Source organism: Lepus europaeus, chromosome 2, assembly GCF_033115175.1.
Source record: "Lepus europaeus isolate LE1 chromosome 2, mLepTim1.pri, whole genome shotgun sequence".
Lineage (NCBI taxonomy): Eukaryota > Metazoa > Chordata > Mammalia > Lagomorpha > Leporidae > Lepus > Lepus europaeus.
The window spans coordinates 127893165-127965253 of NC_084828.1; the positions used below are offsets into that span (position 1 = coordinate 127893165).

Here is a 72089-nt window from a genome sequence, read left to right on the forward strand (position 1 = left end):
TCGGTTCACTAGGCTAATCCTCCGCCTGCGGCACTGGCACCCCGGATTCTAGTCCCGGTTTGAATGCCGGATTCTGTCCCAATTGCTCTTCTTTCAGTCCAGCTCTCTGCTGTGGCCCGGGAAGGCAGTGGAGAATGGCCCAGGTCCTTGGGCCCTGCACCCGCATGGGAGACCAGGAGGAAGCACCTGGCTCCTGGCTTCGGATTGCCGCAGTGTGCCAGCCATAGCGGCCACTTGGGAGTGAACCAATGGAAAAAAGGAAGACCTTACTCTCTGTCTCTCTCTCTCACTGTCTACTCTGCCTGTCAAAAAAAAAAAAAAAGAAGAAGAAGAAGAAGAAGAAGAAGAAGAAGAAGAAGAAGAAGAAGAAGAAGAAGAAGAAAGAAAGAAAGAAAGAAAGAAAGAAAGAAAAAAGGAACAGTTACACAGAGAGAGAGAGAGATGTTCCATCTGCTAGTTCACTCCCCAAATAGACACAATGGTCAGGGCTCAGGCCAAAGCCAGGAGCCAGGAGCTTCTTCTGGGTCTCCCACATGCGGGCAGGGGCTCAAGAACAGGGCCATCATCCAATGCTTTCCCAGGCACATTAGCAAAGAGCTGGATCAGAAGTTAAACAGCCAGGACTCAAACTGGTGCCCATATGGGTTGCTGGCATCACAGGCTTTACCTGCTACGCCACAACGTCGGCCCCATGACTCTCAATTTCTAAGAACCAAAAGGAAATTGAGAACTTCCATCTTCCGTGATTAATACTGCTATATTTTTCCACTTCCATTCTTTCCAAATTATTACTATTTGGGAACACTGGCATTCTAGTTGGGTGTGAGTATTATGTTCCATTGCTTTGAGCAAATGCCTAATAATTCTTCTTTAATTCTGGTGATGGAGTGGTTAAATGATAGATTCTCCTTGTAATTAGCCAACAGCAGATTAAAAAGTAACACTCTAGGAAGCTGTTGAATATTCCCCGCTCCTAAGATTCAATAGAGACATGACTTGCTGAAGGACAGTGTTTGGAATAACTACACAAAAGGACATCCCACATTTCTTATTTCAAACTGGATCCAAATCCTGACCTACAGATATCAAGAAAAAGAATATTTGTGTAGAATTCTTAAAAAATAACGTTAAAATTTGTCATTCTCCAAATCACTTATTTTTGCTTATTTTTCTTTTCATAAATATTCCATGGACGTCTTCCTTTCAATTAATATAATTTTCGAAATAATGCAGGGTGTATCACTCTATCAATATCCTAAACACTGTGTTAAAACAGTGATAGATCATTATCACTGGTATCTGTTAACTAAGCGCTAAAAGTCTATGTTGCACACAGGTTTTGCTTACCAGTGTTTTTATAGAGAACCACACTCATCTAATTCCTAATATTTTGAAATGGGAACTTTTCCCTAAGAACCATGTGAGAAATCCTAATCCCAATAAGAGTAGTCAAAGAGAGTAGCTCAGACCAAGCCAATCAGAACAAATCTCAAACAGAATAAATCCCAATATTAAGTTGGAATGTTGTGAAAGGATGGCAACTAGCAGGATATAAGAGCCTGTCTACGCATAAGGTTCATCAAGAAGACTGCCTTGCTGGCCCAGGCATTTGGTCTAGCGGTTAATATACCAGGTTAGATATCCAGTACTCATACCAGAATACCTTGGTTCAATTCCCAGCTCCGGCTCCTGTCCTCAGTTTCCTGGGAGATAGCAGCATTGATGTCTGAAGTACTTTGGTTCCTGTCACCCACATAAGAGACTTGGATTGAGATCTTAGCTCCAGGTTTCTGCCTACTTTAGCCCAGGCCATTAAAATCTATTGGGGGAATGAACCAGCATTTGGGAGCTCTCTCTCTGTCTCACTGCTTCTCAAATAAATAAATACACATAAAAAAACAAAACACAAAGACTGCAGTGCTAATGAACAAAGGAAAAGAATTTTGAGTTCTACACCATTACTTGACTCCCTGGATCCAACACTGCCAAAATTCAGATAACCTTTAAACTTGTTAGTCATCCAAGAAAATAATTCTCTCTTTTATTTTCAGAGGCTACAAGTTTATTTCTGCTGCTTGCAAGCAAAAGTGCTCTTATTAATACAATCCATTACTCCAGCAACGTAAAGAATAAAAACTCTTACCCTCAACATGGGTCAGATTGTAATGAATCTTATTCCCCATGTACTACAAAGGATTGTTAATCATTTTAAAGGTTTGGAAAGAAATATGAATATAATGAACTACATATCCTAATATTTTGCTTAAGGGTACAACATGACAGGAGGGAAAAGTGTTAATTGCAGTAATATATATGTCCTCAAAAATTAAATCTAGGGGCCGGAGCAATGCTGTAATGGGTTATAGCCCCGGCCTGCAGCGCCAGCATTTCATATGGGCCCTGGTTTGAGTCGTGGCTGCTCCTCTTCTGATTCAGCTACTTGGTAACCTGCCTGAGAAATCAGCAGAGGGCAACCCAAGTCTTTGGGCCCCTGCACCCACGAGGGAGACCCACCAGAAGCTCCTGGCTCCTGGCTTCTGATCAGCTCAGCTCTGGCCATTGTGGTCACTTAGGGAATGAACCAGAGGATGGAAGACCTTTCTCTCTCTCTCTCTCTCTCTCTCTCAATCTCTACCTCTCTCTCTGTAATTCTTTCAAATAAACAAAATAAATCTTAAGAAAAGAATAAATGCAGCATAAGGCTTAGCTATTGGACAATGTGAAGGATGTGATAACTTTCTCAATATTATGCTATGTAAGTCTGAAATCATAAAGAGTTTGCAAAAAGAAAATGTTTATTATATAATATTATGTAGAAAGGATCATAACAATTTTGAATTTATAAAAATAATTATAGCTATATAAATTGATATATACCCAGAGATAAGTGGTTTCAACTCTGGTTGTATAATAGAATTTCCTGGGGAGGGTTGTAAAAAATGTAGAAAGTGTTGCTACTTCAGATATTCCAATGTAAATGGTCTAAGGTAGAGGCTAGGCATTAGCCGTTTTCTAAAGCTCCCCAGGTGGTACTGACATGCAAATATTCACGAAAGCTTTAGAATTATGAAAAAGTGAAGCCCCTCAAAACAATAAATCAACAAATATTTCACTTTTAAATGTTCATTTATTCATAATTTGGCATTTTAGTATATTCAAATATTCACTAATTCAGCATATTCACATAGTCACAAGTTCTTGATGTGTTGGCCTTTGTCTCATCCATGGTTAAACCTCAAAATAGCTCAGCTTTGATAGTTTCTCAATTGGTGGAGACAAATGGTAGCTTAATTATGCCCAGGACTAGAACAGAAAACAATGAAAATTTGAGAGCATCTTTTCAGGTATAAACCAATTTATGGACACTCCAAAACCTGGACTGTCCCAGTCTTTTGTTTTAATCATTTCAATGATTCTGGTATTATATTTGCAAATTAAATTGTTTTTAAAGTTTAGTCCTACTGGTCTCCACCTTAGTCTCCTTTGCTCATCCATACACACACACACACACACACATGATCACATGCATTCATGGTTCAAACAGGGCTTTCCAACATGCTCCTCAACATCTCCACATAAATATCAATAAGCATCATGTCCTTAAACAACACCACTCTTAATTCTTGCACCATAACTTGATCCTCCCTTATCTCTGTAATCAATGCTATCTGAAGCAACCTCTGTGAACCAACCCTCCATGAAATCCTTGAGTCTCAATCTCAATCCATACATGGGTACTTTTTATTAAATCTCTTTGACTATACATTGAAAATGTAACTTGGGTTCAGCTCACTGCCCATCAATTACAATGCACTAATCTATTCCAAGATGTCAGGGTCTTAAGATTGCTAAACACAGCTTTGCAACAATCACCCTCCTTTCACTCGTGTTACCTATTGTCTAAACTAGGTAAGATCACATTTTCCCCCTAGATCATAACTCTCTGATCACATCCATCATAATCAAAACCTGCATCTCTGTAATCTGCTGTCTGGCTTAATTCTTAACTTCCTCTCTTAGGGGTTTCCCATCACTACCTGAGGGCCAGGTTCATGGGGTTCCCTTTTCTCAAAGGTACCATATATGTGCCAGCCTTAGTGTCTTTGCTGTTGCTGATCCTTCTGCTTTAATTGCTCCCAGATTTCTGCATGGCTCACCTGCTTGTACTTCTCTCCAATGTCTATTAAAGTTACCTCAGAGACCTACCTTAAAACATCCTAAATGAGCAGTTTCCAGGGCTGCTATTACGACACAGTGGGTAAAGCCACCATCTGTGATGCTGGAATCCCCTATGGGCACTGATTTGAGTCCTGGTTACTCCACTTCCAATCCAGCACCCTGATGATGGCCTGGGAAAAGTAGTGGAAGATGGCTCAAGTGTTTGGGCCCCTGCCATCCACATGGAAAGCCAAGATGAAGCCCCTGGCTCCTGGCTTTGGCCTGGCCCAGTGCTAGCCATTGCAGACATCTGGGGAGTGAACCAGAGGATGGAAGATCTCTCTCTCTCTCTTACTGTCTCTTCTTCTCTATATAACTCGGACTTTCAAAATAAATAAATAAATCCTTTAAAAAATAAGGAATAATTTCCCTCACCACCCACATCACTCTCTGTCCCTTTAAGATGTTTATTTTTTCTTACTAGTAATTTTCACTACCTGATGCTATAGATGTATCTATCTACTGTCTGTCTTCCCTCTAATCTCCATGAATGCGTTTGACTAATTTTGTTTACTGTTGTTAACCCCATGTTTTAAAGTGATGCCTGGTATACAGTAGAGAGTCAATACATTTCTGTGGAATTACTGAATGAATGAATCAATGAGAAAACAATGAGTCAAGTGTTTTGTGTTTCATACACAGACATTGGACAGCAGTTTTAGAGGCATGGCAATATGAGCAGAAGATACAGAAATTCCCCATAAAACTTCTGTTCTTACATACCCTTGACCTCCTCAGCTATCTACAACCCATATCAGAGTGCCCCACCCTTCAGCCCACACCATTCCGTGGAGACACAGCAGTGGCTAAGTCTTCCCTGACAGGTGTGCACACATACAAATCAGGTACCCTTCTTTACGGTGCCATCCCATCTGCAGTCGCAACACTACTGTAGCTCCCAAAGTGTAATAGAAGAGAAGAAGGTCAATAGAAACTTAATACTGTTCATGATGGTAATATTCCATACTGGTTAAGAGCATAGACTGTAGAACTAGGGTTCAAGTCTGCCCCTTTCTATTTGGATGGCCTGGAGCTTGTCATTTACCCTCTTTGTATTCGGTTTCTTCATCTAGATTATGTGAGGCAACTATAGCACATAGATGTAATAGAGTAGTGATGGTTAAATGAATGATGAACACGAAATATTCAGAGCAGTGCCTGGCACATGGCACTCTGTGAAAGTGTTAGTGATTATTTTATCATTATTGCCTCTGTCTTCCAATTCATGTCTATATTTTGACTGGATTTTGTGATAAATTTTCAGTAACTGAATTCCTTCTGAACGCTTATTACATATATCTAAACTGAGATTCCTTTTTTGCTCTCACTTTTGATCATTATGTAATAAAGGCAATAAGGAAGGAAATTATGTATTTAAACTTTGAAGTATTCCAATTCTAATTATGACTCATTTTTATCCTGGTCCTAAACATACCTATATTAGTTTCTAGAACTGCATAACAAATTGTCAGAGACTTGGTGGCTTAAACAACAGAAATTTATTTTCTCCCAACCTCAAGTCTGAGGTCAAGGTTTGAGCAGGGTTCCTCCCCCTGAGGCCTCTCTCTTTGGCTTGTGGATGACGCCCTTTTGTCTGGGCCTTCACAGGGCCTTGCCTCGGTACAGATCTGTATCTTCATTTCTCCTCCTTGTAAGGATACCACACAAATTGGGTCAGGCCTCACCCTAGCGACCTCACTTTAACTTAATGGTATCTGTAAAGACCCTCTCTCCAAACACAGTCACATTCTGAGATACTGGGATTAGGATTGCAGCACATGAATTTGGAGATGGGGGTGGAGACATAATTCAGCCTGAAAGAGCACCTCATCACTTACCTCTAACTACTCTTAGAAAATCTAGGACAAAATATTGACACCTAATTATATGAGCTGTATCATAATTTTAAGTCATAGTACAGTGAGTTAAAATTGTAGGGAAAACACAATTATTTACAGCAAACTCATGTGAAAAGAGATCTTAAAGCTAAACATAAAAGAATTCCAAGCCACAACCTAACTATAATGAAGAAAAATACTATTATAGATACATGAATCTTCTGTAACTATGTCTCTATTCCACAGAAAGAAAATTACACTTAAAAAAAAGAGTTCATCAGCAAAAAGATACCCCCGGAAAAAAACCTAAGTAATGAAGTTAAATGATTTTTAAATGAGAATTTAAAAAACAGTGACTTAAAAAGTTATAAAATATGAAAATGCAATATACCAAGGGTCTTAATTCAATTTTAAAATTTAAAAGATTGGTTCCAGAAATACTTCATAAGTTAACATCATTTTATAAGCCCTAAATCAATATTTTCATCTCACTATTATCATCCAGTTTGCAGATGGGGTGATTCTTGAACCCATTGCTTATATCAATGCATACCTAAGAAATAATAGAACACAAATTATCGATAAAATGCTGTTATACATTTTAGTCTTTGATTCCCACCTGGCTACTCATTTAGTATTTAAAATAATTACAATCACAACAGCATGGAAATATTTGAAGGGAAAAATGAATATCTGGGATTAAATACATTGTTGGGAGCTAGAGTCATCTAAGTTATTAGATAGCAGTAATTTTAAAATAAAGCAGACAGTAGTACTTCCTGCTCTCTTAATATACTAATATATCTTTTACCCCGTAGTATTAAAGGACAAAGATCATCTGTTATGCATTTTCTTGCTTTTAGTGATTAATACAAGATACAGATAATAAATCAGATTTTTCTAAACCTCTTGCCCTCTGCCACTACAAAAAAATATATGGATAAAATTCCATAAATTCTGCAACACAATAACTTTGATAAGAAGCAAAGCTTTAAGGAATTTTTAAATGAAAAATTTAACTACTGTAGGAATTATTGATATATTGTTTAATCTGTTTGCAACTAATAGACAAAGAGATGAATTTGAAAGTGCTAGGCCTGCGTTATTCGCCATAAAATGCCTTGTTTAATGTTTCTTTAATGAAATCAAATCGTTAAGGTAATGAAAATAAAGAGAAAGGTCAAGTCACTGAGGATAAGCCACTTAACCTTATATCTTATTGCATATAACAGTGCGGAGCAAGAAACCAATCTTCATAAATTGAATTTATTTCATATCCTAATGCTTATGAATAAATCATCTTCTATAATTAAATAATGTGTGCTACTCTTCTGAAAAATCTACTATCAGTTGTTAGAGGTGGTTTCTGTTTTCCATATTTGCTCTATATCCACTTGGGACCTCCCGATGGAGTCCAAGTTAAATGCTGTAACCTTGGACAGGCATCGGACCTATTTTAGAAATGATAGGAAAAAGAGAAACTAATAAAAACTCAAGGAGTAAATCTCTCAGCTCTCGAAATTAACCTGGATCACATGACATCTCTCATAAAAGAAGGCAGTAGGTAAGGTTATCTACCACGCCATCATAACCCTCTCCCACATCAGTCCACATAAGCATGTACCTAAAAGGTCCATTCTGTTGTCTTTGGTTCCAAATAATTTTTTTTTCAGTCTCTGCAATACAATTCTCCCTAAATTCTAAATCATATTTGTAAGGGAAACATTTAAAACTAAAAATTACCTTCCATTTTCTGTTTTAACAGTATGCTTAAAGCACATTTAAAAACCATGTTCATCCTTCTGGAATTTTGCTAATTTTCATCTAAGACATATTTTGTGTGTGTTTATTTTTATACACACACACACACACACATACACATTTATGGCTTTTCAGGAAAAAAAGACTTTTTTTCATCTGAAGTCAAATGGGGATGGTTCATGTCTCATTTTGATAACTAAAATAGATCAAAAGGGAAAAATAACATTTATTTTCTCCACATAAAACTTATCCCACTTCCCATGGCTTTCATTGCAGTAGGACACTTTGAGTTAAAAAGCAGCTTTCACTGCAGCCGTGTGTCTTGTATCACAATATATGATATTTTTCTGAAGAAATCCTCACAAGTGGTGATGCTTTCACTGCAAGCATTTGCCAAAAATCACAATCCCTAGAATGTTCCAACTCCGTTCTTGTCTTTTCCTGTCAAAGGAGTCTATCCAAGTGCAAGTGATTGAGAACAAGAATGCCATCATGAAGTGGCTAGCCTTGACTATCCTCTGCTTTGTAAAAACAATAATCATTGCTCAAAAAAACAACATTGATATTTTGCAACCCTTCCGTGGAGAATCATATTTTAAGTGTTTTCAGATAAGATTTTCCTGTGTATAGTCCATTTCAAAAACTAGAGCAATTATTCCTATTAAATATATAATGTTTTCCAGATGTATTTTAGAGTTATTAAAAATAATTTTCCGGGGCAGGAGTTTGGCAGAGCAGTTAAAAACACCTCAAGGGATGCCACATTCCATATTGAAGATTGGGTTGGAGTCCTGGCTCCAGTTCTGATTCTAGCTTTCTGCTAATGTGCATTCTGTGTGGTAGCAGGTGATGGCTCAAGTACTTGCAATCCCTGTAACCCAGGTGAGAGACCCAGACTGAATTACAGACTCCTGGCTTCTTCCTGCTGTGTCCTGGCCTCAACTGGTGTGGGCATTTGGAAAGTGAACCAATGGATAGAAGATATCTTTCTGTCTTTCTTCCTCTTGTATCTCTATATTTCAAATTAAAAAAATAAATAAATAAACACACCAGCGGAAAAAAAATTGTGATGCAAAAAAGTAATTAAGTTGTACTTCCTAGATTTGGAGCCTGCAAAATTTATTGCATGGTCTTCTTCCATATTATATCTAATATTTTCACAATAATGTTTACATTTACACCAATTATTTAAAAGTCTGAAATGCGGGACCAGTGCTGTGGCGTAGTGGGTTAAGCCACCGTCTGCAGTGCTGGCATCCCATATGGGTGCAGGTTCAGTCTCTGGCTGCTCCACTGGCTACCCAGCTCCCTTCTAATGTGCCTAGGAAAGCAGTAGTCAATGGCCCAAGTACTTGGGCCCCTGCATTCACATCAGAGACTCAGAAGAAGCTCTTGGCTCCTGGCTTTGGACCAACCCAGTTCTGGCTGTTGTGGCCATCTGGGGAGTGAACCAATGGATGGAAGACCTCTCTCTCTGTCTCTCCCTCTCTTTCTGTAACTCTGTCTTTCAAATAAAATAAATAAGTCTTTAAAAAAAAAATCTAAATGTTTGAGTGGACTGAGTTCTTAAGATGAATATTTTATGAGCTACTTCCTGTTAGTCTGCTAGTATAACTGACTGATTCTATGTTTTAATTAAAACATTGCACATTACAGTTCAAGTCAACAAAAGAATAAATGAAAAGTTCTTCAACAAAATAGAAGTCTCAGGGGTGGGCATTGTGGGGCAGCAGGCTAAGTAACCAGCTGGGACATCTGCAGCCCATATCGGAGTGCCTAGTTGGAATCGTGCTCACTCCATGCTTCTGACTCAGCTGCCTGCTAGTGCTCCTTGGGAGGCAGCAGATGACAGCCCCCAAGCACCTCAGCCCCTGCCACCCACACGGGACACCAGGGTGGAGTTCCTGGCTCCTGGCTTCAGCCTGGCCCAGCTGCAGTTGTTGTGGATAATTGGAGAGTGAACCAAGGGATGGAAAGTCTCTCTCTCCCTCTCTCCCTCTCTCTCTGTCTCCACTCCCTGTCATTCTGCTTTTCAAATAAATGTATAAATCTAAAAAAGTAAAAATAACAGTCTCAGTCATATTTACAAACATCTGCCTAAGATATTTTACAAGATTTTATCTTTTGACACTATCTAAGGAAGCACATTTGCTAATAGAGGTTAGACATGCAAGGTTTCATTTTTAGAAAGTTTGTGTTTGCAACATTTACAAACACTTCGATTGCACTGAAATGACTGTTACAAGCTAACAGTAACCCCATTAATCATATTGTGAAAAATAAATCACTAAAAAAATCTCTGCTAATAAATGCAAAAGAAGTCCCTATTACAGTGAAGCAACTTTCAGCATACAATCAGAACAAGGGCATCTTGCCAAAGTGAACATGTGACAAACATTATTTCCTTGCAGTAACAATGAAGACACCAACTGACAGCCAAACAAACAAATGGGGGAATAAAATACCAAAAACATACCAAAGCAAGTTGCCTCATGGCGAACAGGCAGATGTAATTTGCTGGCCAATGCTGACAGCTTTGCATCCCCTTCCTTTCCTAGCCATGTGAAGACAGATGTTCATTTTATATGTGAAAAGCAGACATAACTTCTGGGGAAATAGTCAAGGAGTCATAATTATTTGTATGAGAGTTTCATGAATGTGTGGAATTTTCCTGAAGAAAATTAAGGAAACACCTTTATGAGCAAGTGATCAATCTGCTTCAAATTTTATGCTAGAATTAATTATGTAATATATTTCTGGGTAATTTATAAATGCATCTACCATTTTTCTGTGATTATAAAAAGTGGCGGCAGGGTTTTATAAAACGTTATGCTCATGGAGACCGCGTGTGACACTTTGGTTTGGATTTTAAACGACTATGAATAGAATGGAAGAATCAACAGACCAATGTTAAGTAGCTTCACCAAACATAACCAGCATTCCTTTTTCTCCCTGCTGCTCTATACTCACGTCTGCCTTTACAGATGAACAAGACAAAGCACTTTACCCTTAGGAAGTATTGGAAAGAAAACTATAGAAACAAAACCACAATGAAAAGATTAGCTTTAAATGATAGTTTCACTTCAGAAATTAGACTTCAAGCGAATCTGTGTGGGGCCAGCATTGTGGTGCAGTGGATGAAGCTGCCGCTTGCAGCATCAGCACATAGTAAACCTTTGCCGTTGATAAAGGTGTGTGTCAGAAATGCAACCGAAATGCAAAAGAAGACACTTAGAAGGGGTTGTGCAGAATTAAATAACACATGAAACAACCTTTCCCCCAGTAAAAAACTAGAATTATATATGACAGGAAGGAACACAGAATTTACATCACTTATTTTGAGGAAAAAATGCAAATATACACTATTTTTTAATTCTATTTTCTTTTTTTAAAAAGGTTTATTTATTTATTTTCAAGTCAGAATTACACAGAGAGAGGAGAGGCAGAAAGAGAGGGGAGGGGTCTTCCATCTGATGGTTCACTCCCCAATTGGCCTTAACGGCAGGAGCTACACTGATCCAAAGCCAGGAGACAGGAGCTTCTTCCGGGTCTCCCATGCAGGTGCAGGGGCCCAAGGACTTGGGCCGTCCTCTACTGCTTTTCCAGGCCATAGCAGAGAACTGGATTGGAAGAGGAGCAGCCAGGACTAAAACCGGCACCCATATGGGATGCCGGCGCTTCAGGCCAGGGCGTTAACACACTGTGCCACGGTGCTGGCCTCAATGCAAATATACACTATTAAGAGGGATTTAAATCAATCACAACATTCAAGTAACTAAATTCTATATGTGGGGCAACCAAAATCTTTATAAATTTATCTGAAATTGAATTAAAAAAACCTGTTATGCACTAAAGAATTCATGGATTTGACATTCTATCAAATAGTTTTCTGTGGGAATCTAATTAACAGTGTGTTGCTCTGGCCATACAGAATTAAGCTATTACGGGAAATAATTCATGTGAAATATAACTTCCCTAATGTTTGAATGCTAATTACCCTGTTTTGATCTTTACACATTGTATACATGAATCATCACACTGTATTTCATAGTTATAACTATGTGTCAATTAAAATTACTTTAAAAGTTTAATTAATAACTTCTTAATTACAAAGGCATTTACAATGTATTCCCTAAATTTCAGAGTTTATCTAAGTTGTTAATGGAAGCCATGATAGCTCTACTAACTTAAATTGTTGTATATTAGTAATGATAAAAACACAATATTCAGTTTTTAAAAAGCAGTATAGGGGCAGGCACTGTGGCCTGTGGGGTAGTGGATAAAGCCACCACCTACAGTGCTGGCATCCCCTATGGGCACCAGTTTGAATCCTGGTTGCTCTACTTCTGATCCAGCTCTCTGATATGGCCTGGGAAAGTAGTAGAAGATGGCCCAAGTCCTTGGGCCCCTGTACCTGCATGGGAGACCCAGAAGAAGCTCTGATTTTCAAATAACATAAATAAATTTTTACCAAAAAAAAAAACAGTATAATTTCATTGATATTTAATAGCTTTATATAAATCACCACATGGATATAACCAATATAATTCAAATAATTTAACTTCATCTGTAAGGATTTTGGTATAAAATTTAATTCTAACCTGAATGTAGAATATACCATCCTTTCACTAACATTCTAAATTTCTTGGGCTCCCAATAATATTTCCTTAAATACATTATGTTAATAGAAAGATAAACATGTGAACAATTCAGCTGGCATTGAACCATGGCATATTTAGTTGATATTGTAGACTTATAACATTCTAAAACTAAATTTAGTCTGAAAAATCACGCACTGATACTCAGAGAATGGAACCCAATTTTTTTAAAAATTTTTTTGACAGGTAGAGCTATAGACAGTGAGAGAGAGAAAGAGACAGAGAGAAAGGTCTTCCTTCCCGTTGGTTCACTCCCCAAATGGCTGCTATGGCCGGCCGGCGCTGCGCCAATCCGAAATCAGGAGCCAGGTGCTTCTTCCTGGTCTCCCATGCGGGTGCAGGTACCCAAACACTTGGGCCATCCTCCACTGCCCTCCTGGGCCACAGCAGAGAGCTGGACTGGAAGAGGAGCAACCAGGACTAGAACAGGCGCCCATATGGGAATCCGGCGCCGCAGGCGGAAGATTAACCAAGTGAGCCAAAGCATTGGCCCGAACCCAATTTTGAATGACACATTTCTAAGCACTGACATTCACTGTGAAATGAGAACTGAAGAATTCAGGATAGTCAAAATAAATCATTAGGAATTAGACACATTTTCAAACTTCTTAATTTAAAAGAGTTACCAAGTTTTCATCTTTAGTGTTTTCTTCAATTGTTGGAAAAAAACACAAGCCCAAATTCTCTACCTTAAGTCATTTTAAGCTATTTCTCTCATAGTCAACTTTTTTCTATAGTGAAACCTTTGCATTCCAAAAAAGAAATGTTTAATTTTGAAAGTTACTGTCATATAAATAAAAAATAAAGAGAAAAAACATGTAGTTAAAAACTCACTTAAAAACGGTATTGCACATCTCCTGGATATGCAGTATGAGAACCATCAGAATCATAATGAAGTTTATTAGGATCACAGTATCTCAAACCTGCTGGATCAGAGCATGCATTTTAGTGGGATCCTTGGGTGAATTATACACATACTGAAGTCTGAGATGCAATGGTAAACAATCGGACACACAAATATTAGAAAAATCTGGTTCTTATATCATAATAACAAAATTAAGTTCATTTCTTGTGATGAAGTTATTCCATATACTTAAAAGCTAGAAATTCAGGTGGAAAGGCCCTTCAAACTTCCAATTTCTCCTGAACCTCCACTCATAGAAGTAGATAGAGAGGAAAAATCTATTAAAGATTCAATTCATCTTCAATTTAAACAACGTCTCCCTCTCATTCAATCATCACTTTTCTTTTTCTTTTTAGATCCCAAGAAGGCAATTTGAGGAAACCAAGCTAAATTGCATTAGAAAACAGCTTTCTACTGAAGTGGGATTATTGAAGACATAAAAAAAAATCTATTTTAAAAAAATAGAGCACACAATTACTTGGCTTCATTTCACAGAGGGCAGAAGCTTTGCGCTATTTCTAGCAATGCAATATAGGTACATGAAATAAACTTTTTCACACAATTATAAGAATGCTGTATTTAGGTATCAAACACACCAGTTGGTCTTCTCAGGATGAAAGCAATAAATGGTCATCCAAATTACTCAAGAAAGTAATATTGAGTTTTTGTCTTCTTTTAAAGAGTTGATGATTACTTGAAGTTCTAGAGAATCAGAAATAGTTCAAACTCAGCTCCACAGGAAGTAGGAAATAAAGCTCATCATGTCCTACCCAAGAGAATCTGAACAGCTGCTCTTTAATTTGGGAGACTGGATGATGGCTGTGACAAGTGAAAGTGCCTGAGATTTAACTGAGTTGGAGTCTGAGTATTTTTTTAACTCTATTTGACAAAATGGGAGAAAGGAGAATTTAAGTACAGGGAAGAAGAGAGAGACCTGGAGACAGAGATATTTCTTTGACCTTTCATGAGATAATTCAGTGGTAGGAAATAAGTGTGTATGTGTGTGTGTGTGTGTGTATAATAAATGTCTAAAACGTGCTCTCCCTTGATAGGCCCTAAAAAAAAAAAAAAAAAAAAAAAAAAAAAAAAAACTAGGGAATTAAGCAAACCAGCTCTTTGTCGTCAACAAGGATCCATGCACTGAGGCTAAGATACTAACTGGCTGCATGTCCTTGGCCTCTTTCTAGGCCTTCCCAGTGCTATCCATCAAGTAATCAAAACAGTTTTCTTATAAGGCTTGATGTTAACTGAAGGCAATTAAAAATACATTTTTAAATTGTCAAAGGAAGTCATAACACAACTCAGAGTGCATTATTTTTTATCCCTGCCCAATTTTTCCATATCATCATTTACAATGCAATTACTTGATTTATACTGAGGGGTCTGAGTTTTTCATGTAATCATGCAAGAATGTAAAATAGATTAATTGAATTTGGGGGAAGTCTGTCTTTATCACCATTCAAAAACAGATTAATATATTTTCTGTAATTTGCAGAATTAGAGAACCTAATTGTGCATTTATGGATAAGGCACACACACTTCTGTAATGGAAGTGAATTATCAACAGTCACAGCGTATGCATATTACCACATTCACAGAAATAGCTCCATTAATTATCTCCCAGTGTATATTTAATTCCCTACTCTCAACAAACATGGTAAGTTTTTGTTGGTTCTTTGGTCATCTAATAGAGAGGTACTACAGAGAAATGCTGTGTAATAAAGATGACTGTCCTCCGAACCACCTCCACAAGGTAATATTAGGAACTTTTATGACTGCATTTAGAAGTGACTTTGGGATTCAAGTGTTACTCTTACATACAGATCGGACCTCTGCATGTCGGGAACATGGCTGACTTTGCAATAAAAAAGCAAAATAAGACAAAAACAAGAGCAGATGAAAGGTCACCAAGCTATCAGCTCTCTGCTCCTGAAGGTGTCAGAATCACTGTGAGATCAAGCAGGCGTTCTCTTCATCAGCGTGTCACAAATGCAAACTGCAAAGGAGGATAAGTTCACGGAATTTGTTGGAAATGCTATGTCCTGGGCCCTACATATATTTACTGAATCAGAGATTCTGGGAGTGAGACACAGTAAAACATGCTTTTTTACTTTATTATTCTGTTTTATTGCTTTATTTTAAAAGGCAGAGAAACAAACAGATAGGCAGACTGATAGGGATCTTCTATCTGCATGTTCACTCCCCAAATGCCCGCAATAGCCAAGTCTGGGCCAGGCCAAAGCAAGGAGCCCAGAACTCAATCTGGGTCTCCCACATGGGTGGCAGCGACCCAAGTACCTCCCAGGGTGTGTATTATTAGCAGGAGCTGGATTGACTACAAAGCTGGGTTTGTACCCAGGCACTCTGGTACAGGATGCCTACATCTCTTAAACAGTGCCAAAAGCCCACCCCTACAATACATTGTTTCAGTAAGCCAGCCAAGTGAAACTGATGCACTCTCAAGTTTGGAGCCTGCTGAATTAGGTGATTATCTAGCTATAAAGTAATTATCAAGCAGAACCACCTGTGTATGATCTTGTTAAGGATTGTGGTTTTTTTAGCCCTAGTACCTAAAATGTCTGAATGAATGAATAAGTAATTGGGATATGACCTGCACAGAATAGTAATATCTTGTCATTGCAAATTCCAACTACATTTTATCTATGACTATTTTATGGCAAACACTCCTATTATTGTAATCTAATTATTATTGATATTTGTGCATACATCTTTACCTTTTCTACAAAACAGCCACCATTCAAAATAATTTTCCTTCTACATCTCAGAGAGCAGTGGCTCTCAAACTTAACCATGAAAACCATCATTTGGAGAGTACAGATCTTTGGGCTCCATCCTCAGTGCTTCTGATTGATTGGGTCTGATGCTGGACCTGAGGTTCTGCATATTTAACAAGGTATTGCTTAAGTTGCTAGTCCTGGAACTCTATTTTCAGAACCACTGCCCCAGAGCATGGCCCACTGGGCACAGAGAAGATTCCAGTGTGTCATAATACAAATTCAAATGGTGAGCTAGTGGATATGTGCAATACAAAATAATGTATGTATTCCATATTATCCAAAGGAGGGTCTATTAAATAGCAAATTTATTAATTGTATCATAAACATGATTTTATTTTTTAGATTTATTGATTTGTTTGAAAGGCAGACTAACAGAGAGAGAGAGACAGAGATGGAGAGACAGAAAAGAGATCTTCCATTGCCTGGTTCACTCCCAGATGGGCTGGGCCAGGTTGAAGCCGTCCAGGTCTTTCACAAGGGTGGCAGGGGCCCAAGGACTTGGCCATGTTCCACTGCTTTTCCAGGTACATTAGCAAGCAGCTGGCTTAGAAGTGGAACAGACAGGCCTTGGACAAGCACTCTTATGTAGGATGCCAGTGTTACAAGTGGTTATATAATCCACTGTGCCACAAAACCAGTCCCATGATTTTATTTTTATACACAGCTCCTTAAGATCATACCCATTGCATAAAACAAGGCATACCTGCATTTTCAAACCAGCGCACAGGAGGGCACAGGTTTATTTTCTCCAAAGTCCTGGAACTTATTTTTTTTAAGATTTTATTTATTTATTTATTTATTTATTTATTTGAAAGAGTGACAGACAAAGGGAGAGACAGATACACAGGGAGATCTTCTATCCACTAGTTTACTCCCCAAATGCTTACAAAAGTTGGCAGTGGACCAGGCAAAAGCTAATGGGCAGGAACCAAAGTACTTGGGCCATCATCTACAGTCTTCTCAGGCTGTATAAGTGTGTACAGTGTTTCTCAGGCATGTAAGCAGGAAATTGAATTGGTAAAGGAGTCAGGACTCCAGCTGGCACTCCCACATGGGATGTGGGAACCCCAGAGGTAGCTTAACCTGCTATGGCACAATGCCCACCCCCTTGAAACAATTTCAACTTTGCTTTTGATATTTAAGTTTCATTAACACTGTAATGGTATTGCCAATCCAAGTATAAGTTCTCAGAATTGATGAATAAAGGAACAGCCCATAATTTTTCGTTCTCCAACAATACTTGCCTGAAGTTGATGCAAAGCTTCCCGATATTCCAATTTTTCTGGTTATCGTAACCTATTTCTAGTGCTGCAGTAAAAACTACTTACTTTCCCTTTATGATTAACTGTTCACTCATTCATTCATTCATTCAACAAATACTGAGTATTAACTCCCACCAGGGTCTATTCAGAGACTGGGTACAAAAGAGTGAGATATAGTTCTTGGCCTTACAGACTGTCCTTGTAGTGAAGAAATGAATAATAAAAGTCATTAAGCAACTGAATAACTTAAATAAAATTTAAAAAATAAAGATAAAAATAAATGCGATGGTAATTGCCACCCCTAAAAAAAAAGTCATTAAGCATCTATGCTTCTAATGAGTTTAAAAAAAAAAAAACTCATTGTGCATACTATACATCATAAATTTAAATGCATTTTAAAATGTTTTTCCTGGGTCAAAATATAGTATAACAATATAGCTAAAGTGTTAAGCAAATACTTCTATCACTTAGCAATACCATTGATTCTCAATATGCAGAGTCTATAAACAGCTCATTGCTCCCTACCTCACTCTACCTTCTATTCCTGGAAACCACACACTTAATCTAAGAAAAGAGAAAAGTTAATTAGAGTTATATTGTGCATATTCACCATGGCATGAAGCAGGGAGTTACATAAAACAGTAAATTATGGTTGCTAAGGGAACCATAATTTGCTATGTATTTTGGATAAAAACTTTAACTCTATTCAGGTGAATTATAGCTTAAAGAATAATACACAGAGAAAAGTACCCTGAAAGATAATTTTCTATAATAACAAATTTCATAAAAGTTTCATTCTTGCTCTAAATTGCACATCAAGAGTAGCCCAAAAAGTATCCATTTCACAAACTTTAAAAAGAGAATGAGAGTTCAATGGCACTGGTAGTGACCATAAAATCCATTCATTTTCTCTATCATACCCATTACCTGATTATTTTGATAAAATGTTGTTTGCTTAATGAAATCTGTATGTATACAAACTTTATCTTCTGATACTAAAAATGTAAAATCTGATTCATGAAATCTACTTGACCTCTGAAATAATACTTTAAAACTCTATTTGGAATTCACCGCAGAGAATAAAATCTGCTCAAATTCTCCAGCAAAAAACAAAAAAAAAGGCAATGTTTTCAATGTCAAAATGAACCAGACTTGGGAAATAAGCAGATAATTTAGGTGGTGAGAAAATAATTTTAATATGAAAATTGGCATTTCTCAACGGATGGCACTGTGTTACCAAATCTGATCATTTTTCAGATTTTCATCATATAAATTTTTAAAAACTGAATGTTAAAATGACCACACAAAAATTTTCCAGAATGCCATTTTTTATGTTTCTTTCTGCTGTATTTTTTCTATTTATTATTCTAAATTGTTAACAAAATGTCACTACTACTTGGCAAACATTTCTGATGCTTCCATATTGGATAATACAAATCAAATCTATTACTTTTTTTTTGACAGGCAGAGTGGACAGTGAGAGAGAGAGACAGAGAGAAAGGTCTTCCTTTTGCCATTGGTTCACCCTCCAATGGCCGCCGCGGCTGGCGTGCTGCGGCCTGCAGCATCGCGCTGATCCGATCGCAGGAGCCAGGTGCCTCTCCTGGTCTCCCATGGGGTGCAGGGCCCAAGCACTTGGGCCATCCTCCACTGCACTCCCTGGCCACAGCAGAGAGCTGGCCTGGAAGAGGGGCAGCCGGGATAGAATCCAGCGCCCCGACCGGGACTAGAACCCGGTGTGCTGGCGCTGCAAGGCGGAGGATTAGCCTAGTGAGCCGCGGCGCCGGCCAAATCTATCACTTATAATTAAGAAGGTATATATCTTGCCAAATCATTATCATCATTAAAAAACTAAAAACCGCTTTATAACTTTTGGGTTATTAACATACATAGGTTTTTCTCTTTTTTTCTGTTCATAAAGTATTATTCTGAAAAAAAATTTTAAATTGGTAGTAATTTTGCTATGTAACATAACTAGGGAGAGATTATGCTTGTACATTTAAAATGTAAGTACTACATGTAAAAATAACATCAAATGGTAATTTATCAAAGAGCAAATTTCACTCCCACTGAAAATGTTGCCTTGAAATCATTTCCAAGGCATAAAAGGTAAGTGCAAATAATGACATTACAAAGCATCCTGCACAATTAATTTATTTGTTTAATTTACAAATACATCTATTCTCCTGGCTACTGGCTACAGTAGTTCATAACTGAATATTTCCCCTTGTTATAGACTTTTTAATTAAAAAGTAAACATAGTACTCCCCATAGCCGAGAAAACCTAGAGATAAGAAAAAATGTTGCAAATAGCACAGATGATTATAAAAATGAAAACAGAGTATAAGAAAAACAAGAAATTTAGACACACCAAATCTGTTTTCTCTATCTTAATTGTGATCACATTACCAATTAAATCTGATAATTCCATTTTCAATTTAATACAAAGATGCTACAGAGAATAAAATATTTCTAACAATACCATCCATTCTAAAACAAGATAATTTTTAAACTTGATAATCAAGTTTAGCTACCCAAATCACTCACTCATTTTCACCAAACAGTATTTTTTGTTTACTCTACGAAATTAGACTCTTCTGGCAAGTTAGAACTTTTTGGAAGCTTCTGAGCTTTTTCTCACTGATTTGCAAAACTTGTAACATGCCTTATGTACTGGGAATATTTGATTTGCAAATACGTCCCCCTTTGAAATACAGAATCAGAAGTTTCTCAACAGGTAGGGTACCCAATAGTCTGATGGCTTAAAGATTTTAGGGGTATACTGCATAGGTTTTAAATATCTATTTTATTTAAAATTAAGAACAAAAACAACCATGTCTGGTTCAGAGTAAATTAAAGATCCATGGTTATTGAGTTAATTCCACATTAATGAACTTGCTGACAGGATACTTAATGCTGCATTCCAGGGGTTGCTAGCCACAGCATATGTGCTAAGGGGAAGCTGCCAGATTTCAGAGGCACTTTATTACAAAGCAGTCCCTGCCGCCTCTGCTGCCCCCTTCGTAACAGCCTTGCTAAGAGGTCTGGGCACAGGTCGGTGTGTGCAGTTAAGCAGCAGGAGCCCAAGCTGGACACACTCAGCCACTTGTTCTGAAAAGTGAATAAAGAAGAGACAGGAAGGAGGGAGAGGGAAGGCGCAAACCATAAAAAATGAACATAAAGGAGGAGAGGCTACATGAAGTGTGTCCTTTGCATTCTGAAGTGAGGTCAGGTGTTGAACAGGTGCCTGCATTCAGCCGGAAGGAGACTCTAGAATGAACTGGCAGATCATGAGGAAAGATGAAAACCTAGTTGTCTCTCAACAAAAACTTAAGTGAGCTCCGAACAAAACTGCAACACAATCACCCTCAACTCCCCTTTCAAGGATCTTCCCACTATTCCAGGTCCTCCTCAGTCATCCGGCCTCCCTGAGTGACTTCCTGGCCATCATAGCTTATGATCCCAACCAGAAAACACCTTGCTTTTGAAGATTCCTTTTTCCTCCTGGTAACCCAAATCCCCAGTCAAGATCAGTCCCTGAATTCTCTGTATTCCTCTTAGCTGTGAATGTCCAAAGCACAGATGCATTGGCTTTTCAAAAGAAAAACATCAACTGCAATGAACTGCAGGAAGGAAGGGCTTCCCTGCTCTTGGTTTATTCCTGGTTCACCTTGCATCCACTATTTCCCACTCCTCCATCCCCACATGGAGTTCAGAGTAGTGGTTCCCAACCAGGGGCTATGTCTGTAGGTTTTTTTTTTTTTTTTTTTTTTTTTTGTTTTGTTTTGTTTTGTTTTGTTGACAAGCAGAGTGGACAGTGAGAGAGAGAGAAAGAGAAAGAAAGGTCTTCCTTTTGCCATTGGTTCACCCTCCAATGGCCGCGGCGGCTGGCGCACCACGCTGATCCGAAGCCAGGAGCCAGGTGCTTCTCCTGGTCTCCCATGGGGTGCAGGGCCCAAGCACTTGGGCCATCCTCCACTGCACTCCTGGGCCACAGCAGAGAGCTGGACTGTAAGAGGGGCAACCGGGACAGAATCCGGCACCCCGACCAGGTAGAACCCCGGGTGCTGGCACCACAGGCGGAGGATTAGCTTATTGAGCCGCGGCGCTGGCCTGCAGGTACTTTTGATTGTCTCAACTAGGGTGATGTTGCAGGCATCTGGTGACTAGAGCCCATGAATTCTGATGAACATCCTAAAACTCACAAGACAGCCCACCTACAACAAAGAATTAGCCAGCCCAACACATCAGCAGAGCAGAGGTTAAGAAAGCCGGAGTTGAGTCCAATTTATGGCAGTGGCTTTACCACTCCATCCCTATATCTTCTTCACCTGTGGCCACTGGAAGTCGTAAACCTCACCAAATCCCATCACAATGATTCACAACTTTGAACAAAGAAATCCTCCAATTTGGAGGAATTTAGGATTGGGGGAGTGGGTGGAAGAACAAAGCTACCTCAGTCAGCTGTGGTGGCCCCTTCTCAGCTCCATGGCTTCCTTGTGCCTTAGCAACTAGAGTACCATTCTGTCTGCTGAACTCTATGAAAATGATGAGCAAAATTCATTCATTTCCCTTACTAGCATTTATGCCTTCTCAATACAAAAGCTAGTTTGCTTTTGATTGTTGTTGGCTCTACCTTTCAAGATACAATATTCTCTTACAAAACAGAGTATGTTTCTCAGTTTGGAATTCAGCAAGAAGAGACTGGCTGGAAAAATTTTTCAGCAATTCTTAGCATTATGAAAATAAATATCCCCACAATCTAATTAACTGTTGAGACTTTGGTGGGCAAACTTCTTTAGTTGCATCTGTTTTGGTCTAGATTCAAATATACTGGGAAAATACATTTTTATTCTGTACTTTTTTATTTTCTTCATCATCTAAGCAGTTTTTGGATTTTTCTATAAATTAACGTGGATTATATTAGCTACAGGGAAAATAATGTGCAAAAACCAGATAGGGATGATTGAAGTGATATGCAAAAGGAAAATTACAGGTATGTCTTAAAGCAATCACAAAAATCAGAGTAAAGAACCCCAACTTCAAGACTTTTTCTACTAATGACAAAGTTGACATTAAACTTAGATCTATGCTTATAATTCCATAATCTAGTTACAACGTAAACTCAAAACTAAAATAACTTGAAAATAGTCTCTTGAAATATATATTCTTATAGAATTATGTTAGTACAGATTCTTCATGCAGGCTCTTTTCTTGAGTGAGTTATAACTCAATATAATGTTAATCTCTAAAATGAATGTTTAAAATATTATGTTGATATGTAAAATGTTTAAAAATCTTAAAATATTCTGAGTTCAAGACTAGCCTGACTTTGAAAGTCTCCTATAAACTTTCTAATGAATAAAATATTAAAACTTTTAGTCAAGCTATAAAACTGTAAGTAATAATTTTCATTTAGTTAGTAAAGGTTATATAGTAAACAGATTTTTAAAAAATAAACAAGGAAATACCTTTCCATGAACTGTTTTGCTACTCCTGTAATTTTGTAACATATTTCAAAAGTATGCTATCAATTCAGGAGATAGTCTACACAAAATGGTCACTAGAAATCATTGTGCAAAACTGCCAGACATTAGTAACACAACCCCACCCTTCAATTCACATGGCTTTACAATAATTGCTATTGTTGTTACCTCTTGCAGTTTGCTACCCGACATTTCTTCTCTGAGTTGGTTGCCATCTTCCCATAAGCACTAAAGGCAGGAGAACAAGAGCTTTTGTATAAAACAGCTATTGGCTTGGCAGACTGAAAAACATCAGCTTAATTCTTTGGCACGCTCATTTTTATAGGATTATCTTTTTCAACAGAAATACTCTATGCTGAATCTGCTTTACAGGAGGTAACCCCAAAAGACTGTTTCTTTCTTGGAAACATAACTTAAATTGTCTTCATTGTATCATCATTATAAAAAAAAAGAAAGAAAGATAGTGAATTATTTCCTAAGGCTTTTTTCTTTGGTTTTCCCTCTTCTCTTTGACATGAAAATATGAAAGCAAACTGATCTCGTGTTTTTAAGTGTTCAATTTTAGCTAATCTCAAAGAGCATGCTGGAAATCACCCAACAGACTTACAGCACGTTTTCGCATGCAACAATTGTTAGCTAAACTTCATGAGATCCATTTTTATTAATAATATATGCATACCTTTCAAAGAAAAGGTCAATTTTCAACACATTTATCTAGTCTAGACAGACCCACAGAATCATAACCGATGGCACTCACAGATGTGCTTTTATTGTTTACCAGAGACTATTCTCACAGCCTATGGTGAAAACCAGCATTAACTTGTTTCTCTTTCACCTGACTTCCTCCCTTTTAAGCAGTAGTCCTTATACCAGTCAGTAGTATGTGCTCAGTAGCTGTTAAATAATGAATGAGTCAAAATCACCTCTGTTACCAACTTTCACTGTAACCATATTCCTAACAGTCAGGGAAGATGATCAGGCCTTTTTTGGGCATTTACATTCGCAATGCATCAACAATTTCTTTTCTATCTTTAAAACCATTTTTGCTGCCTTTGCAATGTCTCAGAATTGCTGCAAATAAACCAAGCATACATTCTGAAAATCTCTGACAAACATAACCTAACATAATTTTACAAGATAATCCATTGTTAAAAAGAAATGTTTGGTCAATTGAACAAGAAAGAATGCTAAAGCTGTCCCCTCCAATTTACAAAACAGATGGACACTCACAATTCCAAAAAGCATAAGGCCATTTTTGCTATTCCTGGACATACCAGTTAGCTCTTTCTCCTTCTTAAGACAAACAATGTCACTAAATTAAGGCTGTAGAAACTGTCATCCTATTATTCTTCCATTCACTTAAGGAAAAATAGTACAGTTCTAATGAGTATTAGCTACCATTGGAATGAACTGTTAACTAATTCTGATTATATTAGACATAGTAAATAATTTTGTAATATAAGACCCTTTTAAATATATCATTACAAAATAAATATAACCTTAAAGTTCAAACAACTTAACAAAATTGAGTAGTAATCCATAGTGACAACAGAAATAACCAGAAAATGAAAGCCAAGAAAATACAGTAAACCAAAGCTTCATTATCCTATCATAAGCAATAATAGCTGTTTGATAATGGAGCCCACAAAAATGATCATAGATCTCAAATTGCCAACCTTAAAGTGAACCTTAGTGTCAGAACAACATACAGGCATATTTGTTTGCCAGACAGGAAAGCTAAACTTAAAAAAAAAAAAGTTTGATTTTATATGTAGTTAGAAGACATGGTTAATTCCAAAGATTATCTTTTCAACTCTATCATGGGTCAAGGAGACAAAACCTATCATTCTTCAATCATTCTTCAGCCAACGTTATTCAGCTTCTATTACAATAAACTCACACTAACTTAACACTCCATATTCAACTCATTCAGCAAAAAGTTACCACAGTAAGCCATAGGCTGTTGTGCTATGAAAATGATAGTAAAGCACAAATAGGTTGAAATTTACTAATGGGGCCAAAACAAGCAAAGAACCCAAATCTAGAAAATATTAAATATGAAAAAGAAGATTTGAGTTCGGTCCCTCATCCAAACATTATTAGTCTTAATACTTAAATAGCTATTACTCAGCCTATAATCTGGGACTGAACTCTGAATTATAAAGAAGTTTGAAAAGAGCAGCTCTACAATGTATAATTAGATCTCGGTTCATAGTTTCTTTAGAAGCCATTCACACTATCTTTAAACCCAGATCGTTAATACAGATTTCTGTAAACTTCCACAGGAATTAAGATGTATAACAAAACAAGATGCATGGTACAGTTCTGGGGTATGTGTTTTTTTCTGAATGGACAATAATAGAACTACATGAGACTAAATTAACTAACACCTGGAAGTTTGTCTAAGAAACTGAGCATCTGTCTATAAACACAGACATACACAGGTACTTACCATGACCTACAGATCTAATTTTCTAACCCCTTTGTGTTTTTTAAGAATCCTTGTTTGGAAACATGAAATGCTGAATTCCTTATCTTTTAATCTTGTAGTTATGATAAAACAAATACAAGTTCTTACCAGTGTTCCCTCCTGTCAAAGATACTCTTTTCAAATATAATTTTAGGGAGTTAGGGGAAGGTGTTCATTCTGATCTTTAGGCCATGCCCCTATTCCAGTCAGTTTCTCATTTAAAGCCAACCTCTGAATTAATACCAAAAACCACAGCCAAATGGTACACATAATCTGAAAATGATCAAAAACTTGACCTGCAACATACCTATCTTATTTTACATGCAACAGTTTAATATCTTGAAGTGTAAATTGTGTTAACATCTTCAGTTGTAGATTTCAAACGATCTTAGATTATTCTATGACTGTTGTAGATGGCACTCTTTAGTGTGTGCATGGGTCTTAAGTCTGTGTCTCTAAATGAAGTTGGTTCTCAGTACAGTGCTCATTTGCAGTTTGGACTAGATCACTGATTCTCAAAGTGTGGTCCCTGGAACAGCAACACCATCATCACCAAAAAAAACATAGGAAAATCATGAGACTCATGCACCATGTAAGAAATTGGAGCAAGGCTCTGAATTAATGTGTTTTAACCTGCAGATTTTGCTATGTAGTCAAGTTTGAGAATCTCTAGACCAGCTGACCCCTAGAGTCTCTTCAAACCATCAAACTCTTTAAATAAGGCATCTCATCTAGAACCAAGACCGTGTTCTGTTAAATGCATTCAATCATGGCTTTTAGCCAGCACAAAACACTAAAATCAAAAACACCATATTCCATAATATTGAAAACTTTGCTAGTTTCAGACAAAACGTATATTAGCAAACTTTTCTCAATTAAGCAGACACTGTGACAAATGTTTGATACCATTTTAACAGCAGTGACTTTCAACAGAAATCTTGGTTCTCTTCATATTTATAACATAGGAACTTAGCCCAGCTGTTGTGACAAAAAGAAAGTATGCTTTTATGACAGTTAAGGTGCAGGCATTTTGCATCTACTTCTCAGGATCAGTTGCCGTATAAAACTTTTTTCCATTTTCAACATCCCTCCTGTGAGGAACACTGGAATAGAGCACAAGAGGGTACCCAGAAAAAAAAAAATTATCTGAACAGTTCAAATAAGTGAGGCATTTTAGGATTCCCACTTGCAAGAAATATTAACACATCAGAAAGAATGAAGTCCCATACATTTTAGGAATTTTAACCTCAACTAGATCTGGCCCCACAATGTGATTCAATGAAATTTACTGCCAACAGTCAGCAATGCAGAAATTGTTTCACTTAAGCAATCCCAGAGGGAAACATTATACTTGGGATGATACCTTTAACTTTCCCGAGGCTTTTAGTAAAGAACAAAAATAAACTTTTGAAATGAGGTAAAACCAAGATGACTGTCAGGGACCAAAAGGAAAAGCTGTTTCAAAAAACAGCAGGGGTCAAGTGTAAAAGTCAGCGTTTGCTCCCCCAGATAGACTCCTTACCCACCCAATTTCTGTTTTGACAGGTGATTGCCTTGCAGCAAACCCCTCCCTCCCTGACTCACTTCCTCCAACACTCTAAGTCAGCCCAAGGCTTCCTTGCAAACAAATGCTTTTATCTCTTCACACCATAATACCAGGAGTTCTCACTCGCCAAATAAACTGGCATATTCTTCAGGAGCTGCTTTTTTCTCAAGAAAAAAAAATCTAGTTTCTTTCAATTTTGCCAAGAAAACAGTGGGGAATGTCAAAAACCTCAGAGCTACTATTTTTTCTGCTCTAGGTGCAGAAAAATTGCTTTCACTGAGAATCCAAAAGGCATTCTATTTTTACAGTATTCAGTAAAAGCATATGAAAATCTTCAGCTCTGCCATCTTAGACCTCTAAAGAATTTAGTCATGCAAGTGACTAAATCCTGTGCGAAGGTGATTAATGCACCCACAACCTATTTCATTTCCCTTTCCAATTTTCCACTTCCAAATAATTCCTGTCAGTATATACATTTCTGAAATTGGTTACACTTGGCAGCATCTTATGTCAAAAGCTTCCAAAAAATAAAAAAAAATAAACACAATCACCAAATGCCTTTTAAAAAATATCCTTCAGGCAGTACTTGACACATTGTCACAATTTTTCAACACTCTAGTCCCCCCTTAAGCCACTAAATTTACTCAAATCCAAGAATGAATCTTTGTAAAGGCCTAGGTTTGACCAGTTTCTCAATTTCTACATTTAGAATACTTGTAATACTGCCTTCTAATTATGATTGATAGTAAAGGTGAGATCAGAGGGTTTAAAAAAAAATAGGTAGTAGGACCAACACAGGCAAAATTCTCTGTTCTTCTACCACAGGGAAATACTGAGATGCCCACTGGGCAAAAAGAAGAAAAAAGAAAAAGAAAATTAAGGCGAGATTTTACTACCCCTGTAAAGAAACACATGTCCTGTAATTCCTTTTGGTTTTGTCAAGGAAATATATCCCTTTTTTTCCAAAAAGACTCTTTAGAGTTCAGCTATACTTTACAGACCTAACGTATATCAGGTACACTTTATATACAACCACAGACTTTCTTTTATTCTACAGGCTATATTAGAACTCATTAACAAAAATAAGAAATAAAAGCTCACACTGCCTCCTACTGTTAGAAGGAAAAACTTGAGAGTTCAAATACAGTCCAGGCACTGCACAGTGTAAAGAAAGCAAAGTAACTGTCTTGGCCTGTTTTCTTCTTCTTCTTTTAAACCTAATAATCTATTTCTAAGCCAAAACTTGAAAGGGGTTGAAATGTCTAAGCCGTAAAAACACAATGCAAAAAAAAAAAGAAAAAAAAGGTACAAGATGTGACTTCAGAATTGGAAACCATCTTTCCCAAACATGCTTTACACTTAATGTGTGGTTAAAAAAGAAAAAAAAATTAAAAAGTGCCATCCCACTTTCCCAGATGGATAAATGATTCCTTCCCCAGGGCCAAGGCAGCAGCAGTTGGTTTCTCCCTTTCATACCTACAGCGAAGTGCTCTGCATCTGAGCGGGTTCAGCACAACTGCTCCTCAGGCAGTCAGGTGACCTGGCCAGACCCAGGGCTTCCTACACCTGGCTGATTTCCTCCCTATTTAAGAAGTGAGAAGTAACATCACCAGCATGTCACCAAGCTTCAAATGTGGCAAACACCTCTCAGAGCATCATGCACCTATACCTGTCCAACTCAGCCATGACACTGCATTAAATCGTTGAATACAAAACACAGAAACACAAACAATAATTCTGGGTTTGTTTCTTTTAAAATGACATTTGTATTAAAAGTCTTAAAACGAAGAGACAATGATGAAACACATGGAATTAAAAATTACAATTAGAATTCCCTTGGTACATCACAACAGTAAAATTTTGCTCTTTGCTTCTGGAGGTACACCCTATAACAGATAATTAAAAAAAAGTAAAAATAATATAAAAAAAGGAGCTAAATACCTGAACATTGGAACAAAATGAAGCCAAGAAAACAAAAAAAGGAAAGAAACCCATTGCAAAACATGGCAATTACATTTTAAAGGCTGAAGATAATAAAGAAATTCACTGAACAACAGGCCCTATTGTCCTGGCTCCTTCAGGAAGATTACTGAAAGGAAACTGAGAAGTGGTTGGGGGATAGCAGATTCTGGGGTAGATGGGAAGTTCACAGGTTGGCACCGGCTGGAACAGCTGAGTTTTGAAGGCACTCTGCAGACACAGGGGTGCTGGGGGCCCTGAATCACATTGACAAAGTCCTGGTACTGTATTTGTAAAAGCAAGTCATTAAAATCTGTTACTGCCAACCAAAAAAAAAAAAGAAAAACCTAAAAGCTAAATTTATAAAACACACACACACACACACAAATAGTACACAAGAAAATGTGCAGATCTGTAACATTTTTTTTTTCACAGCTGATAAAAAAAAATACTACCATTCTCCCCCAGGCTCCCCTTTGATACAGTAGGTAAACAAAATAGATTTTTTTTTTTCCACAAATATCAGCAGACACTTTCTGGCACCCCACACTGTATTGGCATCAGTGTTAACAGTCCCAGTTCAGATGTGCAATACTTCAGATTGGATACACTGTAACAAGAATCCAACTTTGCATAGACATCCTCAGAATCGCAATCAGTCACAGGGTCGCCCTTCCAAGCTGGCAGAAAAGGAACCCGATCTTAAATTCCAGCTACTCCTGGAAAACAAGGGAAACACACACACACACACACAAAGTTTCTTCCTCCTCCTTGCTCCTTCATATGGTTCTCCCGGACTTCCTTCCATGTATTTAAAACTTGGAACTAGAAAACAGTTGTTGTCACCCCCCCCCCCAACACACACACACAAGAACGGACACCCCCTCCTCCTCCTTCCCCGGCACTTCCTTCCCTTCCCCCTTCCCCCATCTTTTTTCCAGGCTGAAACTTTTGCTTGCCGGGTGGCGGGTGGGTGTCAGACTGCCAATAACTGCGCCTTCTGGGGGGCGGCGGAGGGGAGGGGAGGAAACGGGCGTCAACCAAAATCAATGAGGAACGTACATGCTGCAAAGAGCCCCAATTTCCACCACGGTGTCGGCTGGGCAGGACAGGGCGCTCCCTCGGCCACGGGGCGTGGAGGCCAGCGTGGGGGTGTGGGGGGAGGGAGGAGGAGGCTCCTGGGGACGCCCTGGCCACTGCAAAGTCGTCTCCCATCTCAAAGCCGGACGAGAAATCCCACGGGCAGAGTCGGTGCGTTTGGCTTTTGTGCGCGGAGCGCGGCCCGGGGTGGGGGGCGCGTGGCGGCCGCGGCGCCTCAGAGGATCACGCAGGCCGAGCAGCAGCCCTCGTCGCCGTTGGGCTGCGCCGCGTAGTTCATCTGCCGCACGATCTCGGCGAACAGCTCGTCCACCGAGGCTTTGTTTTTGGCCGACGTCTCCATGAAGGGGCAGCTCCACTCCTCGGCCAGGGCCTTGCCCTCGCCGTACGAGACCTCGCGCTCGCCTTCCAGGTCCACCTTGTTGCCCACCAGGATCATGGGCACGCGCTCGTACCGCTTCACGCGGATGATCTGGTCCCGCATGGGCTTGATGTCCTGGAAGCTCTGCTGGTTGACGAGGCTGTAGACGAGGATGAAGCCCTGGCCGTTCTTGATGTACAGGTCCCGCATGGACGCGAACTGCTCGGTGCCCGCCGTGTCCAGGATCTCCAGCACCGACGGCGACGAGTCCACCTCGATCTCCTTGCGGTAGAAGTCCTCGATGGTGGGGTCGTACTTCTCGATGAAGGAGCCCGTCACGAACTGCACGGTGAGCGCGGACTTGCCCACGCCGCCCGAGCCCAGCACCACCACTTTGTACTCTCTCATGGCTCCGTCAGCACTCGCCAGGCGCCCGCCGCGGCCCCGTCGGGGCTGCGCGCCGCGGAGGGCTGGGCTGGGCGGCCGGACCGCTCCGCCGCCTCAGCGCCGCAGGAGACGCCCGGCAGACCGCGGCCGAGCGGCGCGGGGCGCGCGGGTCTCCGAGCGGGGGCCGCGCGCCCGGCCGGCCGGCGGCGGCGGCGGCGGCGCGTCCCTGGGGCGCGGGTCCGGGGCCCCGCAGCGGTCGGCGGCGGACCGGAGGACAATGCCGGCGACGGCTGCAGCCCCTCGTCGCGGCAGCCGGCGAGCGCGGGGCGGCGGTGGCGGCGGGCTGCGGAGGCGGCTGCTAATTGCGCGCCGGGCCGGGACACTCGTGGCATGAGTCCCCGCGGAACGTGCGCCCACCAGCGCGGCCCATCGCGCTCTCGCCTGCAGCCTCCGCGGGGCGAGGGCTTCCTACTCGCCGCGCGCAGCCCGGCCCTCCCCGCCCGCGCGAGCATGCCCAGTGCGCCGCGGGCCGCGCCCCGCCCGAGCGGCCGCTCCGGGTTTTCGGCGGGGCCGAGCCGAGGGGGCGGGGCTGGGGGCGGGGCTTGCGAGCCGAGTCGCCGGGAGTGGAGGCGGGGCGACGCGAGCCTGTGGGACTGCAGCAGCGGGCACACTGCGGGGGAATGGGGCACGGGGGCTTGGCGAGCTCGAACGCGAGCGCTAAGGCCCGGCGGGCCGAGGGAGAGCTGCGCGCTTGCCGAATCCCATGACCAAAGGCCGGTGCAGGCCGCCAGAAGCGCGGGCCGCGGACCGGACGGCAGCAGGTGCGGGCTGGGCAGAGCAGCCCCCGGAGCCCTGGCCAAGCCCTTGGTAAGCCGTTTTCCCCGGAAACGCTGCTCCGCCTGGTCCCGGGCCAGAGCGAACGGGGTGTCACTCTAGTGCCTCGGGTCACTGTCCCGATCCGAGAACGAACAGCTTCTGGGGGGCCCGCGGCTCCATCCCCGCAGAGTCCCAGCGGGTCCCGCCCACCTCCTCCCCCACGGTGCCGCGGCCAAAACCCGGAGCCCGGATCGCGCCCCGATCTGACAGTGCCGGCGGCCCGCAGTTAGGGCATGCTCAGTCGGCAGAGCAGGTTTTTTGGGGCTTGGAAGTAGGAAGCTTGGTGCAGCTCACACCCACACGCCAGCTCAAATTACTTCTCCCAGACTCCGCACTCATTGGTCCCAGGGCGTGAGTCGCACACCCCCGAAGGGTCTCCCATTGGCTGCCGCCAAGGGTCTCTCCGGTGCGGCTGCCTCATTGGCTGAAAAGTAGCCTCCGCTGGCGATTGGGTATTTATAGAGATTGAGCGGCGAGGTGGAGGCCCAGCTGTTCCTTCCCCGCGGCTCCCCGCCCCCTCCCTCCCACTCCCCCACCCCAACCCAGTCGTTTGGAAGTGGAGAGTGAAAAAAGGAATTTAGGCGGGGTGCACAGAACTAAATATAGCCCTTTGTGGCTGTTTTCGAGAGCGTCTGACTCGCCCGGTCACGACTGTCCTGTCCAGGGAGCAGAAGGGGCTGGTGACAGTGGCCCGCGCGCGAGGACCTGCAAAGTTTGCCAGGGCTCCGCAGCGAGGGCGGCGGGGCTGCGATGAGCCACGGGCGCTGGAGGCTGGGGGCGGGGGGGCTGCCCTGGCTTGCCTCTTCCCTAGCATCCTCGCTGTGGGGCGCGCAGTTGCTGGACTGGGCTCGGCTCGCGTCCCCGCTCCCGGGAGGAGCTGGGGAGCTGCCTCGACCTGCCCCGAGCCTGCGCGATGCCCGGCCAAGCAGAGGTGTCGGGACCTGCCCAGCAGACTTGGCCTTGGCAGCTGCGCCCCAGGGCGAGGGCGAGGGCGTGGGCAGGCAGCAGGGCTGCGTCAGCCCTGTCCTGCCTTTCTTAGCCGATGCCACCGCCCTCCGGTTTAAAACGCCCGCATCAAGGGCTGAGCCTGGCGCGGACTCCGGGTTTCAGTTCCCGGTGCGTCGTGACTCACGACTCACGGCCAAGCTTTGCGAGTTCACCTTCTTCAAAGCCCTGCGCCTGGCGCGCACCCTGCAGGTCCGTGGCGAGAATGGCGTGGTGCGCACCTGCACCCCTGAAGGGAGACGGGGCTTTCACCTTGACCATCAAGAGTGCTGGGATATAAATGTGCTTATATAAGTGTCCAGAAGAACCTCTGCAAGGCACACTGGCCTGGATGGAACCCCCGCGGGATATTCCCAGTGTCTGACCTCTGCCAGGCATTTTTGTGTTCAGCTACTCCTCCTCCTCCTTACTGTTGTACTCTTTCTGAAGATGAGGAGACGGCAGCCCTGGGATACTGAGTCACTTGCCTGCAGAGTGGCAAAGCTGAGATGCCAGCTCAGGAGTCTGGTTGCAGTCTGGCTTCATGACCATTGGGCCGATCCGCTTTCTCACAAGAACGTTCTCACATTACTCTTGCCCAGGTTCAATCTAGTGGTGGTGTGACCAGACTGACCCATAAGCGCAAGCCAGAGCACCTGTGCCCTGAACCACCCTCTGGTTTTCCAGCAGTGCCAGTGCGCTTTATCCTAGGGTCAAGGTGGTGGCCCATATGGGGGCCGAGCCCTCCTGTAGACCAAGCTCTGGATCGGCCAAACTCTGGCCTGGAATGCTCCACCTAAATGATGCCAATCCCACATCCAGGATCTTCTGGAGACTGAATTCCCCGCCGTGTCCCAGAGGTGGCTCTTTGTAGGAATATGGACAGAAGTTGGTCCTGTGGGTAGAGGTACACACTAAAGCTGCTCTGGGCACCTTCTAGTACAGGTTGAGGGGACAGCTGGGATCAGACTTAACTTTCCTGGTATCTTCCTGGCTGACTGTTGGGGCCATGGTGAGAGAAGGTTGGGACCCCAGGGTTCCAATTCTGCTGAGGTCTCTCTGCTGTAAAACAAAAGCAAAAACCAAGCAGCAGTTATAAAGTAGAGATTTGATGAGTAGGTTCACCAGAGTCCAGGAATTTGTAGTTCATACTTGGTTGTCCAGGTCGCTGTGGAGAGGTCTTTGTCGTGGTGTGGGAATAGATCAGATTTTGTTTAAACATCTGTCCTCTTGACCTGTAACATATAATTAAATGAATGTCATGTGCAGCTCTATTCGTACCCTTGCCCACAGAGTTGTGCTTCTGAATGTGATGTAGCAGAAAATGCTTTGTTCTTAGAGGCCTGGCATCCAATTCTCAATGATTGAATAGCAGTTATTTGAAGCCTTGAGCGACTCTCTTAAGCTCTCCTGACCTTAGTTTCTCTATCCATAAAATGATGAAAATCCAAAAAGTTCCTCTACCCACCTAGTTGCACAAGGAAGTTGGGAGAGAATCATATCACCAAGCCCCTCTTTGCAGCATGGAGAGCTGAGCAGAATGAGGACCTTGGTATCCTACTTGTTCTTCCCATGGTGCCAGACTATCTATAATAATAATGGGTGTGGGGCCAGCACTGTGGGGTACTGGGCTAAGCCTCTGCCTGCGGTGCCAGCATCCCATGTGGCTGCAGGTTCAAGTCCTGACTGCCCCTCTTCCAATCCAGCTCTCTGATGTGGCCTGGGAAAGAAGCAGAAGATGGCCCAAGTTTTTGGGGCCCTGTACACATGTAGGAGACCCAAAAGAAGCTTCTGGCTCCTGGCTTTGGATCAGCCCAGCTCTGGCCTTTGAGACCATTTATGGAGTAAACCAGCAGATGGAAGACCTTCTGTATGTAACTCTACCTTTAAAAATACATAAGTAAAATCTTTAAAAATATACATAGATATAACTGATTTCAAAAAAATAACAAGTAGATCCGACACATGTGTCCAATTACTACCCAGCCCTAGCTGGGAGAGCTCATCCTGAAGATTACAGGTTACCATACAAATAGGTATTACTGAACCCTGATGGCCTTGTTGGGACCAGAAATGTGCCACAGTTTGAGTACTTTCCATTAGGGATTCCTTTCTGTTATTATTATTATTAGAAAGAGTTATTATTAGAAAGAGAGGAGACACAGAGACAGGGAGAGATTTTCCATCCACTGGTTCACTCCTCAAATGGCTGCAATGGCCTGAGCTGGACCAGATTGAAGCTAGAAGCCAGAAGCTTCATCTGGGTCTCCCACGTGGGTATAGGAACCCAAGCACTTGGGCCCTTCCGCTGCTTTTCCAGGCACATTAGCAGGGAACTGGATCAGAAGTAGAGCAGCCAGGACCTGAAATGGCCCTACAGGTGGCAACTCAGCCCCATTAGGGATTCTTTAACAATAATTTGTATTATACTCACATGGTCTCTCACAGAAAGATTTACACTGGGGCTCTGAGATTCAAAATAATGCAAAGAAGGGCTGGCTTTGAGGCCTAGTAGCTGAAGCATCTGCCTGAGTGCTGGTTTGTGTCCTGGCTGCTCCACTTTTGATCCAGCTCCCTGCTGATGGCCTGGGAAAGTAGTAGAGGATGGCCCAAGTGCTTGGGCCTCTTGCACCCATGTGGAGGACCTGGAAGAAGCTCCTGGCTCCTGGCTTCAAATAGGCTCAGTTCTGACCACTGCATCCATTTAAGGAATGAGCCAGTGAATGGAAGACCTCTCTCTCTCATCCTCTCTCTCTCTGTAACTCTACCTCTCAAGTAAATAAATAAATATTTTTTAAATGATGCAAAGAAAATTGTTAATGCAAAAATTTCTGTGGCTGGTCACTTCTTCCTGTGATAATTGGTAGGAATAATTTTGTATACATTTGCAGAATGAATCATTTTCTGACTGTGCCGTTATTAATTACATGTCTAAATCTGGTCACTTTAAGTACCAGGTGAGTTACATAAAGGCTGGGCCGATAGCTGGTTTATTTCTACAGCCCTGTCTGTTCCTCACATTTAGTTCAACACGAGGTCCTCAATAAATATTTATTGGTGAATATATGAATGATACTTCATTATTTTCCCAAACTCTGTCTATGGTGAAAGATTGTAGCAGTCCTTGGTGAGACATCAGGTTTCCTGGATCCATAGAGTATCCATAGGATACCAGTGTTTCAGTCTCCTGAGTCACAAAGGTACTGGAGCTGTCAAAGCCTGGTCTTAGTTGGGTAGCAAGAATCAGTGCTATCTTAGGGAAAGATACCAAAGCTTCCAGTGGGTGAATGCTTGCCCTGAAGATGAATTAACATTTTCAGATCACATGAAAAGGCATTTTGGGGAAACAATCTAAAGGAAAAGCTACCAGGTGAGAACAGCTTTACCTTGGTCACGGAATGGTGCCTTAATGGGGACTCCATCTGTAAGCTTTGCTCAGAGTGCTATTGTTCAGCTGCTTATAAGACACTGGGGTTGGGCTTTCAACGAATTAGCTTTGTTTGCACATGCACTTTTTAAATCCTCAAGAAAATAAGTTCTCACCTGTGTCTTCATTTATGTAAGTAAGTAAAGGTTCATTTCACAACATTCGTAGTTTAGCTAGTGGCACCTGTTAGATAAACCAGAAAGTCTAAAAACACCAAGGACAAGTTGACAGTGACTGTGTATCATCATTTTAAAGTGAAAGCAAGAATATAGGATTGTGTTCTCAGTATTTATTCAGTAGCTGAAAATGTTATAAGCACATATCCATTAGCAGATTTAGGCTGTTTTGTTTTATGAGTGTCCTTTTTCATTGTTGTTGTTCTAATTTAAAAGGCAGTGAGACAGAAAAAGACCAAGAGGAGAGGGATCTCCCAGATGGTGGTTCACTCTGCACAATAGCCAAAGGCTGGAGCTCAGGACACTATCTGGGTATCCTGCATGGGTGGCAAGAGTTTATGTGAGCCATGGTCTGCCTCGTCCTCAGTGTACATTAGCAGGAAGCTGGAATCAAAAGTGGAGTCAGCACTCTAACGTGGGCGCTCTGATGTGGGATGCAACTATTGCCAGGTAGTGTCTTAACTGCTATACCAAATAGCTGCTCCAGTAGACCTTTCTCCAGGAGTGCCTCTAAGAATATTCTGTAAGTTAACCGAACTGTGATCACTGTTTGGATTATACGTGGGTAGCCAACATATTACATGTTATTTCATACCGTTACATCCTACTCAGATTTGGGGCAGCCATTTTATAAGAATAATGATTTTAACAACTTGTAATTAGATTTTCTATCTTTGTGTCTTAAAAATGTCTTCAGATCCTAAGATAACCAAAAAGAAACACAGATCTGTCTAGTTTTATAATTGCTGCTCTATCCCCAATACTTCAGGTTCCCTTTCCTATTTTTATTATTCCTTCAAGAAAACTATTTAACAGACTCTTAAATTTTACAGCAAATAACCTCTTTAAATTTTTCAACATTTTTACATATTTTTGATATGTAGAAAAAAATCAAAATCGGTATTGTCTCAGGGCCTGTGTGGTGGAGTAGTTGGCTGAGTCACTGCTTACAACACTGGCATCCCATATGGATGTCTGTTAGGGTCTGACTGCTCCACTTTTGATCCAGCTTCCTGCCAATGTGTCTGGGAAAACAGTGCAAGATGGCCAAAGTGCTTGGGCCTCTGCACCTACATTGGAGACTCAGAAGAAGCTCCTGGCTCCTTGCTTTGGCCTGGTCCAGTCCCAACCATTTCGGGAGTTGATCAGCTGATGGAAGACCTCTGTATCTCCCCCCCCCCCCTCGCAACTCTGCAGTTCAAATTTAAAAAAAAAAAATGACACTTTAAAATATTGTCTCAAGGCTGTTTATCAGTTTAGTATTGAATAGTGATGTCAACATATAAATTAATATGCTGTGTTATTTTTGACAATAAAAACCAGTCATTTCTCCCTAACAAAATTTCCCTGGGCTAAAAATGTCACACAGGCCTAGACTAATACCTCATAACCTGTTCCCTCTGTCAGGGTTGTATTATAAACTGTTTCGTAACCTCTTGCTAACGGTTTGGTGTATTTTCTTTCTTTTACCTGATTTTAGAAAGAAAGATTTTTTTAAGGACAGGCGAATGTCCTTCCTCCCTCAGCTAAATGATCTCACCTTTTCTGTCTGGTCTCAGGTTTGCCTGAGACACTGATGTGTAGAGAAAAGAATGCGACTCGCTTATAGCACAACTTTTACATGATGAATGTACTCCCACTCAAGGGAAATTTGAGAGAGATTTCATTGATCCTCATCTTCTTAGTTGAAGCACAATTTCAAATCCCACTCTGCTTCAGAGTTGTCTCTTTAGAACTTTCTGTTCCAGAAAGCCAAATATAGCAAGAATGGAAGAAATTGTTCAGCTCTATTATATAGACTTCTTCTCTCCCTATCTTTTCTCTCACTAACCACTAGATTCTAAGAGCTCCTTTTCCCCCTGCAGGGACAACGGTGTCCACCACATCCCTTGATGCACAATTGAAATTTATCACTCCCTTTGCAGCAGTGGCTCCAATATGTCTTTCAGACTTTGTGGTTTGGATGGAGACAATGAGAGCCTGTATCAGGGGAAAGGAAGTTTTCTTTGTAAATGATCAGCAGCAACAGGGTTTGGTTTAAGGAATCTGCCTAATGGGGGTTCTGTTTTCCTGGCAGTTAAATAATCTAGCAATCAGAAGATAGAGGAAAGGCTCTGCATATGGTGGCTTGGGAAGATAACACACAAAACTTCAGAACGCAGTCTAGGTAAGTAATTTGGTGGTTGTGACATTCAGTTCCAGTCTGGCTGTTTGCAACTCTTGGAGGTTTTTAAAAATCTTTGTTAAAACTTGTATATAAAAGAGAGCTTATTACTATTATTTGACTGTTGTAATATAAGTATATTACCATAAAATATAAAAACTGCATTCTTTCCTTTAAGGGATTTATATCCTTACAAAAAGCGTTACGGCCTTGTACAATGTACCTTTATGAAATTAAAAAGGAGTGGTCCTGGAAAACTGATGACATTTTTCAGTGTTTCATATAAGCTAAATGTTCTAAATAAGCCATTCAAAATGTATCTGTAACAGGCCAGATAATAACTGTTTCAGACTTTGCAGGCCATCGCATCTTTGTTGCAAGTAGTCTGTCCTTGCAGCAGGAAAGCAGCTACAGACAGTATGTAAATAAAAGGGCATGGCTGCGCTCCAGGAACACTGTTTTAGAGAAACAGGTGGTGGATTGCATTTGGCCCACAGACTCATAGTTTGTCAATATTTAAGCCATGTATTGAGGGAAAAAAATCTTCATGTATTTCTGGAGGCTCTTTTAATCAAAATGAAGTACTAGTACTCATTTGTCTTTAGATGTCATCGTACTCTAGGCCATAAGCTATAGTAAAATGGCATTCAAATAGTGAATAGATACTAACAGATATGACTGATTCCATATAATTTATGAAATGTTCATATGCTATTTTTACACCAATCATGTAAAATATTAACAGTTAAGTAAGTTATCAGTGGTATTTTCTTAGACATTTTGTCTTATGGAATTTCTTATACTGGAATTTTTGATTATGTTTTATAATATATAAGGGGATATTAGTCCTATGTCAGTCACATGCCTTGCAAATAATTTTATCATGCTGCTATGGGTCTTTCATTTGTTTTTGTCTTTTTTATTGAGATTTAACATGATAGTCCATTTTGAATTTATTGATCTTTTCTTTTATGATTTTCCTTTATAGATTTCATGCCACAAATAGGAAGGCATCTCACATTTCAAGGTATTTTATACAACTACAGTTTTCTTCTAGCATTTTTGTGTTTTTTGTTTGTGGTTACTTTCAGTTTCCTTTTCAACTGAAAAGAGAGCAGCAGCAGCAACTAACTGATGTCACAAAAGAGGACTCCTTAGAAGTTTCTGAGCACAGGGCGAGACTGAGGCAGCATCCTCCCTTTTGAACAGGAAGGAAGAATCAAGAGACCGGACAACAAGCTGAGACGGTGAAGAGCTGAGAGAGTCCAAGCTGCAAATAACCTCTTCTCCATAATTACAAATGGCAACACATCTGCTGAAGGAGGAGAGGCCTGAGAGGGGATCTGAGTAGAAATGAAACTGTTTCTAACCACGATGGTGCTGCTCGCAGCAAGGAGTTCCTAGGCTAGTTAATGTGAAGATGCCAATTCACCTTGGTTCAGTTATTATTAAGGGGATATTGGTAATCCCCTTAGGTTTGTTCATTCAGATTCCTTTAAAATTTCTATAACCTTTTTCTGACCACATACAAATATGACGATACGTCAAAAAGTTTGCAGAGAAATGGAATTAAAAGTATGAGTTTTAAGACCAGTGTTTGGGGGCGGGCGCCATGGCTCACTTGGTTAATCCTCCGCCTGCAGTGCAGGCATCCCATATGGGCTCCATGTTCTAGTCCCGGTTGCTCCTCTTCCAGTCCAGCTCTGTGCTGTGGCCCGGGAGTGCAGTGGAGGATGGCCCTAGTGCTTGGGCCCCTGCACCTGCATGGGAGACCAGGAGGAAGCACCTGGCTCCTGGCTTTAGATCGGCGCAGCACGCCAGCTGTAGTGACCATTTTGGGGGTGAACCAACGGAAGGATGACCATTCTTTCTGTCTGTCTCTCTCTCTCTCACTGTCTAACTCTATCTGTCAAAAAAAATAAAAAAAAAAGACCAGTGCTTGATGTAGTGAGTAAATCACCACTTGGTACTGCCACATCCTATATCAGTGTCTAGGTTCAAGTTCTAGCTTACCTCTCCATACCAGCTTCCCTACTAGTGTACATCCTAGGAGTTAGGAGGTGATGGTTCAAATATTTGGATCGGTGACACCTGTGTGGAAGACCTACATTGAGTTCCTGGCTTTGACCTGACATGGTTTTGACCTGACATGCTGTTGTAGGCATTTGGGGGAATGAACCAGCAGGTGAGATCTCTATCTCTCTTTCTCTCTCTCTCTCTCCCTCCTTCCCTCTCTCTCTCTCTCTCTTCTCTCTACCAATCAAATAAATAAATAACTAGTTTTTAAAATATGAGTTTATGTTGGTGCAAAAACTTTTTGAAATCTAGGCATAGTTTTTTGTATGAATGTTATCTCATACTTTAAATTCCATTTTCCATAAACTTCTTGAGGTTGATTCATGCATAATTATAAAATGAACCGCATATTTCCCATATACCCTTACCCTTAGTGAAAATACACATGTCAATCTATGACTCATGTAATTAAAAATTCCATTACTAATGGGAAATTAAATGAATTAATAAAACTATCTTACCTACATAGTCTCCTGAGTTTCTTTCTATAACGTGTTAAATTACAATAAAGCCTTGGCTCCCTAAAACCTCAGAAAATGAATCATTTTTGCTAGTTGAAAATCTGTCTAGAAAATGTTGCTGCTGTCTGATGTTATAATAAGTGCTATCTAAATTTGAAATGTACAGGAGATACTGAAAGAATAAATTAAAAACACAGTAACTGAAAACTTAACATTTTGGTTTATAATCCTCGTCTTTTTAATCATGTAATTATTGTATACATTCCACAAGTCCTGGATTTTGATGACTGTTTTAACTTACAGCTCCACTGAGGCCTCAGGTATTCTGTAAATTATTGCCCAGGGAATAAGAGGTTATATAAGAGAGATCAATATCTATTTGATGAATAATTTTCCTCTCTCACTTAATGGTTTTTGATGGGAGTTTTTGATCTCTTGCTAAAGTGGCTGCAATGCTACTTGGGTCCAAAGTTGCCTAGGAAGTTGCTTTCTTGATAAAGTCCCTGAAAATTTACTGGTTTGGGGTTGTTTTCCTGTTTATCCCAAAGGTGGGAGAAAGCATGTTCAGGTTCATGACCCCTGGGGCTGCATAACACGGCTGCCTGTCTGCCCAGTTAATTAGAAAATAAAGCCTTCAGCTGCATTCTCCCAAACAGTTTGGTCACTGTCCAGAAACGATCTTCCTCTTTGTGGCAAACATTGCCCTTTGATGTGTCAGCAACGAGCAAAGCCCCAGCAGCGACTTCTGCATCACTAACACATTTCTGCTGTCTTTGTCAATTTGCACTCAGGCTTCTATCTCTGCTGTCCCAAGTTTCCAGAGGCTTAAAAGAAACTTGCCCCATGCTCTTTCCAAAGTATATTTCAGCATGTTAGAGAAATATTCTCAAAACTGCCAAGTCTTTAGCAGGAAAAAAAAAACAGATGACTTTTGCTGACATGATCTCAGGCCAAAATTTCCTCTTAACTGTTCTTAGAGTTTGAATTGAATGGAACAGCAGGCATAAGCAATATGTAAAATTGTATATTTGCTTTAATAATGGAATGAGAATTCCTGAACATTACATGCCCGATAAATCTACTTTTTCATTAAACCTCATATGCAGGAGAATTTCCTATCTTAAATAACATTTTTTCTATAGACAGATGCTGGGAGTTGATATTTGGTGGCTGAGAGATAGAAATAATGTTCCCAGATACCACTACATTCCCTCTGGGTGAGCATAATAATTGTGTCAAACAGGATTGTATTGTTATCCTAAGATAAGCCTGTGGTCTGAAAAGATCTTTCATTAAATGTAAACAAAAGTGGTGGGAGGAGATTGGGTATGACAAAGGAGACTATCTGTGACTTGCCAAGCCTTATTTATACTCTATAAGCAACACAGAACACTCTAGGGTGCTCTGGGACCATGCAATTTCCCACATATTAGACTGTTAGCCTATTTTTACTCTGTGAGACCCAGGTACATTTTTATGAGTGTAGAAAGCTACAAGTTAAATTAGATAACTTCAAGTGTAATTTATGGACCAAGAGGTACAGCTGTAGCCTAAGCTTTTTTCATTCTAAGATGCAGGTAAACCAGGAAGGGAAAGTCTTGGGTTAACAAATAGAGGGAGAAAATGTACTATTCTATAAGGGTACAAGTAACCACTGGAGAGGTGAGAGGAAGATCCTTGAGGCTCATAAAGGTGATTCAAGGACAGCAGAAATCATCAAGGAGAAAGGCAGATGTTTGCCCATTGTAGAGCTTACATCTTAGATTAGCCTTTGGGATTGCTGTTGAGTCTAACTGGGAGAAAAAGACTATAATAGAATAGCAACTTCTCTTGGTCATCGAAGTGCCAAAGTATCAGGAATTTTGAGGCCCTCAGCTGCTGCAACATCTGAGTCCAGGGTCCATCCCTTGGTAACTCCAGGAGCTATAGATAGAGGCTCTGGGATAGACACCTATAGCAACATCAGTCACATAGACCAGCAGCATAACAGTTACTATGGGCATTAGCAGCTGCAGCAAAGACTTCAGTGTAATGAGGGATTCAGGGGCAAACAAAGCCGTGGTCCAATGGTGATGGTTCAATCCGCAGAGCAACCAGGGAGACTGATCAGGGAGAGGGCAAGGATGACAGGCTTAATGGTTCCAGGTGTTATTTACAAGAATTAAAGAGGTCTGAACTCTCTGTCGCACTGTTAGAGAATAAGGCAAAATAATGACACATGTATTTGTGGTTGTCTTAACCCTCAGCCAGCACGTTATCAGGAATAAGGTTACATAGGAAACTATTTAGGAACACATTTTCTCAACAAGCTGCAAATATTTTCTACACTGTTTTTCATCCCTGTAGGATTTTCTGACTTGGTTTTTAAGGTCTTCTAAAGTTATCCCACAGTGAAGGAATTAGGAATACTTATGGCTGAGTTTAACAAGAAACATCACCATGATGTGGTGGGATAAATAAGTAAATGTTTATTTATCATCTGACACAGAGTCTGGAACTGGAGTGCTTCTGGCCTTGTTTCTGTAGCTTGGTGAAGAGGAAACATCCCAGAAATCAAGTCTGCTTGTGTGGCAGGAAATAAAGGAGGCTCAGAGTGTGTGGGAAAGGATGCCTAAGGGGGGCTTCCATTTTATGAAGCAATTAAAACTCCAGGAGAGTTCCCGTATATTTCTTTGGCCCTTATAGCTGCAAAGGAGGCTGGTAAAATCAATATTTAACTTTCCCACTTTCTATAACACAAGGAGACAAAGCAAAAACAAATGGAGAATGGGGTTAGGTAAGCCACCCTATAATGTATATGCCAAACACCAAACTACTCTTCAGAAATTCAGTACTTTTTTGTCAATTGAATTTGCACATAAGTTTTTCATGCCCACTTAATAATAGATAAAAGTGAAAGGTATGACATCTTATCATTTCATTGACAATTTCATTTAAAAGAACTTATGTGGGGTTTTTTGTTTTTTTGGTTTTTTTTGACAGGGAGAGTGGATAGTGAGAGAGAGAGACAGAGAGAAAGGTCTTCCTTTTTGCCGTTGGTTCACCATCCAATGGCCGCTGCGGCCGGCGCATCGCACTGATCCGAAGCCAGGAGCCAGGTGCTTCTCCTGGTCTCCCATGCGGGTGCAGGGCCCAAAGACTTGGGCCATCCTCCACTGCCTTCCCCGGGCCATAGCAGAGAGCTGGCCTGGAAGAGGGGCAACCGGGATAGAATCCAGCGCCCCAACTGGGACTAGAGAACTTATGTGTTTTCAAGTGTGGCTGTGAACATAATATAAGTTGAACATCTCTAATCCAAAAATCTATGATGTGAGATGCTCCAAATTTCAAAACCTTTTGAGCACCAAGATGTCACCACAAGTGGAACATTGCATACCTAACCTCAATATGATAGGTGGCAGTCAAAATGCAGGCATGCTAAAATTATTGCATAAAATTACCTTCCAGATATGTGTATAAGGATATATATGTTTATGTTTAAACTTTGGCCCATTCCCAAGATATATCATTAGGCTGTTCTTAGAACATAATAAGAACTTAGAATGTGCTCATTTAGCAAATATAATTTATTCATGATCATTTTCACATTTTTATTCTTTTCCAAACTTGTTTTCATTTAAGATTAGCACAGTTTTTTAATGTCTGCCTTTGCTTTTCACTGTTAGCCATGGGGAATGCATGTCATCTAACATAGCTGGCTCTGTGGTATCACTGTGGCAATCTCTGCACTGGCAATGATTTTGTAACTTGAGGTCATTGTGTTTGACAATGAATGTCTTACCCAGAATGCTGAATGGTAGTATCTGATGTGTCCTTAGTGGGATGCTTGGTAAATAAAAGATTGCCCTATTGATGTAAATGGGTCCTATCTCACTAGAAGGCCTCGAATGATTTTCATATGGCTCCCTAGGGCCAGGCACCTGCATTACTGACTCTTGGATATCAGCAGTGCTCAGGGAAGATGACTGTCGCATGTTCTACAGAGTGGTCCAATCTTGTTACACTTTCTCTAGTCCTTTGCCCCATTCCACTGCTCCACCCACAGTCTCTGTGACCACAGCTGCCTCAGATCATCTCTGCTATGTTTTCTCTGTGCTTCTCAAAAACTGATTTTTTTTATTTCTTGTCTTATGCTATTTCTATACCTCATTCTCTCTCTCTCTCTCTCTCTCTCTCTCTCCCCCTCTGTGTGTGTGTGTGTGTGTGTGTAGTCTATCCAAGTACAATATCCTTTTTTTCTTGGCCACTATATCACATTGGGCGTAATTTTGGTTCACTGAACTGTCTTCACTATAATTTGTTGCTGAGTACTCAGGGCCTGCTTCTTTGCCCCAAGGCAAGGCTATTTCGTTGTTGCTACTGTGGTTTCGGACATTTAAATTTGTTCTGCCTCTGCAGTGGTCCTAAAAGTCTGAGGGTTCTGAAACACTGGTTTCTAGAAAGCACTCACATTGTAATGGTCAATTAGCCCAGCGTCCTCACGGGTCTCCTTGCCCCCAGTTATGTTCTCCCCCGTGTACCAGTCAATCCCATGTAATGCTAGTGGACAGGAATTATTAAAAGCCTCACTGAGAAAATGAATGAATCACAACATGGATGACTCTTTCAGACATAATGCTGAGTGAAAAAAGCCAAACACAACAGAACACAGAATATATTATGCTATTTATTTAACATTCATAAAAGGCAAAATTAAAGTATTTTGTTCAGGCATATGTAATTAGAGAGTAAAGTCTAAAGGAAATCAGAGAATAATGGTTGGCACTGTGGGAGAGAACTGCATAGTTGAATGTGTTCCAGAATGAGGACTGTGTATGGGAAAGGCTACATAATTTGTGAGGCCGAATGCCACAAATTATTATGAACTTTAAGATGGAAACAGTACAGCATGAAACCAAACAGGGGGCTCTTCTCAGCACCAGGCTCTGTGCCACCACCCCAGTTAGAAACCCAAGAAGTCCACCCTCAGGAATTCTGGGGTTCTTCCCTTGCTTCAGTGTTATTATTATTATTATTATTATTATTTACTTTGAAGGAGGGAAATCATACTGGCATTTGTTTCAGAAAAATCCCAGTGTTGAACATTTATGATGAATGTACTCTTCCATAAGTGTATTCTACTTCCTAAATTTTAAAAATTTTGAAACAGAAAAACAAATCAGGACTAGTCAGAGCATTTCCTGCTCAAAAACCTATAAACGGTTTCCCGTGGATTAAGTACTTTCCCCTGCGTCTTTATTTGTTGCACGCCCAGCTCAAATGCCAGCTCATCTGTGAAATATCCTAGGTTTCTTCTGTTAAAATTAACCATTTCCTTCCCTCTGCTCCCTCAGCACAGTCTCCCTCTGTGATAGCTCTAACACCTCTGCCTCAAACCGGAGTCTGCTGAGATTTTTTTTCCTAAGAACGTGAAATCTTTGAAAAATACTTCAGTCTTATTCATTTCATATTGGGAACCCTAGAGGGTTTTAGATAAATGACTGTCGACTTTAACTGAATTTACAGCCAAAGATTGTAATAACATTATAAAACTCAGAATGTCTACACATTTAAAGTCCCTAAACAACGCAATGATGTAACAAAGATAAAAGTACCTATGGAAGGTAAGATATGTGCATTCATGTGGCAAAAATTTGAAATAGGCACCAAGTCTTTCATGACATTCAACGTTGTGTCACATCTGAGCCAAATCTCAGACATTTTCCTGAAGACTGTTTTTATTTTTAAACCATAAGCACAATATACTGTAGGGTACTTTTTATGTTGTGGATACCCTAGATATCATTTTCAGCGAAACACATTTTAAAATGCTATGCCCACAATTTTCTTTGATATTTTTTTCTTGGCATATCTTAGCTCTTACTAACATTTTGGATTCTTTTGATAAACAAGTGACTTGCACATTTTCTTAAAACAGCCAGATGGGTGTGTTCTCTGGATATGCTTTCTCAAATGAATAAATTGTTCCCCCTGACCAGCCTCTGGGTGAGATTTGGAGTTCTGTCACAGTTTCAAAACCTAGACAGAAGTAGTCATCTTTATCCCACATGAGGTGACTCTGCAAGTTCTCTTTCCAATTTTTTTTTCTATGCCAAACTTTGAAATCACAGATAAAGTACAGGCTCAGAAAAACCTCTTTACAAAAATGGTATTTGGACATTTCATTCATTTTATGAGTGTCCAATCAAGCTGCCCAGAAGGCCTGTTTACAAGTCTGAGATAGCACAAAGCCTTTTATACATAAGAAAAGCACTGACAGATAGACTTTTTTTTTAAAGATTTATTTATTTATTTGAATGTCAGAGTTACAGAGAGGCAGAGTCAGAGAGAGAAAGAGGTCTTCCATCTCCTGATTCACTCTCCAAATGGCCACAACAGTTGGAGCTGGACTGATCTGAAGCCAGGAGCCTGGAGATTCTTCCAAATCTCCCACATGGGTGCAGAAGCTCAAGGACTTGGGTCATCTTCTACTGCTTTCCCAGGCCATAGCAGAGAGCTGAATTAGAAGAGGAACAGCTGGGACGCGAACTGGTGCCCGTATGGGAACTGGCACTACAGGCAGTTACTTTACCTGCTAAGCCACAGCACTAGCCCCCTAGACTTCTAAATGTGTATACAAACAAGAATATTTTATTCTTTTTACACATAATTTCACTATACAAATGTTTTTCATGTGAATTATTACATTTGGTTAGCAAAGATATGATTATATACTCTGACTTTGGCATACAATGAAATCATTCAGTGAAATATTGCCATTTCTACAGAATTATTCATTTTAATTGATATAAATATTTTAAATGATTCTTCTCTTATTCTTCCAAATAATCTTATGTAAGGGGAAAAAAAATCAATCCATCGTTCTTTTTTTTTTTTTAATTTTTTTAGACAGGCAGAGTGGACAGTGAGAGAGAGAGACAGAGAGAAAGGTCTTCCTTTGCTGTTGGTTCACCCTCCAATGGCCGCCGCGGTAGCGCGCTGCGGCCAGCGCACTGTGCTGATCCGATGGCAGGAGCCAGGTGCTTCTCCTGGTCTCCCATGGGGTGCAGGGCCCAAGTACTTGGGCCATCCTCCTCTGCACTCCCTGGCCACAGCAGAGAGCTGGCCTGGAAGAGGGGCAACCGGGACAGAATCCGGAGCCCTGACCGGGACTAGAACCCGGTGTGCCGGCGCCGCTAGGCAGAGGATTAGCCTGTTGAGCCACGGTGCCGGCCTATCCATCGTTCTTTATCAGAAACAATGACAGTAAGAGAATGGAAAGTTTCATTAAAGGGTTATCTATGCCCTGCTTATACTAACTCTATCTACAACACTTTGGACCTAAAGACTACAGAAGAAAGCCCAGAAACACAATCAGACACATAGAGATATAAAGATTTCCAGTTGAAATAGTTTATTCCTTAATAAGTCAAATACATGGCATGGGCTTCTAATGGAGACTGTATTAGCTTCAGAACCCTTTCAAGGGCTGTTTCTTGCCCTGAGGTGCTCTCTGCCAACTCTTCCCACAGTGGATTTTCTCACCTCTTCCAAGAAACTATACCAACCTCTCAGTTAACTCCACTCTCTTCTCTCCAGTGCACTGAGATAGGAGTTAATGTAAAGGGCATGTCTGTAGGCCAAATCCTTTCTGGTTTTGGGTAGTTCTCAAGTTCTGAATCAATTCAGCCTTTCTTTAATGGTTGAACTAAATAATATTTAATGATATGTGCAATAATAAATTCAAATTTTAGTGCTTATAAATGAACTTTTCTTAGAACACAACACCTACTACTCACAAAAAGACACATTCACTGGCTCAATGGCTGCCTTTGGTTACAGTGGCAGAGTGGAACACTTGCAGCACAAAGGGAACAGATCATCTTGTGGCCCTTACTAAGAAAAGTCTGTCACCTCTGAGGTAGGTCTACTAAGCAGCATCTACCTTGTTCCACTGCACTTACCAGGCTGTCATTATGTTTTTTATTTACTAATTTACCTGTTCAATTACATGATTAATGATGGCAGGGACATCATCACTCTCTCCAATGCCCAGCTCAGTAAGTGCATAGTTGTGTTCAGGGGAGCTTAATAAATGCTTACTGAATGAAATAAAAATAATTTAAATTACAAGTGAAAAGAATAAATCAGACTATATACTCTCTGGGATGAACCCCTTCACCTTGTTTTCATGTCCCTCACTATACATACAGCAGATTAGGGAAACCTTCTTTTGTAATTGAACGCCACAAAGTACAAGGTCATATAAACTACCTATAGAAAGGCATAGTCACAAACCAGGAACAGTACTGTTTAAGGACAACCATTTTTACCTTCAGCCCTCTCAACGATGATGCCAGGCACATGCAGAAGCTGGGTGATTGCACTGTGGGTTCACTGACACATCAGAGGCAAGCTCCCAGGAAAGAAGATCTGCCTTCGGGTTCTGTGCCCAGTCCAGTCCTCTCCCTCTCCAAAGCCTCTCAATGACTACAGCTTTCTGCTTACTTGAGGCCAGTCTCACACTTTCTCTCTTATTTGTAGCTAATCTGTCTTCTAGCAAAGCCTGAGGTCTTGAGTTCCTATAGGTTAGCAATTGCGTCCTAGGAATTAGCTATTGTCAGTCAGTAGTACTATGCATTCTTTAACCTTGATTAAGAGTCCAAAGGTTTTCTATGTATATCTATGTCTCCAAAGGCCCTTTTCTACCAGTTTTAAATAGGAATGAGTTGTCACATGTGCTAATGAGAGTGTGTTCACGAGCCCTTCCATGCCCCACACTAGGGCTACACACTGACTGATTCAGTTTGAGTTCCAGAGAGAAGAGTGCCCTTGATGTGAAGGGAAGTTGCTTTTCAGAATCACAGCACAATGACTCAGCACCATAGATGAGAGTCACCATTTCTCAGGGGAATTCCGCTACATTCTCAGTCAAATGATGAGATAAATATGGAGTTTACCATGCTCTGGTGCAGTCAGACGAATGGTTTATATACTTGGGTCTGGAGAGGTGTTCAGGGCTGGTCATGTTAAAGGGTGCTAGAACGCAAATGAACCTAAGTGATTTATTTATATTAATTAAAACATGTGGAATTGTAGCTGGTTTACCTGGTGCTGTCAGATGACTCACTGCCCATTGTTTAATAAATGAATCCCTGTGGCTTCTGTTGAGGTTTGCTACTTATTCATAATACCACAGTTGTTTTCTTGTACATAGCAGCATCGAAGCACAAAAAGGCCTTGTCCATCTCCAAGGTTCAATGGGAAAACAATGGGGGCAGTAGTGGTTCTCCAAAGTCCTTTCCAAGAAGGTGTGTGGCCACAGATTTGAATAATCCCTGGGATTCTAAAGTGGCTTTCTGGTATGCATATAATAGAGACCAGACCTCCCCAAATATATTCCTCAAAATGTATATCATAAAAATATCTGGCTAGCCATTTTTAAATGATGAGTAATTTGAGATAATCTTTGATTCATTTGTATGTATTCCTCAAACTCAGAGTTTTATAACCTCATGTGCTCTCAGGGGTGGAGTAATTTCTAGAACCTCATTTCAGATGCTCACGTTTTAGCTGAGTAAGCAATATATGCCACATACAGCACAGAGAACTCGGGGCTTGATTTTAGGGAAGTGGGAGAGCTGGAACACTGCACGCTGTAACTTCCTCTCAAAGTGCTGGCCTGTTTTCTGTTTTAGGACAGGGCTTCCTCTTTTCCTTTGGTCTCTGGGAGTTAAATTCAGAATGCTACTGTAGTTACAAATTTTCAAGTTGTTTAAAATATGAAAGGCTGCCTACCTAGTTTCTTAATTTCCCCCTCGGTCATCCTGGTGATGTGATGTAAGTTCTTTAGATCTCAGAATTCTCATCAGTTAAATTAAAGCACCAAGAAGCGAAAGTGGGCATTTGACCCAGCGGTAAGGACCGCGATCGGCACACCTGTGTTCCACATCACAGCGCCTAATTCTGCTCCTGACTCCAGCTGCCTGCCAACGCAGGCTCTAGGAGGCAGCAGTGATGGCTCTGGTGGTTGGATTGCTACCACGTACATGCGGAACTTGGATGGATCCCGACTGCTGATCAAGTGAGCCTAACACAGGAGCTTTCTCTCTCTGGCTGTCTCTCTGTGTATGTATGTGTGTATGTGTGTCTGGCTCTCAAATAAATTAATTAATTTACAAAAGAAACAGTGGTTTCCAAATAGTTTTGGATCAGTACTCCAACTGCTTCCTCTGCCAGGAGAAGCTTCAGACCAAGGGCGGGCTTCAGAGGGGACTAAGGTCAGTGGATGGACTGAAAGCTCTTCCCCATCAGTTCAAAACCAATGGCTTTCAGTAGTTAGTGCCCCAGAAAAGTCTTTCTTGGAACAAAACATTAGTAGACTTCAAAGTGACTTGTTCCCCATAATTTCCAAGACTCCTTTAAGCTTTAAAATTTTCTATACATCAAGAGTAGAAATCAAAAGACTGTAATTCTAATTCAGATCCTTCCGCCAATTTGCTGTGTGATTTCGTGGGGCCTTCATTTGTTTTCATCTATAAAGCAAGGGAGTTGGATGGGTGATTTTTAAAGTTGCTTCTATTTTTTATTAACTTACTTACATTTAATTTTGTATTGTTATTTTAAAGTCTCTTTCATTTACTTCAAAGGCAAAGAGAGATAGAAATAGAAGAGAAAATGAAACCACCCTTCTGCTGGTTCACTCCCCAGATGCCCATAATAGCCAGGGCTGGGCTAGAAAGAAACCAGGAGCCCAGAACTCCACCTAGGTCTGCCACATGGGTGGTGAGGAATTAAGTGCTTGAGCTATCACCACCCCTACTTTGCAGGGTGTTCACTGGCAAGAAGCTAGAATTGGAAGTGGAGCTGTAACTCAAACCTAGATGCTCCAATATGGAGTTCCGGGTGTTCCAACTGGCAAATAAATTGACGAGACAAACGTCTGTCTTGCTTGTTTCTGTTTTAAAATGTTTTATCTGTCCTCTTTCATCCAACTTTCCCAAGTTCTGTTTTCTTAGAAAGTGGCCTCAATAGGAGGTGAAATGACGTTTAAGGAGAAGACTGTACCTGTACTCCCTCCTTTGTTTTCTTTTCTGTCCCTTTATGTTATGACTGGATCCATTTCAAGAAAAAGTAAATAAAAGAGCAGATAATAAAGGATTGGATAAGCCTAGACATAACATTTAAATATGGCATCCTTGTGAACCCCCGCCCCGCTCAAGGGGAGATTCATTAAAATGACTGTAAGGTTCTGATAAAGGACTGAGTCAGACTGGGATTACCTCACAACGTTGCAATCTTACCTGTTTATAGCCAAATTGACTGCTGACCTGACAGAACACGCTGGGGATTTTCTTCTCTGCCAGCTTCCGCCGCCTCCATTCTGCTGAGTCATGCTTTCCCTGACTGTTGGCTCCTGTCACACACTGTGCTTTGTATCATAAGGCCTGGGCAGGGCAGTTTCACCGGAGAGTTTTTGTGACAGTTTCCTCTAATAAGCTCCTTACCTGGAATACTTGGGTCATCTTGTCATAAACGATGACATGGCATCAAAATTGTGTGTACATCTTCTCTCACTGGCAACTCCCTTGTATTCCATCCCCATCATCACAAGCAGGGGAATATGTTGGATTGAGTGTACCACTTACGAAGATAAAGCTGTTGTCTCAAGGGTTCTTAGGGGAGCCCTAGAGGTACCCAGTAAGTACATACTGGCTCAGGAAAGAGCCTGCTTTGGAAGAGGAGGTTTGTCGTAATTACTCCTATTGGTTATCACCTCATCCACTCACATCCCACACCCACCAGCATTTGAAGTTAGATTTCAAGGCTTTGAATTTTTTTCCCCAGATATCTAATCCTCACTGTAATCTTATAACTGTTTACGTTAGTACCTGTCTCTAGAAGATTTTCTTTTAAGAATTCCTTAGCTCTGGGGAGGGAGTTGCAACACAGTGGTTAAGATACTGGCACCCGTATGGGAGCTTTGATCCAGCTTCCTACTAATGCACACCCTGGGAAGCAGCAGGTTCCCTGACACACACACGGGAGAGCCAGATGGAGTTCTCTAGCTGGTCTAGTTCTGGTCTAGTTCTGGTCTAGTTCTGGCCCAGCTCTGGCTGTTGTGGCTATATGGAAGTGAACCAGTGGCTGTGTGGAAAGGAGATTTCTGTCTCTTTACTTGACAGGTAGAGTGATGGAGAGGGGAGGGAAGAGATGTATAGAGAGACCTTCCATTTGGTGGGTCAATCCCCAAATCTTCACAACATCCAAGTCTGGCTAAAATCAGGAGGTAGGAAATCCATCTGGGTTTTCCATAGGGGTAGCAGTGTCCCAAGCACTTGAGCCATCATCTGGGGTCTCCCAGTGTGCATTAGCATGAAGCTGGATAGAAAGCAGAATAGCTGTAATTAAAAGGTAGTCTGATATAGAATGTGGGCAACAAAACCCACTGTGCTACAGCACTCACTTCAATAATTACTCTTTACTTTTTAAAAAGAGACTTCTATTGTTTTTGGTAAGAGAGACAAAGAGACAGAGACAGAGATCCCCCTATCCAATGATTCACTCACCAAATATCCACAATAGCCAAGACATGGCCAGGAGTCTGGAATTCACATCTCCCATGTGGATGGCAAGGACTCCACTAATTGAGCCTTCACCTGATGTCCCCAGGGTGTTCATTAGCAGGCAGCTGGAAAGGAGGGAGGAGCGGGAGTTCAAACCTAGGCACTCTGTTATGGGATGCAGCCTCCCACATGGTATCTTCACTGCACTGAATGCCGACCCCAACATTTTATTCCTTATCTAGATGTCTACCACTGACAAAATTGAGCACTGGGACTGGTGAGCTTGATCAACTCTTGAATTATTAAATTTTGCATTTTAGGAAATGAAGCTCTATCTTCTTATCTTTGCCTCTTTCTCTGTCTTCCAGTCAAACAAATAAATACTTTTTTAAAGATTTATTTATTTATTTGAAAGGCAGAGTTACAGAGAGGCAGAGATAGAGAGAGAGAGAGAGAGAGAGAGAGAGTCTTCTATCTGCCAGTTCACTTCCCAAATGGATGCAGCAGCTGGAGCTGGGCTCATCCAAAGCCAAGATCTAGGAGTTTCCTCCAGGTCTCCCACGTGGGTGCAGGGGCCAAAATACTTGGACCATCTTCTGCTGCTTTCCCAAGCCATCAGTAAAGACCTGCATCAGAAGCGAAGCAGCCAGAACCCGAACCGGCACCTATATGGGATGCTGGCATTGTAGGTAGTGGCTTTACCCACTACAACACAGCACTAGGCCCAGTAAATATTTTTTAAAAAATAAAACATGCAGGGCCGGTAGAAGATGGCCCAAGTCCCTTAGACCCCTGCACCTACATGGGAGACCCAGAAGAAGTTCCTGGCTCCTGGCTTTGGATCAGTAGAGCTCCGGCCATTGTGGCCAATTGGGGAGTGAATCATCGGATGAAAGACCTCTCTCTCTCTCTCTCTGCCTTTCCTCCTCTCTCTGTGTAACTCTGACTTTCAAATAAATAAATAAATCTTTAAAATAAATAAATAAAACATGCAACTGTCTGAGTTCATGTTTTTCCTTTGGAGAAATAACATTGCTGCAGACATTAAGTATGTTTTAAGGCATTCATACTATACAAACTTTGATGAATTCATGTTGTCCATTAAAAGGAATATAGGGTGGGCACTTGGTGTAGTAGTTATGATGCCAGTTGGGACACCTGTCCTACATCAGGGTGCCTGGGTTCGAGTCCTGGCTCCCTTCCTGATTATATCTTCCTACAGATGATGGCTCAGGTACTTGAGTTGCTTTCACCTATTTGGGAGGCCAAAACTGGGATACTGGCTTCCAACTTACAGACATTTGGGAAGTGAACCAGAGGTTGGAAGGTCTTGTCTGTCTATCTCGGTCCCTATGACTCACAAATAAATAAATAAACAGACAAAATATAAACTTTTTAGGGTAATATAAAGAAAAGCATCTGGAAATATGTGAAGTTGACTTCATTTTAATATGTTTAAAATGCAGTGCTTACTGCTAGAGGTCAGTTTTAAAAATTTCTTAAAACATGTTTTTTTGAAGATTTATTTATTTGAAAGACAGTTATAGGGAAAGACAGATGATAGGGAGAGACAGAGAGAGAGAAAGAGAATCTTCCATCCACTGTTTCATTCCCCAAATGGCTGCAATGGTCAGGGCTGGGCCAGGCCTAAGCCAGGAAACTGTAATTCCATCCATGTCTCCCATGCCTAAATAGTAAGGGCATCTTCTGCTGCGTCCCCTGCTGCATTAGCAGGGAGCTGGATCAGAAGTGGAGCAACTGCGACTTGGACCTGTGCCCATATGGGATGCTGGCCTTGCAGGTGGCAGCTTAACCCTTTGTGCCATAACACTGGCCCCAAAGCAGTTACCTTTAAATGGACTCTGAGTTAATTCAATATTTTTTTCTAGAATTTCCTCTGACTCATTTTTGTAATGATTTCATCTATAGAATTAATAAAGAAATCCATTTTAAGAATATATCTAATGCTAAGACATCACAGGACCTCCTAGAACAAAAACAAATAGCAAAACAAAATAAGAAGCCACTAACAGGATGTCTCGGGAAATAATTCAGCTTAGATTTAACCCTATTCCAAGTGCCAGTAAAATCAGAAGTAAAACAAAAGGAAGCAGAAAATGTCCAAGATACTTTCGTTTCAACATCGCTGTATGATAACATATTGGATGTGGTAAGATCAATGCACAATTACATTCCCTCCTGCTGGCATGTTTTGTTTATTCCCATACCTACTTCTCATTAGCTATGTCAATATTTTAGACTTTTTTATCTGTGCCTTATAAAATTGCTCCAATTCAATTCATTTTTTGGCTATTACGAACCTCTAACATGTTTTTAGAAAATGTCAAGAGAAAAGTGTTTTATTCATTGACACAACAGGAGATACACACACACATACACACACATACACACATATACCAATCGTATTTGCTGACTGGCTGGAAGGGAAATTCATTTCTTAATGATACCTTGACATGCCCAGGAAATGAAAAACACTCATCCACATGCAGCCTAGGCACTCATTTATGTGTAAGGAGGTTATAGAGATTTGTGAGAATAATTGTCTCAAATTTCACAGCCTCTAAAGAAGGCTGTATGTCACAGAACCCAGCTACTCGTCATTTGAGCTGTCTTCTTTGCTACTCTCCTTGGGAAAAGTCATTCTGAAAAAATATATAGGAAGTTTAAGAAAAGGGAAAGAATTTCAGAAACAAAGGTCATCATGAAATGTTTTCTCTAGCACATCTACACAACTTTGCCATGTTACAATAATGCAGATATCTTTAATGTCACATAATAGCAGGGAACTAGATATGAGACAGAGAAAAACAGAAGAGATCTCTTCAGTGTTATCCCAGGAAAACCAGAGCTCAAGTAAAACTGAAATAAAATGGTTTGATCATTCTGAGTATGTTATAACTTTGTGTTTCCTGAAATTCATAAATGAAATCACAGGGTAAAGAGAGCTAGAATTAAGTTGACCCTCTATCTATTTCTGGAATCTGATTTGGACATAGCCTTGTCTCCTACCTCCCTCTTCTCATCTGCCTACCAAGCTGGTATAATTTATTACTGCAATTTTGTGGCCCTTACCAAAAAGCAATAGGGACTATTAACAAAGAAGTAAAGACTATGTGAGGCAGAACCTCCATTAGCTTACAAAGGAGGCAGAGAACAGGTGAGGAATTAGATATTTGCTTCTTGCAACCTTTTGGTAATTAAATTCAGTGGAAGTTTCCAGAATATTTGAGGGGCACTTATTTTGATGTGTTTGGATGCACCTTGTCAAAATAGTAGACTGTAAACCAGCTTGCATTGATAGAGCCCTCCAACTGAAGGCACCAGTAGAGACACATCTGCGCAAAATTTCAAATGTGGACTAACAGTAAAGGTGAGAACAAATGTTGACATTCACAGTGCTTTTTCAAAAGCAGCATTCTTACATATGTCTAAACCATACAACTTTTCATCAGAAAAAAAACCCTTTATCTAGCTTCAAAGTGAATTTACACTATTTCAATCAGCCCTAAGGCAATGTTGATTTTTAAGACATTGATGGTGGGCAGTATCCTAGAGTTGTTTCTACTCAATGAAAACCTCCTAATGACCTAATAAAATGCAATTTTTTATAGTTAGAATATTTTAGATGTTTATTTTCATCTGTTTACTTGAGAGTTAGAAACAGAGACAGACAGAATCAGAGAGAGAGAGAGATTTTTCCATCTGCTGGTTTACTCCCCAAATAGCAACAATAACCAGGTATGGGCCATGCCCAAGCCAAGATCCAAGAATACTATCCAGGCCTCCAACATGGATGGCAGGGGCCCATTTTCTCCTGCCTCCCCAGGTGCATTAGCAGGGAGCTGTATCAGAAGTGGCATAGCCTGGACTCGAACCTCCACTCCAATATGGGATGCCAAGCTTGTAGGCAGTGGTTTAACACATTGAATCACAATGCTGCCCCCAAAGTAGTAAACACCTTTAAAATTTTTTCATAAAGAATTAAAATTCATGCATTGTGGCATTACAGGTTAAATTGCCAGCTGCCATGTTGGTATCTCCTGTTGGAGCACAAGTTTGAGTTCTGCTTCATATCCAGTTCCCTGATAGTAGCCTAGGAAGGCAGTAGAAGATGGCTGAAGTACTTGGGCCCCTGGCACCCATGTGGGAGACCAGGTTGGAGTTCCTGGATCCTGGCTCCAGCCTGGCCCAGTCCTGACTGTTGCAGCTATTTGGGGAGTGAACCAGAAAATGGTAAATCTCTCTCTCCCTCTCTCTCTCTGTCACTCTGCCTTTCACATAAAATAAAATAAATAAATAAATATATAAATAAATATTTAAAAGAAGGATGTTTATTACCTAAAATACATTTTGAAACAAGACATAAGGGACAAGAAAATTTTTCATATTTCAATATTTCATTTCTTGACAAGGAATTTTGAAGAGAATGCTATATAGCTGATTTTTTTTATTGTTTTCAAATATATTTTTAACCTACAGGTTTTAAAAACTGGTGCCTTCAGAGTTCCACAAAGAAGAATGATTTCCTAAGACGAAAGTTGAAAACTTGGAAGGTTGAAGTGACTAGGTAAAGTCGTAGTGGAAGTGTTTTTGCATTGTCATTTGAGCACAGCGTCTCCCGGCTGGCAGGATATTTCACCTGGAATGCTCTTTACCACACTGGCATTTCTAAGATCAGCAAGAAAACTGTCTCATCTGCCACAGAAATTCAGCAAAGACCATGCCAAATGAACACTGTGAAAACAGCTAAACCAATCTTGCTTGGGAACTAAAAAAAAAAAAAAGTAATAAATGCCTTGCAGAAACATAGAATAGCCAGGCTGATCTTGGTTGCTTCAGCAAATCTTTGTTACTCTAAACCGGGGTGTGGCCAGGAATTCTTACTGATGAGAAGTCAATATTTGACCAATGTTTTGGTTCAGTGCCAAGAACACAGCATGAGTCGCACTTCAGGGGAGGACTCCAGATGGGAGGGAGCTGCAGAAACATTTCCTGTAGCTCCTTTATCTGCGCCAGGCTCCACCCAACCCCACCTCTGTAACTGTCAATCTGCCCTCACTAACTACACGCTCTGTATTTCCTCTGCACATGTTTTCTAGTCATTGATTTCCAAAGGGAGCTACTGATTAAAACAGTAAAGAAGATAACCACGCTAAGGCCAGAACCTTGGCAAGCTTGGAAACAGTCAACAGCAAAGGAAGATACCCGATGAAAGGAGTGATTACTCACATCCTGTTGTTAAAAATCACACACAGCTCATGGAAATGACAGCACTGTATCAATACAGGTTATGAAATCAGAGTGGGTCATGAGGACACCAAGGTCATTGCGAACTGATCATTTCAGACTGCCAGGACAAAATGAGATAAAAGGTACATCCTGTCTCTCATTGGATTTGATCAGAATTGCCCGTGTTATTTGTAATCAATGCCTTTTGTCTTCTTTCAGCACAACTGTAGCTACTTTTCATGTTTTCTGGGCTGAATTAGACAGTAAGCTTGGCCATGTTGCCCAGAAAAAGTAACTCGGGGTGATACTACTATGAGTCATTTTTCTCTGAGTTTGACTTTGTAACCAGTTAACCCAGTCAAGTTACAGCCACTCAGTATCTCATTTTCCTCATCAGTCATATGAGAATTAATATTGTCTGCTTTGCCCACTTGCCTCACACAGTGATGATGAGAATCAGCAGAGGTAATAGATGTAAAGGGATTTTGAAATTAAAAGTGCTGGGCAAATGCAAATGGCTTTATGAAAAGACATGCTACTGTCATTGCTGGAGATATCAGGAACCTGGAAAATCCGTTCCAACCTAATTTTATAGATGGGAAAACTTTGACCCCCAAAGTAGTGACATGCACAGATAATTCTCATATTTTTAGATAACGTTAATAAAATCAGAGGACTCACTGTGAGTTAAGCAGTGGACTAAGTGCTTTACATATAGTACCTAAGTTAACCTTTTCAATGCCACCATTAGTTAGATGTGAGGCTCAGAAATCTGACCTGCCCGAGGGCACATTAAGTACTAACTGGTAGGGTTCTGATTCCAGGTAAAATTTCTGGTGCCAAACTGCAAGCTCTTAACCTCTTTGCTATACTAATAGTGAGCCATTCTTCCAGGAAGACTGATAAGCAGGAAAAATAAGCTTCATTCTTCTTTCTGTGACTATAATCTGGAAGAAACTACCCAGTCAACAGGTAGAAAACTAACAGAACTTCAAGTCTATATATTAGGGACTACACTGGTCAGACAAGGATTTATCCTGTTTCTTAAGAAATAACCACACATCTTAGATATCTTTCCCTTTGGCATACCAAAACTACTCTCTAGATACCTTTAACAGATGCTGAAGTACATAAGCAGTGTTAGTTTAATTACTTGCAATCTATAAGTCCCACGACATAAAACATATATAATTAAAAATGAGCAAAAAAATAAGGCTCCCATGCTATATCATTCGCAGATACGGGAGTCACACTGATTAGGTCCAACCTCTGTAAACAATAGCATATTGCAGAATCCATGGAGTATGCCTTCATTTCAAATCGGCAAATTCCCAGTTTCAAAATCTGCCTGGATGATTTTCAGAACTTCTGTGATCAATGATTTCTTTTGTACCTCTTTTTCCTTCTTGTAAAGGGGAGTAGTAGGTAACCCATGCCTGCTCCACCTTTGTATAATAGATATGTTTGTGTGCAGTGGGGCGGGCCATAGCATATCTCTAAGCCTTTAGGTCATGGAGATGAACTTTACCCAAGGAGCTGGACCTAAAAATACTACTGATCTGAGGCCTCGTAGGCACCTGGGCCTGATTTAAATGACAGGATTTTGGCCTGTGAATTCATGCTGTGTTGAGTGAGACTGCTGGTGCCTTAGTAGGAGTGAGTGTATTTTTGCTTCTAGGAGAAATAAAAATCACTGGAGAGTAGGGAGGATTGTGGTAGCCAGCCTCCAAAGACTTCCTCCAATGGTTCTCACTTTTATTCATGCTGTGTGTAGTATGCTTCTACACCAACTAATACTGACCTCTAAAATCAATAGGACAATTGTGCAAGTGGCAAGGTACAATTTTGAAGACTAGACCATGAACGGTATTGCTTGCCATTTGGTCACTTGCTCAGTGGGAAACAGCAGCTGTGCCCTGAAGACACTCAAGTAACTCCGTGTCAACTCCACATGGTAGGGAGATAAGGGAGATACTGCTTCAGATCAACACCAGCAATGATTTTCTATCCATGCAAGTGAACCAGCTTTGAAAAAAGCATCACTCCAGGCAGGGTCTGGTCAGAGCCATCTTACCACAACCTTAGGAGAGACTCTGAACCAGAACCCCCAGTGGAGCCCTTCCTGAACACCTGACCCTATGTGAGGTCACCGATACTCACTGTTGTGTTCAGTTGCTAAGTTTTGGGGGTAATTTCTTACAGAGAAATAGATACAGTGGAACATAGAAAACTTTCTCTCGATCTTTACCTGACATCACTGGTTCTTTTTCCTTCCTTCCTTCCTTCCTTCCTTCCTTCCTTCCTTCCTTCCTTCCTTTCTTTCTTTCTTTCTTTCTTCCTTTTTTTTTTGACAGGCAGAGTGGACAGTGAGAGAGAGAGAGACAAAGGTCTTCCTTTTTCCATTGGTTCACCCTCCAATGGCCACCATGGCCAGCATGCTGCGCCGGCGCACCACTAGGGCTTTTTTTTTTTTTTTTTAAGAATTATTTTATTTATTTGAAAAACAAAGTTACAGAGAGAGAGAGGTAGAGCCAGAGAGAGAGGTCTTCCATTCTGCTGGTTCACTCCCCAAATGACCACAACTGCCAGAGCTGAGCTGATCCGAAGCCAGGAACCAGGAGCTTCTTCAGGTCTCCTATGCGGGTGCAGGGGTCCAAGGACTTGGGCCATCTTCTACTGCTTTCCCAGGCCATAGCAGAGAGCTGGATTGGAAGTGGTGCAGCCAGGACTCAAACCAGTGCCCATATGGGATGGGCACTGCAGGCTGGGGCTTTAACCCACTGCTCCACAGCACTGGCCCCCCACTAGTTATTTTTCAATCATAATTTCCAGATTGAGAGAACTAAGATGGTAGGTTGGAGTATTTCAAATGCAGTGTGTGTGTGTGTGTGTGTGTGTCCCTGAATTTACACAAATCATTATGTGTCGGGAGGTCATCAAATTTGCCTTCAAATTTCTCCTACCAATTTCTCCATGACATGGAGAAGCCTCTCCAAACAGTATGAACTGTAAGGAGTAGAAATCGTGAGGAAAAGATTAAAGATTACTGCTATGCCCAATTCCTCAGGGCTTCTGAACAAAAGTTACCTGTTACCTGTTTAAACTTTATTTTTCTTGTGAGAGATGGTAATTGAAGAAATAATAACTTTCAGAAATTTTAAAGCAAAATTAAATGCAATAAGGTATAGCCCACAGTTACAAACTAACGTGAGATTTTTTGTTTCTCAGTATTTGCCTTTCTTCTGGCCCTCCAGTTTGTAAAAAAAAAAAAAGAAAAGAAAAAAAAAGAAAGAAAACAAAAAAAAAATGAGCATTATCCACTCCCATGAACCACAAATTTTAAAAATCCATGTTTGGGACCAGCACTGTGGCTTATTGGGTTAAGCCCCACCCTGCAGTGCCAGCATCCTATATGGGCGCCAGTTCGAGTCCCGGCTGCTCCACTTCCGATCCAGCTCTCTGCTATGGCTTGGGAAAGTAGTGGAAGATGGCCCACGTCCTTGGACCCCTGCACCCATGTGGGAGACCTGGAGGAGGCTCCTGGTTCCTGGTTTTGGATGGGCGCAGCTCCAACTGTTGTGGCCATCTAGGGAGTGAACCAGCAGATGGAAGACCTCCTCTTTCTCTCTCTCTCTCTCTCTCTCTCTCTCTCTCTCTGTCTCCTACTCTTTCTCTCTCTGTGTAACTCTTTCAAATAAATAAATAAATCTTTTTTAAAAAACTCCTTTTTTTAAAAAAAGAAAGATTTATTTATTTGAAAGGCAGAGTTAGAGAGAGGCAGAGGCAGAGAGAGAGAGAGGTCTTCCATCTGCTGGTTCACTCCCCAGATGGCCACAACAACCAGATCTTGGCCGAGCTGAAGCCTGGAGCCAGGAGCTTCTTCCAGGTCTCCCAGGTGGATACATAGGCCCAATAATTTGGGCCATCTTCTACTGCTTTCCCAGGCTATAAAAGAGAGCTTGATCAGAAGTGGATCAGCAGGGACTCGAACTTGTACACATATGGGATGCTGGCACTGAGGGGCGGGGGGGGGGGGTTCACCCACTAAGGCACAGCGCCGGCCCATTGTGTATTGTTTTAAAAATGCTTTATTGCCTCTGAGCTCAAGATTTTAAATACCTCTTGGCTGGCAATGTGATGAAGCAGGTTAAACCACTGCCTTCAGGGTCTCAGCTACTCCAGTTTCAATCCACTCCCTATAATATACCTGGGAAGGCAGCAGAAGATGGCCCAAGTACTTGGGCCCTTGACACCCACATGGAGACCCAGATGAAGCTCCTGGCTCTAGGCTTTGTCCTGGCTCTAGGCTTTGCCCTGGCTCAGCCACTGCTGATGTAACCATCTGGGAAGTGAACCAGCATATAGAAAATCTCTGGTGCGCTCTCTATAACTCTGCTTTCAAATAAATTAGCAAATATTTTTTAAAAAAGTAAACACCTCAGGAAAGATTATCATATATTGATATACAGGAGTCATTTTATTTTGGGATAAGACATTAAATTTAAAAAATATGTTTAATGTATTTCAGAGACAATGAGACCCTCCCCTCCAATAAATATAAAAAAAAAAAAGAACAAGGTCATTGAAGCAAAACAGGAGATTATGAGAAGTTTTTAAATAACCAGGACTATTTCAAGAGGATTTATGACAATTCTTTTCTGAAACACTTCCAAAAATTATTCATAGATGATGATGTTTTGTTATTTAATTTTTCCTCCCAACCTGAAATCTAGTCTATTTTCTACATTGCAACAAAATCTTGGCATGGGCAAGTCACAGTCTGGGACACCCGCATCCCCTGTTAGAATGCCTGGTTCAATTCCCAGCTGCTCCACTTCAATTTACCTTTCTGCTAAAGTGCATGCTGGGAGGCAGCAGATGACGGCTCAAGTCTCCAGGTCCCTGCTATCCACGAGGGAGACCTGAATGAGTTCCAGGCTCCTGACTTCAGCCTGACCAAGCCCCAACTGTTATAAGCATTTGGGGAGTGAACCAGCAAATAGATGATCTCTCCCCATATATATCTCTGTCTCTCTCCCTGACTTTCAAATAAATATAAAATAAATTAATTTAAAAATCTTTAAAAAAGTTTCTAGCCCAGAAAAGAAAAAAATTAAAGTAAGAGAATTTGCAGTGTGGTTGAATTCCAGCTTTCTTTGTTTTTTAAAAAAAAAATCTTGGGGCCAGCACTGTGGTGTAGTAAGCTCAGCATCCATTTATGGTGCCAGCATCCCATATGGGTAGCCATTCGTGTCCCCGCTGCTCCTCTTCTAATCCAGCTCTCTGCCTGAGAAAGCAGTGGAAGATGGGAGACCCTGAGGAAGCTCCTGGCTCCTGGCTTCAGATCAGCCACGCTCCAGCCATTGCAGCCTTCTGGAGAGTGAACCAGCAGATGGAAGACCTTTCTCTCTGCCTCTCCCTCTCTGTCTGTAACTTTGCCTCTCAAATAAATAAATAAAATCTCTAAAACAGTATCTTACATGTAGGACATTTTAAAACATCGTTTATTCAAGAAACAGATAAACAGAGAATTTCCATTCACTGGTTTATTGCTCAAATGCCAGCCATTGCTATTAGTCAGAAATTCAATTCAGGCCTCCCACATGGGTGGCAGGGATCCAATTGAGCCAACACCACTGCTTTCTAGGGTACATATTAACAGGAAGCTGGAGTCAGCAGTACATCCCAAACTGGAACCCAGATATTCTGATATAATATGTAGACATCAGCAGTAACCTCCTCCCCAGCAGGCTAACTCCCTTCCCATATCCTTTTTAAGGAATGGACAAATGACTGCCACTTCTGTAAAGAGAGCAGCTTTTCTGTTGTCTAAGAGTGAGTATGGAAAAAAATGAGAGGGAGTAGGACAACATACTCTACAGTGTCTAGTTTTTCCCCAAATAAGAGATGAATAAAAAATCATTTTTATGACTTTATGATTATATATCACAAAGGTTATGATTGAATACATAAATTTCTAACAAACTTTTTGTCAAATATTGCTAATTAGCATTACATGAACATTAACTATTAAATCAAAGTAATATATCCTTATGATGCAACTGGATCTGATTTTCACCAGAGTCTAAAGCTTTTCCTGGTTAAATTACTTTATTATTTTATTTTTAATTGATGAATGCTAATTGTATATATTTATGGGGTACAAAGTGATGGTATGATCTATATACACATTATAGATAGATTCAATATAGTTAATTAACATACTAATTACTGTATCAACATATTTTTGTGGTAAAGATGTTAAAATCTATTCTTTTAGCAATTTTGAAACATTTTATTATATGTATTTACATATATATATATGTGTTTTGAAATACATATTATTAGCAATGACCAGTAAGCACTACAGATCAGTGAAACTTATTCTTCTGGTCTATCTGAAACTAGATACCATTCGATTCACATTTCCCATGTCCCTCCCCACTCTCCTCTAGTGATCACCTTTCCAATTTCTATTTCTATGACCTTGACTTTTATTGCTTGCATATATAAGGATACTTCAAGAAGTTCATGGAAAATGGAATCAAAAAATATATTTATTTCAGTGAAAAATTTTTTTGAAATGTATGCATAGCTTCTTCCTTGTATATATTTCCATGAACCTTCAAAACCCTACATATACATATATACACACATATATATATATTCACACAAATAAATGTACATATATCCATAAATAAACATATACCTTTTTGACTAGCATAGCGTGCATAGATTAAAGGGCTCTAATCTGAGATATGCAGATAGATGATATGTGTATGATTTCACCCAAAAAACTACCACACTAGACATTGGCGTTGTGGTGCAGTTGGTTAAACTGCTACTTGCAAGGCTGACATCACTTATCCGAGTGCCTGTTTAAATTCTGGTTACTCTGCTTCCCATCCAGCTTCCTGCAAATGTGACTGGGAAGGCAGCAGAGGATGAAGCAAGTACCTGGGCCCCTTAAGCCCACATGGGAGACCTGGATGAAGTTCGTGGCTCCTGACTTTGACCTTGCCCAGTTCTGATTGATGTGGACATTTAGGGAGTGAGCCAGCAGATGGGAAATGTCTCTCAAAAACATCACTCTTTGTCACTCTGCTTTTCAAATAAATAAATACATCAATCTTAAAAAAAAAAAAAACAACACTACTTCTCAAAAGAAGATAATAAAAAGCTTATTCAGGCTCCTTCCTAGTCAGTAACTAGCCACACTGCAAAATAACAATCATATTTTTGTTTCTATCACCAAAGATTAGTTTTTTATGTCCACATTTAAACGTAAAATCTTAGAATCACATAAATACTAAGCTTTATCTGTTGCTTCATGTTTTATATGAATTGGAAGTGAATGCATCACAAAATTTGTGGGAAAATATTTACAAAAATGCTCTGCTTGTCTTCCTCAGGCACATTATCGGGGGCTGGACCACAAACGGAACAGCCTGGACCTGAACCAGTGCTCTGACCTGATATGGGGTCTGGCATTACAGGGGATGGCTTCACCTGTTGCTCTAGAACTCTGCCTCCGCATGTGGAAATTTGCTGTCATCATAGCTTGTGCGAATGAAGCCTTTGACAACTCTGTCCCTGTGCTGGAGAAAGAGGAGGGGCAAGTAAGTTTATGAGAAGGTGATCTCCCATTGCTGCACAGGAGTGCTTCAGCTGAGAAAGATAATCAAGAAGACATCAAACTGCACAGCAGACTTTGCATTAGGATGCATGTTACTAGGTGGTGGCATAAGGAGAGCAATGGAGACTATTAAATGTCCATACCTGCCTATGGGGGAAAGGAAAATTCACATCTGGTAGGGAGTTGTGTCATAGTGGGTAAAAAGCCACTGTGTGTCATGCCAGCGTCCCATATGGGGGGCGCTGGTTTGAGTCCTGGCACTTCACTTCCAATCCAGCTTCCTGCTATTGCTCCTGGGAAAGCAGCAAAAGATGGCCCAAGTTCTTAGGCCCACATGGGAAACCTGGAAGAAGCTCTTGGCTCCTGGCTTCAGTCTGGCCCAGTCCTTGCCATTGTGGCCATTTGGGGAGTGAACCAACAGATGGAAGATTTCTCTGCGTCTTCCACTCTCTCTGTAACTCTGCCTTTCAAATAAATAATAATAAATATTTAAGCAAAGTAAATGTGCATCTCCTGTGCTTTAAAATAGTTTGTCCAATGGCTGATACAATTTTTAATCTTTATTTTATTTATTTTCATTTTGTTCAAAAAACACAGAGAAACAGATAGAGAGAAAGTCCATTTGGCAGTTCACTCCTTAAATGCCTGCAATGGCTGAATCTGGACCAGACCAAAGTTAGGAGGCTGGGACTTAATCTGGGTCTCCTATGTGGGTGGCTGGGACTCAAGTATTTGGGCTATTACCTGCATTTGTTTTCAAAAGCAAATCCAAAATTCAGACTTAAGAACGAGAGAGAGAGAGAGAGAGAGAGAGAGAGAGAGGCCGGCCGGCACAGGCTTATAAAATTTAAAAAAATCTAAGCATTACTAAGAATTTTGTGCTCGGGAGCCGGCGCTATGGCGCAATGGGTTAACGTCCTGGCCTGAAGCACCAGCATCCCATACGGGTGCTGGTTCCAGTCCCGACTGCTCCACTTCTGATCCAGCTCCCTGCTATGGCCTGGGATAGCAGTAGAAGATGGCCCAAGTGCTTGGGCCCCTGCACCCGCATGGGAGACCCAGAAGAGGCTCCTGGCTCCTGGCTTCGGATCAGTGTAGCTCTGGCTGTTGTGGCCAATTGGGGAATGAACCAGCGGATAGAAGATCTCTCTCTCTCTGCCTCTCCTCTCTCTGTGTAACTCTGACTCTCAAGTAAAAAATAAAAAATATAAAAAAAGAATTTTGTGCTGCCCAGAGCAGGTGTTGTGGTGTAGCAGATTAAGCCACTGCTTGGGACACCAGCATCCCATAGCAGAATGCTGGTCAAGTCCCAGCTACTCCAACCAGCTCCTTGCTAACGCATGCTGGAAGGCAGCAGAGAATGACCCAAGTACTTGGGCCTCTGCCACCCCCATGGGAGATCCAAATGGAGTTCCAGTCTCCTGGCTTCAGCTTGGCCCAGCCCTGCCTGTTTTGGGCATTTGGGGAGTGAACCAGCATGTGGAAGATCTCTCTTTGTCCCTCTGTCTTTTTTTCCTCTGTTAGTCTGCCTGTCAAGTAGAGAATAAATAAATAAAGCTTTTATTAAAAAATTGTGATTGCTTTGAGTTGACTTCGCTGTGCTTTACCTTCAAACATTAAGTTTGGTTAATCTTGTGCATGTCCAGACTGTGCTTTATTGATATTTGTTTAGCTGGGAGAGCATTGTCCCGGATTCAGGAAACTGTTTTGAACATTGCAGTAGGAAAAAAAAAATCACCAGATATATACTTATTACATTTTAAAAAGAGATCCATTTTGTGTCATTCCTGGAGAAAAGTTACATATAAAGTATTCAATAAAAGCTAGTTGTCTCACCGCAGCCTTTGTAAGCAGCCTGCAATGTAAAGACAGTGAATTAAGAGCTCCATGTTGAATTAGAAATTAAAAATAGATGCAGTAGTGAGGAATGTATTTAAGGCCCTGCCTACACTGCAGTAAAAATTGCTTTTGCAAAAAATTAAGGATGATTCTCACTAGCAAACTGTTATCACAATTTTCTCTGGCCAGGAAAGATAAAAATAAAGGAGATTTTCCTGGTTTATTATTTTGAAGAAGTATTGATTTTCTGACAGTTGTAGATGCTTATGCGATTACCATGCATTTACCCTTCTGTCTGTTTCTATAATGCATTAGGTTACACAGCCTGTGAGACAGTAACATTTAAAACACATGTGGAGGTTAGGCAATTGGTGCATCAGTTAATGTTCAGTGCTCCAGCAGCCAGCATCCCATATCATTAGAGTGCTGAAGCTGAGTCCAGGCTACACTTTCTATTCCAGCTTTTTCCTAATGTGCATCTTGGGAGGTATCAGGTAAGGGCTCAAGTACTTGGGTCCCTAACACCCACATGGGAGACCTGGACTGAGTTCCTGACCCCGGGCTTTTGGTCTGCTCTAGTTCCAGTTCTTGCAGGCAATTAGGGAGTAAATCAGTGAATGGGAGATCTCTGTCTCTCTCTCTGTCTCTGCTTTTCAATTAAAATTAAAATATATGTGGTATTTTGTAAGAATGTACCCTTTCATCAATGCATTCAACCCAATTTTCATAGTGTTTTACATATGAGTCCTTAAAGGCAATTCCACTGAAATCATGAATGGGGGCTTTTTTGAATTATAGTAGCCTTATTTTTTTCTAAGTGTTTTATTATTCTCATTTCACAGATAAAGAGGGACACAGAAGGTTCAATGACTTTTTTGTTTGTTTGTTTTATAAGATTTAGTTTACTTAAAAGAGTTACAGAGAGGCAGAGGCAGAGAGAGAGAGAGAGAGAGAGAGAGAGAGAGAGGAAGAGAGAGAGAAACTATTCCATCCACTAGTTCACTCCTCAAATGGCCGCAACGGCTGAAGCTGGGCTGATCTGAAGCCAGGAGCCAGGAGCTTCTTACAGATCTCCCAGTCAAGTGCAGGGGCCCAAGGACCTGTACCATCTTCTATTGCTTTCTCAGGCCATGGCAGAGAGCTAGATCAGAAGTGGAGCAGCCAGGACTCGAACCTGCACCCATATGGGATGCTGGCACTGCAGGCGGTGGCTTTAACGGCTACATCTCAGCGCCAGCCCCAATCAATGACATCTGTAAAGTTACCTCCTTGTGATAGTCAGACTTATGAATTGGCAAAGTGCTTAGACATGGTGAGTCTGAGCCTCAGACCTAGTTAGGTTTCCTGACTTTGGTTTTTGTTTTGTTTTGTTTTGTTTTTTAAGATTTATTTATTTCTTTGAGAGGTAGAGCTACAGACAGAGAGAGGGAGAGACAGAGAAGACTTCCATCTGCTGACTCACTCCCCAAACGGATTCAATCTGAAGCCAGGAGGCAGGAATCTCCTCCATGTCTCCCACATGGGTGCAGGGGCCCAAGCACTTGGGTCATCTTCCACTGCTTTCCCAGGCTGTAGCAGAGAGCTGGATAGGAAGTGGAGCAGCCAGTACTTGAACCGGCTCCCATATGGAATGCCATTGCCACAAGCAGAGGCTAGCCTACTATACCACAGCACCGAACCTCTACAGTGCCATCATTCAGAAAGAACATGACATATCCCTTCTGCATGTCCATACACAACAAACATATAGGCAAAGATAAACCTTGGGATAGATTGAACCATAAAGGAAACTGCTGCTATGAGAACACTTAAGCAAGAAGTATTTGTTTTCTAATACTCTACTTCACTAGGATAAAAACCTGTTCACAAATTAAAGCATGATAGTGTTTTGCTAAGAGATTTCAGATCACCACCCTTCACTAGACTATGTATATACTTAACTCTTCAATAGTTTCTGGAGTGAGAAATTTGTCAACTCTGTTGAAATACCTTTATGTGGGTAGGTTTAAAATTTTGGTTCCTTACCTCTCAGAAAGAATTCTGTGATTTTTATTAGATCTAAGTTAGTAAGCATCTTGATAATCAAATGATTCATAGTATAAGATTTGTCTAAATTAACAAACCCTTACTTGTAAAATTATTACTTATGTATTGTATTACAAGTTTATCCACCTGCCATCTCCAAGGTTGGAAAGGGCTTACTGTCCAATTATTAAACATTTTTTCTTTTCAAACTGTTTCTTTCAGCTCACTGAGGTGTACCATGCAAAAATTGTGGCCTTCCATTTCTCTACAATATTTCTAATCTAGTCTACTGTCTTCGCATTCTCCTCTTTCTCTCCACATCCCAGAGAAACTGAACTGTCTGCTATTCTTCCAAAACACCAAGTTTGTTTTCTCTTTCTAGAAGTCTCCCTCCAGATTTGCTGAGATGTGGACTCATGTGTCATTTCACTCTGGTTACAATTTTAGGTAGTACCATGAGTAGCTAGAGAGACAGAATTATGTGATAGGGGCCTGATCCAAAGAAAGAACGACAAATTTGCAAATCATTAACATACAGAAAATACTAAGGCACTTGCTGTGAAAGCTTGAGGACCTGCTCGGGGATGGGTCTACAAATAAGGAACCTAGAAGATGAGGCAGTCAAGGGAAGCAGGTAGCAGTAGGAAAGAGAACTGAAAATGCAGTGTCATTGAATATCCATTATGTGATAATTACAAGTAATGTAGGTGAAGAGTAGGGTCAAATGGAACACAAGTTAGGAAATGTGATAATCAACAGAAAAGGCATTACCTTTGCTGGTTTAATTATATTATTCCAACGTAGAAAGTATCTTCTGTGTTTCAAATATATGCCTTAGCTAAAGAATTTTAGACACAACCTTTGTTCTATGTACCTAACATCAAGCTCATTTTAATGGTTCTTAGCTATTGCTGACCATATGCATATTGTAAGAAAGGCTATATACAATCGACTATGCCTTGAAATTGGTACTTGTGAAAGACAGAAGCCATGATATGTAAGTAACTTTGATTTAACGGAAAACATTCAAAGAATAAGCTTCAAATCAAAAAGATAAAACATTGTTTTTTATAGCTTTAAAAATGTTGTAATACTCTTTACCTGCTTTAGTTAAGTTTATAGAACCTGACTAATATCTAAAACATTACCACAAAATGCTTTCTGGGATGTCATCAACTAAATCAGAATACTTACTTGTGAAAGAATTGCATTTGCCCTACCATCAGTATTATGGAAGTCCTATGGTTAAGCAAAGTTACAATTATATGTAATCATCGGGGCCGATGTTGTGGTGTAGCAGGTAAAGCCACCACCTGCAGTGCCAGCATCCCATATCAGTGCTGGTTCAAATCTGGCTGCTCCACTTCCAGTCCAGCTCTCTGCTATGCTCTGGGAAAGCAGTAGAAGATGGCCCAAGTCCTTGGGCCCCTGCACCTGTATGGGAGACCCAGAAGATACTCCTGGCTTCTGGCTTCGGACCGGCCTAGCTCTGGTTGTTGTGGCCATTTGGAGAGTGAACCAGCGGATGGAAGACCGTCTGTCTCTCTCTGCCTCTGCTTCTCTGTAACTCTACCTTTCAAATAAATAAATACATCTTTAAAAAAATTATATGTAATCAACTTTTCCATTTTCAACTAATTGAATTAAAGGAAGACCTGAAAACCCATCATCTCTCCTTATGAGAGTACATTGAAACTTGAAAGTGTCTACATTTCATCAAAAAAGGCATATCTATTCTGGCGTTCTCTTATCCTTCTTGTAGCAAAAATAATCTACTGGTTCTAGAATGGAAATGTCAAACCTTGAAATTATGTGGTGCTAGGCTGAGTATAAATTTGCTGTCATATTTTTAACACATTTTTAACTTCGGATCTCAAAAGATCT

General features: G+C 40.9%; 1 protein-coding gene and 1 long non-coding RNA gene across 3 annotated transcripts; one reads left to right on the plus strand and one right to left on the minus strand.

Annotated features, from left to right (window-relative positions):
* Window positions 1-30120: 30120 nt before the first annotated feature.
* RAP2B (RAP2B, member of RAS oncogene family) lies at window positions 30121-30833 on the minus strand. Its single transcript, XM_062212830.1, has one exon. It carries the CDS (start codon window positions 30765-30767, stop codon window positions 30216-30218), a length of 552 nt encoding a protein of 183 aa, XP_062068814.1. The 5' UTR covers window positions 30768-30833; the 3' UTR covers window positions 30121-30215.
* Window positions 30834-31405: 572 nt separating this feature from the next.
* LOC133774873 (uncharacterized) lies at window positions 31406-41099 on the plus strand. 2 transcript variants are annotated; one of them, XR_009868180.1, is made up of 4 exons: window positions 31406-31613; window positions 34313-34476; window positions 38287-38376; window positions 39362-41099. It is a non-coding gene; the product is annotated as an uncharacterized LOC133774873 (long non-coding RNA). The 2 variants fall into 2 exon arrangements; XR_009868179.1 differs by lacking the exon at window positions 34313-34476.
* The last annotated feature ends 30990 nt before the right edge of the window (window positions 41100-72089 follow it).

What these genes read in the sequence shown, in the direction of transcription:
- RAP2B (XM_062212830.1), bottom strand. Translation starts at nt 30,767, where the DNA reads ATGAGAGAGTACAAAGTGGTGGTGCTGGGCTCGGGCGGCGTGGGCAAG.